The sequence below is a fragment of the Castanea sativa genome, chromosome 9 (assembly GCF_040712315.1).
Source record: "Castanea sativa cultivar Marrone di Chiusa Pesio chromosome 9, ASM4071231v1".
Classification (NCBI taxonomy): Eukaryota; Viridiplantae; Streptophyta; class Magnoliopsida; order Fagales; family Fagaceae; genus Castanea; species Castanea sativa.
The window spans coordinates 8,944,132-9,010,581 of NC_134021.1; the positions used below are offsets into that span (position 1 = coordinate 8,944,132).

Consider the following 66,450-nt stretch of genomic DNA (forward strand, 5'->3'; position numbering starts at 1 on the left):
GACCAAGTAGCATGACAGCTCACTAGGCTGGGCAATCCGGCCCGTTGTTATTGAAGCCCATGGATAGCTCTTTAGCTTAGTGACCTAGTCTATTAGCTTAGCCTGTTACCCATACCAATAACTCAAAATTTATAACAAAAATATATAAGATGAGTACGAAGGATTAGTCTTATGACATTGTAGAGGAATTTCTTAAGAAATCCTCCAACAACTAAGATACTTGAAGTAATTATGTTAAGTTTAGTTTACTAAATATATATTTTTTAGTAGTCTAGCAACTTTGAATTAATCATTTGAGTTTTTTTATTAAAAGATTAAAATAAAAAACCTTTTAAAGCCTTAATAAAAATAAATAAATAGGTTTCCATCATAAAAAAAAATTAAATAGATTTGACCATAAAAAAAATTTAATTAAGCATTAAATTCTTTGATTCATTCCATTAATTTTTTTTTATTATTCTCTTATTAAAAATTTTGACCACCGCACACCCTTAGTGCGGTGGTCATTCTATAAGTATAAGTGCTTGTGAGGTGTAAGGGGTAAGGGCCGGGGTTTAAGTCTCCAAGAAAGAACTTCACATACATATACACTTATATTAGGCTAGAGTAGAAATTCTATATTGTATAAAAAAAAATTGATTCTTTCCTTATAAAAAATAATCAAGATAAACGAATAGGTAGCCAATTAGGCCCAACCCAGTAGCCTAGCTCACTAAAAACAAAATGGGCAATGCCCATGGGCAAGGTCACAGGTTGGAGTTTTCTTTTTCGGCCCAACTTGATCCGGCCTATTAAATAATTAATAACAGATGCTTTGAGAGCATTGATTTAAAAAATATTTTCAGAAACTTTTTATGAAAAAAGAAAAGAAAAATAATTTTTTGACAACTTTTCATATTCTCATGTAAGTGGTGTCAAAATTTGCTTAAAATTGTTTATTAACAATTGCTCACAAGTACTCATTTTCCTTACTTTTTTTCAACTACTGACATGATTTTTCTATAACTGTTGCTTAGTAAAAATAGTGTAAGTGTTTTTGCTTTAATCACAAATTACCAACTTAACAAGTCAAGGGAGGAAAATTTCCCTTGCATTGCTTATAAGTTCTACCAAAAGGGTGTGCCCCTATGAATGGTGTTTACCATTATTCGAATTGGAAAATCTTATCATGCATTTGCTATATATTACTCTCTTTTGAAATCATGTTTTTAAAACATAATTTTAGTCCATATGACAGTGTCTAATAAGAGGTATGTAACTATTTTTACTCTTTTAGAATCAAGAAACAAAATCCTCCTTATTTTATCTGAAATTGAAAGAGTCCATTTCATTGCTATGTCATTCCATTAAATACACTTTTAAATTTATAACATCTAATATAATAGTATCAAGTGGGTTCATATTGTAAACATTAAATGGTGGAAAACTTTTTTTTTTCTCTTTCAATAATCATATGGTAAAAACCATGTTGGTGGAAAAAGATGGAAGATGTGGAATATATATATGTGTGTGTGTGATTGAACAAAAATTAATATTAAGTACTCCTGATATATGATAATATGAATCCCTCATTTCATTTAATAAAACTTTGCTACGACTATAATTTTTTAATTTTTTATAAACAATTTTTTAATTTATTAAAATAAAAGTAAAAGGGCAAATTACAACTTACACATCTGTGGTTTGGCTGAAATTTAAGTTGCCTACCTGTGGTTTGAAATTCCATGATGAAAGTGTTCTAATGGATAGTTTTTTATCTTATTTAATCTTGTATTTTTATGTTTATTGTGTTTTTGGAGAAGAGAGACATAAAAGTGGAGCAAAATTACATATTTAGCTTTATTTTTAACAGAGGTAGGTTATAGAAATCTAACTAAGCTAACCTCAGGTGGATAAAGTGTTAAATTTCAAACTACAGGTAGGCAACTTAAATTTCGACCAAACCACATATGGGTAAATTCTGATTTGCCCAAAGTAAAACTACTACTTTTTATATACATAGATAAAAAAATTTGAATTTTGGATATATTTGTTGGAAACTAGGAGAACCAACCAGATTGAGCTACAACTCTTACAGTGTGTTTGGAAACGGTGGAAAGGAATAGAAAAGAGGGGGAAAGGATGGAAGACATGTCCTTTCTGCTATTTGCTTGTACAAGAGAGAAGAAAAATGAATAAAGTGGAATGATTCTTTTTCTGTGGAGCCCATTGATTTGGTATTAGCTCAATTTAGGTGGAAATAGGAGGAAATGAGGTCACAAATTTTATACAGTTCACTTTATACTATAAAATAACAAATATGTCCTTAATTCTTTTAAGAAATTTTCCTATCATTAATAAGGGCACAAAGATAAATGTATATATTTTTCTTTTCTCTTCCTTTTACAAACCAAACAAAAAAAAGATAGAATGATCACATTTTTTTCTTTTCTTTCCTTCCTATATCCAAACGCATCAAGAGAAATATTTTCTTTTCCTTTCTCTTCCCTTTCCCAATCTACAACCAAACATAAGAGCATTACCATCAGGTGTGTCAAATGCCAAATATTTGGCATTTGACACACTAAACACCAATATTCATGCTTCATGAGATGTTCCAAATCTCAATTTTTTTTGCAACATGCTATAGTGTGGTTTCATAAATGAAACCGCACTGTAGCACGTTGCATAAATTTTTTATCATTTCTTTCGTACACTCCAGAGTATCTCTCATTTCTTCTCTCTCTCTCTCTCTCTCTCTCTCTCTCTCTCTCTCTCTCTCTCTCTTCCCTCTTCCCACTACTCAAGATCTTTGCTCATTGATCTTTCTCGCCGATCTGAAGCTCGCCGATTTGAAGCTGCGTCGTCCTCCACAGCTCTCGCTGCCTCATTCTCCACAACTCGCCGCCGATCTCACCGCCGATGGTTGGTTGAGTTTGGTCATTGATTGGTCTGTTGGGTTGTGGTTTAGTTGAAGATTTTGAGTTTTTTTTTTCCCCCTTTTTTGTTGAGGTTTTTGGATTTGGAATTTGTTGGAGGATCCAGTGATTGTGGTTGTAGTTTGTGGTAGTGGTTGTTGGTTCTTGGTTCTTGGTTGGTTGCCATTGCCATTGCCATTGCCACTGCCACTGGGCTGTGTGTTTGTATATTGGCTGAGTTTTGAGTAAATATATTATTTAATGTATTGTATATATTATTTTAATGTTTAAAATCAAATAATAGAACATATAATAAATGATGTATTATAAAATGATGTAGTAAAATAATAAAGTAAGTTTTTTAATGGGTTAAAATGACATAATTTTGCAATGGCATGATGAGAATGGTCTAATAGTGTTAGAATGGTAAAACTACCACCTACTAGAAAACCAATAGTAGAATACACGTTGCACATACCACAACGTGGCAGAACCTTCCAGCACCACCTCTCCCATATCTTTCCAGCACCTTCTAGCATAAAGTTCAACCAATAGTACTTTTAAACCTTATAAAACCATCAACTCCGACCATTGTCCCTGTCAACTTCAAACAACACAAACACCCACAACAATATCTTTCAAAATTTCAGATCAGAATCCAGAGGTGTCACAGCAAAAGATGAAGAAAATGTCGAAGCCAATTGTCGACGACAAGAAGGAGGAAGCAGTGACAATCCGAGCGGTGAGAGGCGACGAGGAAGGAAGAAAGAGAGTAGAGAAAATCGAAGTGACCACTAACAAAATAGACACTGTCAAGAACATAGAGAAGAAGCTGATGGACAAGGGTGTGCTACGCATGGATCGCCACCCTGCTGATGGGATAGGCATTGGGAAGCCACCACCGAAGTCTGGGCATGGCGGCAAGTACACGTGGGAAGGCCCTGATGATATAGCTGAGAGCGAGTTGTCAGAAGTACCTCCTGCGATAGATGAGAAGGACCCCAACTTTGTTGATGAGGAAGAGGAGGAGAAGATTTTGAAGGGTGAGAAGAGTGAGGTGGCGGGTTTGGTTGTTGGGGTTGTGGAGGTACCTAAGGTTGTTGAGGAAAAAGAAGGGGTTGCTAGAATTGAGGTTGATCCTCGCTTGAATGGTTAAGAAATTTTGGAATATGTGAGTTTGTGAAGGTTCATGTTTGCATATGTTTTGTTTTGTTTGTCTAACATGGGATATGGATTGTAAGGGAATGAAATAGTTAATGGTATTTTAACTTTGTGTTAAGCATTAGTAACTTATTTATGTTTTTGTCTGAGATTTTATCTTCTTTTTTTTTTTTTAACTTTTTTTCAAGGGAGAGTGTAATTTGTTGGTGCATGTCTCATGGATACTCTCATTTCATCTCATGAGCTCATTTTTTTGTAGGATCAAGTCTTCAAGATCATCTATGACTTGAAAGTCTCAAAAAAGGTGTTTCTTTTTTTTAATCAAAATTGAAATTTGGTTAGTAAATGTGGGTGTGGCACATCATTGGACTAGGATTTGAGGTACCAGATCAATCACACATGCAGGTGAATTGTTGTGTGCAGACTCAATTCGATAAACACCTTTTGCCTTGGGAAATCGTTTTTACTTTGCTATTGGAAACTTAATTACGGATAGTTTTTCAGAACATGTTAATGAATGCTGATTTGTTGCGTGTTAACAATGCTTTGAAGTTTTTTCACATGTAAATTGGTTAATATATATATATATATATATATATATATGTGTGTGTGTGTGTGTGTGTGTGTATGTGTCATACATATTGGGGGATGTATCCTACAATTTGTGTGATTGTGTCCTTCATAATTGAGATTCTAAGTTCTTACTAGAAGAAAGGAGAGTTCTATTAGATTGTCGGGGGAGGGGTAAAAAAGGCAGGGTCTATGGGTTTTAATTTCTACGAAGATAAATTATCTTTTTTTCTTTTTTTTTTTGGTTAAGAAAAATAGGAATTTACTAGGTTAGCTCCCGGCATGGGGCTAAAGTTGGACAGATTCAGTCAACTCGTGTGATGCTTACAAATGGGCTCTTGTTGGCAACGAAATTTGAACTTAAGTAGGTTAAACGAAGTGTCTGAGCTTTATCAACTAAGCCAAGCCCTATTGGCCTAAGATAAATTATTTTATACATACTCTCTTTCAACTTAGGAGTCCCCATTATTTTAGTGGTAGGTACTCACTCAAGACTTGGCTGTCAATTTTAATGGATTTAATCCTGGCCGTGTATTTATACTTAGTGAAATACTTATTACCGGTAAAGCAAGTTACCGTATAAAAGCCAAAGATTAAGCTAAAAGCCTAAAACAAAGAAGCCGATCTTCACTCACTCGGTTTAATAACAATGAAGAGTTTTGGACTTGGGTTATTAGGTGTAAGGTCAATGAGTTCTAGTATACCATGAAATGAAATTGTGTTATTATTATGAGTTCGTTCTTAAGATCTTAATCTTGACCTACTCAATTGTATGATAATGACCTGGTGCATGTGTATTCAATTGTCTTTGAGAACTTGTTGATTGAAGAAATTGATGATAGGTTATGGTTGTGGCATGTTTTGTTGATATCAATATTCACTGGAATGATATAATTGTTGAATTTTATTGTGTCTATCTGGATAAGTTTGCTTAATTCATTTTGTATTTGTCACGTGCTTTATGGTTTTATGTATTCTGGTGTAACTTCTTTTTATAATTGTTATTGTGAATACTTCCTGCGATAGTTGGAATCTAGTTGTATTTTTTTTTTTTCATATTTGCACAAGTTTTAATCACTAGTAAATTGATTCCAACGTCTTTTTAAGTAAATATTTGATAGACTATGCAAATATCGTATTTCTCTATATATTGTTATTTTGTAGTATGTTTAGAAATTTGATTGGGCCATAATTGTTCTATGGTTTCGTAATGGATTGTAGTTTTTTTCTCAACTACCTTCACAATATTTATTTAGTTTGTCTAAACTTTCTATATATTTTGTTTGTGTTCTTTGAAATTTGAATATAATGGAGTCATTTTGTATCTTAAAATATGAAAGGAATTGAGGGCAGAAAGAGCAAAATACAGAGAGAGACACTCTGTGTGTGTGTTTTGTTTATTACATAATGTCATTAATGTTCCTTGTCATATATGTTCAATTGGTTGGAGTCTGAATAGCTTTTCTTTGGACACTGTGTTTTAACTTCTTTTATGATAGATAATTTCATGTATCATAATGTCTCATGTTATATTGTTATATAACTATTGGAGTTGGGTGAGACGTATATCAAGTTCCTGCCATGGTATTTATATCTGAAAAAGAAACAAGAAATCACCTAAAAGAGGGGGCGCATCTGGTTTAGTGATGAGAGCCTTTAGTGGTTGATGTATTGGTTTTAAAGAACTTCTTTTGCATCAAATACTTGAAATGGATGAGATTTTAAAAATTTTGTCAAATGTTTATATTATGTTATGAACAAATTGTGGATATGCAATGATATTTATGAAAATGATTTGAGAAGTAAGTGTTCCTCCCTTTTTCTTTTTTTTGGTTTCTGAAAAGCGCGTTCATTTTAGTTAGATTTTATCTTTTACTTTGGCTGTTCCTAAGTTTTTTTTTTTTTTTGGTTTCTGGTCTTTGGGTTATAAAAGCTTATAGCAACATTTTGGCTGTTACTGAGTTGTTCCATTGTTTTCCTTGAAACAATGAAACCCAATCAGGCACCTCATGCGTTTTTAGAGCAATTTGGGTGGAAATGGCAGCAACTGGAGCTTCATTTGTCAAAGTAAAGAGGCATATACTCGGGTTTACAACTGTCTTGAAGTCTGTAGCTTGTGAATTTTAATTTTCTGCTACTCGTTGATGCTATATTATCAAATCTGCTGACAAAATTTGCTAGTTATTGTAAATTGCAACGCCTTGTATTTTGTGTTCCAGGCTTGAACATCTCTTGGGCCATGAGAAATTTGGTTAGTAACTTTAGTTTCAATTGGACCAGGTTTATTTTGCTCTCTCTCTCTCTCTCTCTCTCATTTGTTGTGAAAGTGTAGGGGTGAGGCTTAGTGCACTGGATCCGTTAAGACGGTGATATGTGTGTAGACACGTTATAATCTTAAAACTACTCATAATTTAATAATATTAGCATTTACTAGTGATTAATGTGTTGATTAGTTCTAAATTCTGTAATGCCCTTATTTTTGTGAGCCAAAATGACTAATTCAAAAGAGTAGAAGCAGCAAATAGCAATACAGAGAGAGAGTAAAGGCTATTATGTCAATTATAGCTGAGCAATTGCAGCAGTGGAGCTAAATAGCTATTTTAGCTCCACTCAAACAAAAAAAATCCTCCTGCAGCAATGGAGAGAAAGCAAAAAAATTTAGCTAAAGTGCTACAGTGCTCATGTATCAATACAAGAGCTATAAAAAAATAAAAAAAAATTTATTCACCTTTCCAATTAAATTGTGGTTGAATATTTTTTAGGTAGTGGGATATATTATTTTATTGTAGTAGATATATTATTTTATTATGATGTTTATATTATTTTATTGTGTTGAAAACGAAAATAGATCCACTGCTGCAGTATGTTTTGTAAAATGAGTAAGTAAAATAGATAAAGTAACTTTTTGTGGAGCTAAATTGCTAAAATTTTAGCTCCACGGCTGTAGATGCTCTAAAAAGCTAGCTTGTTGCAATGTTTGCTACGATTTTAAATTAAAATGGTATATAAAAAAAAGAAGTTATTTCAATGGCATTTCAATGCCTACGGTATTATGTCAAAACCACATCTCAGATTGGTTTTTCACTTTTTCTAACAAATTAAAAAAAGGAAAATTAAGGAACAGACCAATCATCAAAAAGAGTGTAAAATAAGAAAATTTAAATGGGTCATACTAACGAGTGTCCTTAGAGTGTTGATTAACAATCCATTTTAGGAAAGTTTTGACAAGAAATGAAAAAAAAACTGTCAAAATATTAATTGCTTTTTTTTTTCCCCATAAAAATTATTTTTAAATGGATTATTAACCAATGCCCTAAGGACATTCGTTAGCATTTTTTTAATTTAAATCACCTTAAGATAGCTAGGTTGTGTTTACTTTACTAGCGTTTTTTGTACGTCTTTGTTTTTGAAAAAATTGTTCTTTGTAAATGTTTTTTGTTTTTGTTTTTACACCATGTTTAATTTTGGCCACCACATGTTACACAATGTATTTTGTAGAGCAAAGTAGAGAAAAATATTGAATGAGATTGAGGAAGAAGACTAGTTTCCCTTATTTAGGTTCTAAGGCTATATTAGTCATTTTTTAGGTTTTAAGAGAATGTTGGTATTGCACAATATGAGAATGGTACTATCAAATATAAGAAAAAATAAAAGAAATTATTGAATGTGGTACAATCACATGTGATATTGGTACCATCAAATTTGAGAAATTTCAACAAGATCCACATATTCTCAAACCCAAACCCATCATCAACGAGACCCACCAACAAAAAACCACCACCGCCAATTCAAAAAAAAAAAAAAAACTACCCACACAAAAATACCGTATCAAACCAGCAACCAAACCCAACACATACCCCAAGCCTAACCTTAATTACGGTAGTGGAGAAATATAATACCTGTCTACACGGATATGAATTCGTTCCATTCGGGTGTGTATGTTTAGATGTGAAATTCACAAATTGTTGGACCCCATCTAAATATTCTTGAGATCTTCTATTGCTAATTTTCATCCAACTCTTATCCATTGCTATAAAATGGTTTACAATAAACACCTATAATGTGATTTCATGAAAGCACAAACCAAGAGTTAGTCCATGTTTCAATTAGTTCATTTCACATTTAATTTAAGAAACAAATCATCTTTTGTCTAACAAAACAAACCTATGTTCCTAAGAAAACAATGATCTTAAACACATGAAGAAGTTATCAATACATTTGGTAACTATAATACCATTACAAGAAATAATCTTTAGTAATGGATATCTCTTTAAATATCCCATTTCATTTCAGTGTTCCACGTGTAAAAAATATAGAGAGAAGTCCCTAAAATGAATTAATCAAATAAAAACAACGCAACAAGAATCATCTAAAATTACACAAAACAATTAACACTTTCAATATCAACTAAAATCACATTATAGCTTTAACCAAGCCACCCGCTTGCTCCAATTCAATAACCCACCACAAAACCAAGTATCATCAATTTCACCATAAAATTTTACAAGCTTGTATACACAAATCACTTAATATACTCTACCTGAGCCTCTTAGAAAGAAATCCAAAGTCTGTACAAGCTGAGAACACTACGCCTACAAAAAAGAGTGAGCGAGAGTCAAAGATAAATTGGGGTTTTAATCATATTTTGGTTTTTAAGAAAGAAAGGATTATAAAAAATAATAAAGGGAGTTACTTCTTTCATCCTCTTGCTAGCCAGATTAAGAAAATTTTACGCACAAGTTTAACAAACACTATGTTCTCCTTAAAAAAAAAAAAAAAAAACTACCCTTTGGACTAACAGGAGCCCAACCCAATTTGATGGTTGAGAAATTGAGTTATAGGGTTGGGCTTTTTGTGTTCAGGGCCTTTCTTGTTTACGAAGAGAGAGGGAAAGAAATACACAAGCTGTAGCTGACATTGTAGATGTAAGTCAGGGAAGGGCTTAAGCTCGATCAAGAAATCATGGGCTGGGTTTCGTACTTAATGTGTTTCACAGTGGTGCATATTAGACAGTCCATCGCAAGTTAGCCCAGTACTGGGTCCATACAGAATCAATCATGGCTCTGAATAAAAATAAATTGTTCAGTACCAATGAGTTTTACTCTCATTCCGTGGAGCCTAGAAAATTGACCATATAGTTGAGAAAGTTTTGTTCCTTGTTCGTTGTTACAAAGCTCTAATTCCAAGATTTTGTCGGTATGAATGGCACATTTATCAAAAAAGAGAGTTTTACTCTCATTCCTTACCCTCTGTCAGTTTGACTTTGACCAATTATATGATGTGATATTACATAGTTCTCTTCTATTTTTTATTTATTTATGAAATTTTGACACTAACTATTTTATGAATTTTTTAATGGAAAAATAAAAAAAAGTTACTGATTTTTTATTTGTTTTTTCATTTCTTTACATAATATTTTTAAAAATAAATAACTAATATATGTCCTAAAATCATATATTAATTGAAAATATTTTTAAATAAGTCAATCTAAAAACTTAAAAATAAGTAATAAATTTAGAATCAACTATATTTCAGAGTATAAAATTTAAATACTTCTAAAATTTAAGAGTTGAAACTTAAATTCTGAAATTTTAATAGGTAAAATTCAAACACTCTCACCTTAGGGGTGTAATTTATAATTTACTCAAAAAACAACTTAATGTTATTCAAAAAAAAAAATTGTTATTATCATTATTATTATTGTTATTATAAAATTTTAAAAAATTCATCACTCAATCACAACGTTTTTAGAAAAAAATATGGAAAGACTAAGAATAATATGCACATCAAGTTGTTGATCTTTAGGTTTTCACAATAGGAAAGAAAAACCTTAAAAGCATGACAAAATATTAGAACTAGGGAATAGTTTCTTGACCGTGGAAAGTCACCGACAATTTTCTTTTGGCTTTTTTCGTTCTTGGCCAAAAGGGTTGGTGATATATGTTTATTTAAACTTATTTTGTAGACTAGAAAATGAATGGAGCATAAAAACTAATTGGCCAACCTAGCACGTGTTCGAGATGTCCTGGATCTTTCATTACAGTTGTATCATTATTTGAACTTATAATTCAAGATCAAGAAAGGTTTTGTTTTTCAGCGAGAAAAGAGAAAAGAAAAGAAAAAGAAAAAGAAAGCATGATTACTGATTAGGTTGCTGGTGCCTACATCATGAGACCTTGTCTGGTTAGGATGAAAATTCCATTTGTACTTTGTTTTACCAGCGAAAACTGAAAAGGAGGTTCAACATTTTTCCAGTTTCCAATCACTCTAGATGTTCTTAATTCTCTTTTTTTTTTTTACCAGAAATGTGCAGTGCTAGGAAATTATGAATTTCCTCTTTAAGTAGTCAATCACTGACCAGTTTATTACGCAACTGGTTACTGTGAGTGTTATATATGGTCTTTCTTTCATGACACGTGAACTACATTATGGGTAAAGTGCATTATTTCTCATGCATCATGAGGCCTATGTACAGTTCGCTGTATCACAGCTAATTTGAAGCACTTTCTCGAGGGATAATCAGACGACACCATTGCGTGCACAGCCCGGCATTATAATCGATATTTATATCTCGCATAGAAGATTCATAATGAGTTAAACCGGATTGGATCATAATCTAAATCAAACATAAATTACGCTCCACATATTCTAACATTATTAACATTTAATATTGGCCTATTCACATTTGAATATGTTCAAGTGGAAGAGCAAAATCCTACTTAGACGTGGTTATTAGGATCATTTTGATGAAGTACGTTGAGCTCATTTGTATAAGATTTTAAGTTTTTGTCGTTAAGTTAATAATTAGAATCATTTATTGGAATTTAGTTGAAGAAAATGATGGTTTATCTAGCTAGCTACCAAGAAGCAAGGCATCAGCGTTGCAAAACAAGTTTTATTAACTTGCAGTAGTGGTTACATCTTGAAACATGACATGTATTAGACAATTGAATTAGACTAGGCCAGTGTAATCCAACTAGTTATTGATAAGGAAACTTAGAGGACTGACCCACAAACTGATAAATGCTTGTATTAATAAAGCCATTAAAGCAAGTATCCATGTCCTTGTATAGTTGTATGAGATGTGATTTGATCAAAGTGGACCTGCCCATCTTTCTCTCATTTATTATAATAGAAATGATTAGTATATGCAATATGCATCCTTTTTTGGTGTCTTACACTCTTACCTGGTTTACTATGATAATAGGAATGATTAGGCATACAGAACACTGAAATATATTGTAAAAAGGTGTTAAAAAGAATCCAAAGCGAAGACCTCTAAGTAAACATGCCTCCAATAATCTTTAGGGCAGAACCATTTTTTTACAATTTTGTTTCCAACAGTTCCCGTGGCATGTTATGATTGGAGTTAAATAAAATTATGTTAACGGTATGCTTACGTGAAAGTAATGTTATTTCAATTAAATTTGTTACATCAATAGTTGTAAAAAAAATTATGAAAATTATTATATTCCTAGCTTGCACTAGGTGTGCTTATAAGCAACATAAGCCATTCGGGTATGATGTACGGACACAAGTATAAATACGGTTACAATACGGTGACATGAGTAATTTTTTTAAAATTATAACATGATATGACAAATAGAACACTATTACAATACGAGTATGATACCTTAAATAAAGTGTCCATGCATCATCCTAGCTCGGTCACCCTGTCTGGACCAATATGAATCAACTGTCTTAAAGTAAATTGTCATGCATAAGCAAGTGGTTAGCTTGTGGAAAATGACTATTAATTCTACAATTAAGTGCATAGGTTCATGATCAATAATCTGTGTATTACTGTAAAATGTTACCTGAGTGGTGTTTTTTCTTCTCTGCCATTCGGCTCTTTTCGAGTTTGGTGGGAATCAGAAGAAATAATGTAAAGAGGAAAGTTGGGACCACAATAACTACTACGAACTTTCATTAATACTTCCTTGGATCTTATAATGGAGATGGGGACACATCTCAAATATCAAAATCTAATCACATTTGTCCTCTGAAAGATAAGTTAATCATACAATTTCTTAATTATATATTGCACAAATGATGGTGATTTAAATGTGACAAATTCTTTTCGTTGTTCTTTACTACTACTTTTGTATCAGTATGAACTATGAAATCTATACATCTACTAAAGACTTTATCTCATTATTGTTTTGTACCAATAAAACATTTCATGAGCCAAAAAGAAAGAATCTGAGAATCTTATATATGTGGGTAATAGGGACCATGTAAAGAGGGATACCTTGTAAATTAGCTGGAACGAGAAGTAAATTATGAGAGATTGGTATTGTCAATTTCTTGATGCACATGTGCTTCAAGTGGTGGAGAAACTAAGAACCCCACAATGCATGGTTAATTTGAGCAAGAGTTGAAGGAAGTGGACAAGAAAATAATTCCTTTGGATATAGAGAGCAACAATGACGGGCCCAGATATAAACATTAAAATTTTGGACAAAATTTGAATACAACCTACGATAAGAAAATGAGATAGGTCTATTGTACGGACCTCACCCCCCGTCAAGCACAATCGCCCTAAGGCCCATGAAGACTAATTCTGATAAGAGCCCCACGCTAATCACACATGGTAACGCACGTGCCGTCCAAGAACTTTGAGCTTGGAGTGCTCAAAGAAGCCTGTGACGTGCCCCTGCCGAGCACAGAACTTACATGCGGGGTTAGTCCCAACGCCACTATCATTATCTCCTTCCCATCACCAAACATCTACCTAGATGAAACGGTATTGGACCTCCCTTCCATTGCCTAGGGAGCGCCCCTGCCGAGCATCAAACCCAGCGGTGGTTCCAGTTCCAATGTCACTCTCATTTCCTCCCACTCCCAACTAAACCCCCACTTATGGGTAATAGTATTAGACCCTTCCTTCCACCCACCAGGGGAATAATCATGACCGTTCCACTAAGTTTAACTATAAATAGGCAGGGAAGATTTAGTTGATGGGGGTTGGCAATTCCAGAGTGAAGAGACTAGAGAAAGTAACACTAATCATCCACAGGGAAGAGAGGGGAGTGTTAATGGGAAAAGAGGGGAGACTCAGGAAACGGGCCTGCCGAGCATAGTGTTACCCGTGGTAGGAAATCCAAAAGCCCACTATACAAATAGATTGTGAGCCCAAACTCTTTCGAGGCCCAGCAGCCTTATTTTGGGACGCACAAGGTCTATGTCATATGCAATGCACATGACTCATTTGAATAATTATATATAATCAATTAGGTTTAATTTAGTAAGTGAACACATGTCATCTTTTTATTGTTGATTAAAACCAAATTTTATTTTAAATTTAGCATATAACGTGAGCATATGCACAGTATAATTAAAAACAATTACAATTACACATATAAATGAGTTTAAATTGTACCTGGTGTAAAAGTTACACATTTTTTAAGTCAAAAGATAAGTTTTACTCTCTCTCTCTCTATCTCTCTCTCTCTCTCTCTCTTTATTTTTTTTATTTTTGTTTTTTTATATACACAAGTTTACTTTTTTTTTTTTTTGGGTTTTTTGTGATTTATTTATGTTAGACTCCTCATTTTTAAAAAAGACAATATTAACTCACCTACAACAAAATTTTTAAAAACTTAGATAAAACACATGGCACAAAACTAGACACCAATTAGAATCCAATTTAAAATCTTATTAGATTTTCTCTTAATTTTGGTTTTAATTATATAAATAGATTTTTGTTCTAGAGAAAGGAAAAATTGCATTGTTATTTGACTTTCATAAATAATATTACACTTATTACATTAGGCCAACGTATCATATTACCAACTTTGAAGGACTGTATCTCTCACATTTGAGTGAGACAGAAGTAGAATGTGCAGACAACCTTAGGGATCAAGTTTTAATGTAGGCATGAGATAGATATAGTAAGGTATGGTGTCTAGTTCAACTTGAACACAAACACAAACATTCCACAAGACAAGTGATTGAGAGATAAAAATTTATTGACTACATCATTATGAGACCCAAATTAACATGTCTAGTGAGATTTTAGACGACTTAGTAGACGGTACATCATTTCCACGTGTACCATGGACCTTCAATTCCACCTATCAACTTTGCCCTGTAATAAATATACTTTCATGGAAAATAATTGAATTATAATAGTGAATAAAGTATATGAGATAAAAAGGAAAATCAATGCTTTGAAATGCACTCCTTACAATCTAATCCTTATATGTATACTAAAAGTATTGGAGAATCTAATTTCTGTAAAGATAAAGATTACTGCACTATCAATAACCAGATTCTCCCTTATTTAGTGTACACCAACAACTAGTCAACTATATTTATGCGATTCCTGTTCAGCTTTATACCAATAAAAGCCATTGTTTATAACTTTTCTCTTTAACAAAAGAAAGAAAACTGAAAAATTATATTTTTAATTTTTTACACAGTAAAATGGAGCCTTGAAGAAATAATAATGTGGTGGCCAATGTTATTCATAGTGAAGTGTGAGATGAGATCATTTGCAATTTGAAATTTAATTTAACTATAATTAACATTAACATTGTCATTGATTATAAGATCCATATCTTATTGACTAACACAGGGATATTAGGTGAAGATTAAGAAAGATCAATGACTGTTGACAATGTTTGTTTGTTCTTTTTTTTTTTTTTTTTTTGGGGTAATAATATAGATGATTTCAATAGTCTTTCTCAATTTTGTTCATCCACCCGTATGTATGGTACAACTTTAAATATAGCATTATATATTAATATCTCTTTATGATTATAAGTAAAGGACTCCCACACACACACATATATATATATATTGGTAACATTATATTGTGAGGGTGGTGAGCACTATATATGAAGCTCAATTTACAAAGTTTGTGAGAAAAATGTACATTGCGCTAGCCTCCAGGTTACATGTGTAACGCTTCTATGCTTTGTTTACTTTCTATGAGCCTGAATGTCGTGACACTAAAATCAAGATATTTGCTAGGATTGCATTGAATATGATTGGAATGACAATTTCAATTTTCATGATCACTATATCAAATATCTCTAATGTGCTGGGATCTTAGAATGACAATTTCAATTTTCATGATCACCAATTCAAATATATCTAATGTGCTATCTTAGAATGACAATTTCAATTTTCATGATCACTATATCAAATATCTCTATTCTCTAATGTTCTAGGATCTTAGAATATCGATCTCTAATGTGCACTGCCGACTGCCGACTGCCGATTAACCTTTTGCTTCACAAGATGAAATTGCCGTAGTAACTTTCTTATAGGAATAATTAGTTTGGAAAGTGATGGGATATTGTTACTTGCATCATTCTGTTCATAATTTGATTAGCTAAACACCCATTAAAAACTAAGAAAAATATTAACGAGTACTTTAAGGACATTTGTTAATGAATCATATTTTTTTTTAAATTTTTTATAAGAAAATAAAAAAACAATAGACTTTTTTGATAGTTTTTTATATTTTTCATGAAAGTGGTATTAAAACTTTTCCAAAATTTTGATAAAATTTTTTTCTCCCAAAACAATTCATTAACAAATGCTCTAATGGAATCTATTAACAAGATCCAAGAACTAAAAACACCCTCTTTGTTGGTAATGCAATCTTAATATATTAAGAAGATGGCTAAACCTTGTATCATTTTGAGATATTACGAAGATGACATTATTTCTAATGGATAACATTACTTTAAATTTCTCCATTTTCACTTATTATTTTCTTTGAAAAAAAAGTAATTAGCATTATTTACAAAAAAAAAAAGAAAAAAAAGAAAGAAAAAGAAAAGTAGATGAACTTGATCAATAACTGTTTTGATTAGTTTTCAGTTTCTTTAATATATCATAAATGTATATGTCAAACTTCATTACTTCTTAGTTCTTATCCTTAATAAGTTGATGGAACTTTTATATTAAAAAAAGAGGAATAATTACCAGTAAAACATAAAAATCAGTACAGTAATTATATCAATTATAGCAAGTGATGTTGCTCTTTCAACAAATCTACGTTTTTCATATATTTATTTTAATTAATTCTATTATTATTGGTTCACCCTTTTTTTTCTCTTTTTTAATCCCAGGTAAAATTTCAAATAAAGTGCATAGGGTGTTTATGTATTTTCCTGGAATTAATGGTTGTTACACGTGAAAAAAAAAAAAACCCTTGCCGACTAAAACTTGAGTTTACACGTACAGTACTGTGCAGTGAATCAGTACATGTAAAAGAGCGACAACTCCCAATTTCAAACTGACATATCGTCAATGTTACACATGCAAACAAAGTTGATGATTTTTTCGGAGTAAGTTTAGTGCGACACATTTTGACACAATAAATGTCACAACTCGTCACATAGTGAGTTATTGCCGGTAGAGGGGTGATGGTAGGTTTATGTGGAACACCTCTCCACCAATTACAACTCACAATGTGGTAAGTTGTGGCATTTATTGTGTCAAAATATGTGATATCAGACTTATTTATTTTCTCCATTAAAAAAGTGGGGTATGTATCAGTGCATATTCTTATATTCTTTATGTTCATATATTATTATTATTATTATTATTATTATTTAAATCCTAACAATGTTCTTGTTCGAAAAAAAAATCCTAACAATGTTCATAAAGCCTAATATGGTCTAAATTAGTGTAAAATATACTAAAGAAAACCCAAATGACAGCATAAAATATGTATAGAATTTCTTTTTCTTTTTTTATTAAAAAAAAATCGTGGCAGAAATTATTCTTACTCTTTATGTTCATATATTATTATTTTTTTATATAAAAAAAAACTAATAATGTTTATAGAGCTAGGCCCTTTTGAATATACACCACTGAAAGTTTTTTTAAAAACCTTTACCCTCTATTCCGTGTGTGTGATAAAAATATTTAGTATTCTAAAAAAAAAAAAAAATGTTCATAGAGCTTAATTTGGTCTAAATTAGTGTAAAGGCAGCCTAAATAAACTATGTATTGAATTTCCTTTTTTGAAAAAAAAAAATAGTAATAATAAAGGCAGCTAACCGACGAGCTGTCGATAAATCTCGCCAGCTGTACCTCACTCTCTATCTCAATCTATCATGAGTTTACATTTTGTTTTTTTAATTCCTCATGCTTGGATTCTTACAACCTAGAATATATTCATGTGCTACAAAATGAGGGCCATATATATGTGCCACATGAGTGGTAGCAATACTTGGTTGTGTGGTCCGTGCTGGGACATATATATATATATATATATATATATATATATATATATATATATATATATACACACGCGCATATATAGACATACATACATGAAAAAGTTAATGGGGTTTTTTTTTTCATTTTTAGAGAATTTCAACCTATGACATCCGTTCTTGATAATAGTTCTTTATTATCAGACCAAGACACTAATCGGTATTTGATGTAGGCGGTGATTAAACCACAAATCTCTTATTCAACTATCAAAGACTTTCTCAAAAAAAAAAAAACTATCGAAGACTTTACTAATTTAATTAATTGGAACCCACGAGAGAGTTAACGAATGTCTTAAAAACATTGTTTTAAGAACTATTTTTAGAAACGTTTTATAAAAAAAAATGATAAAGCAATGAACTTTTTTTTTTTTGACATTTTTTATATTTTTCATAAAAGTTGTATCAATTTTTTTTATTTTAAAAATACTAGTTTATTAAGAATTGCCTTAAAAGCACTTATTAATATACCTCGAATTATATATATGTCCACGTGAGATGAGAATAGAGAAAATCCCTACTAATTAATGTATTTTTTTTTTAGAGGAAATGATAGTAGATTTTATTCTTAATTAAGGTATACAATTGGTAGGAGAAAAGAGGTCATTGTTTAACCCACACAAATAGTCTTCTCTTTCTCTTGTGCAACTAGCTCTATTAAAAAGTCACAAAAAGAAACTAAATTAAATAAAAGCTTGAAGCTGTAGTGCAGTACGGTAGTACCGCTCCATCCAAACGATTCCGTAGATAAGTAACGTAGTTAATCATACAACCTTTGAGTTGTCATATTAATCATATTTTATTTTGAAACACTGAGATTTGATTAGTATTGTTCTTATCTATACACCACAAAAAAACAACTAATGTTTTATGTTCTAGAATCTAGTTTGACCAAAAAAAACTATATAAAATATATTGCTGTATGGCACACTATGTAATTTTTATTACGCAGCGTTTTCCACGCCGTATGAATATCTACACAAGTCAATCCAAGCTTCCTCGTGTGGCAGGCAGCCCAATAAACATTGCATTTCAATTTGAATAATTATTAATTATTAGGTGTACCCACGACTTGTTTAAGTTTTATGATACATAGGATTCAAGAAAAGTGAAACCCTCGTTTTATTTAATGTAAAATAAAACGATTTCTGTTTTTTAAAATTTCAAAAACATAAAGGCACAAGCAATTTATTTTCGAAATATTTCTGTTTTTGAAAATTTCTCTTTCTATTATTAACCTGGAACTTGAATTAATAAATAAATTACAATTCATAATTTACAAAATACTAATGATTTAGATAATGGTATTTATTAAAATTGTATTTACAATAAAATTAGAGAACAAGTTGAGATATTACCTCGTTCCAAAATTGAATAAAACTAGTCGCTAACCCATGCGATCTATGAAAAAGTCATTTATATAATAAAATCTAAGAAATTTAGAAATAGAAAATTGAGTCAATAATATGCATATTATAGACATTTTGTTAGTTAGCTTTTAAAAAAAACTATCATAATTAAATAAAATACTATGGGATGAAATATTTAACTTCTATGCATAGTTTAGAAGTGTTGTCTAATATAGAATGTTATTGGGTTGTAAGAGAGATTATTATAAAATGTTAATACCATATATATATATATATATATATATATATATATATATATATATATATGCTTATGTTGTCAACATCTCACTGCAAGTGCATAGTTACTGAAATTTACAAAGTAATTTACAATTCTTAAATTAATAAAGCAAAATTCCCAAAAGTTATATATATACACACACTCAAAACTAATATAAATTACAAAGATATAAACAAAGACAATGATATGAGGAAGACACATCAAGTTTCAAATTTGAGCAGCAATATGACTTTCTCAATCTTACTTAGTCATAGTAATAACAATATAAACAATTTAAAACATGGAATAATATCAAAATTATAACACCTAATTCCATTATCATTTATGTTGAATCCAAACAAATAATTAATTGAAATTAATCCAAACAAATAATTAATCAACCAAAAATCACAGCTTTAATTAAGAAAACAAAAAATCACAATAACTCAAATAAAAATTCTCAATAAAGCAAAAACATATAAGGTAAAGAATTAAGATCAACATACTGAGACGCAAATACCAAAAACCTCAAAACTTAAAGCTTCCAAATTTTATAGAATCCCCAAATTCTACTTCAAAACCAAACAAAATTCAAAAAATTCATATATAATATACCAGATAAAAATCTACCATTCCCTAGGCTGGAAGAAAATCAAAAGAAAATCAACCCAAATACTCAAAAGAAAATCAATTCTAAACATAACAAAATAATAAGATAAAAAGAAAATCTCAAGCACATATGAAAACAAATATAAAAGAAAGAACCTACATTTTTTTTTTTTTTTTTTACGTGAGTTTCTTGTTTTTTTTTTTTTTTTTTATAAATCCTAAAGTGAAGTTAAGTTTAAGGTTTTGAGATGGTAAATGCTAGGGTCTGAAGGAGAGAAGAGAGAGTCCTACCAGGAGTCTTCTTTTTTTTTTTCTTAATCCTTTTTTTTTTTTTGACATGAGTCTTTCTTTTTTTTTTTTTTTTTTTTTGAAACCTAAAGTGAGTCCTTTTTTTTTATAATTCTAACATGAGGTCTAATTAAAAAATTTATAATTATTTTTTTAATCTTTAGTTTTATATTATATAAAGATAATAATAGTGATGTGGGAAGTAGAGTCCTAACTGGAGTCTTTCTCTTTTTAGTTTTTTTTTTTTACGCGAGTCTTTTTTTTTTTTGAAACCTAAAGTGAGTCCTTTTTTTAAATTCTAACGTGAGGTATATTAGACAATACTAATTAATTTTTAATCTTTAATTTTATATTATATATAGATAATAATAATGATGTGGTAAGCTCTGGAGATGTCAACAAAATATATCTAATAGAGTTTTGCTTAAACTAAACTATTATAACACTACTAAGATAATTACACATTGATGAGAAATAATAAATATATAAGATATAAAACCTAGAATAAAAAGAAAAAGAAAATAGTGGTGACGTGAAAAATTGTGAGAGCTTTAGAGGTTTCGGTTATATATATATATATATATATATATAGTTGATACATGAATCAAGTCACTTTCTTGAGGCAATACACACCGTCTACTGGGTTTCGGTGTGTTAATTGAGAAATTGAATAAAATACTTATGAATATTATTTCTTTGAGATATCATCTACAGAGTTTCGGTGTTTCAAACTGAGAAATTGAATAAAATACTTATGAATATGATTTATTTGAGAAAAAAAACAACCCTTAGTTTTGGTTAACTAAACTTTATAACCAATGCAAACCTTATTTGACTTGTCAAAAAAAGATACAAAAGGCCAACAAATATAATATCTACTTCAATATGTTTCATTTTATTAATCATCACACTTAAAAACAATAAAAGAGTCTCTCTCATATTTAATGTGAGATTAAACATTAATTTCGCTAACTCTTTATTTTTCATATTAACTTTTATACTTTTATATTTATATTATAATATTAATTCATTTTAATTATTTAATATTCAAATACTATAACATTCTAAATATAATTTAACACAAATGTTTGAAGAGGGAGCAATACGGTTGTTGGAAATTGGAATGTAAAATCTACTAATAAAATAATAGTTCACATCTCAAAATGCTTACACCGTATGTAGATATGTCTATGGTGTAGCCTTGTCATTTAATCTCATGTTTAAATCAAATTAAACTTTGGGTAAAATGTGAAACTGACTCTCTAAGTTTCTTTACATTTCATTTCATTGTAGTTCTTTAACTTTCAAGTTTATTCAATTAAGACTTTTCCATTAATCTTTTGTTATATGTTGTGGTTAATTTTTCAATTTTATAAATTTTTCTTCAAATTTTTTAAATTAAAAAAATTCAATTAATGATTGAAAAATATTTTCCAGATTTTTTTTTCAAAAAATATTAATAAAAGTTAACGGAAATGCCTTAATTGAATAAATCTGAAACTTAAAGGGCTAAAATGAACAAAAGTAAAGTTAGAGGACTGAAATGAAATCTTAAAAAATTAGAGGATAAATTTTATATTTTAGCCTTAAACTTTCTACCGTGTATGTATTCAAAACCTTTGACAATAAGGACAATAACGCTTGGCTATTGAAAAGCATTTCAATACTCATGGGAGCGAGCAACTACTGGGTGAACAGTCAACGTGGTAGAAATTATGTTAATGAGAAGTTAAAAGATATCCGTATCAAAATTATGGAGTTCATATGCTATCAATTACTTAAATGACTTTTTAATCAAAATTAATAAAAATATTCCAAAAAAAAAAAAAATTCTCATGACATGCGTGGTTTTATCCTACTTTCAAAAAAAAAGAAAAGAGGTAATACATTTTACAATATCTTTGTTTTGAATAGTAGTGAATTAAATATAATATTTTATTATTTTATTTCATTTTATTTGACATAGAATAATACTAGGTCTACAACGATTTCATGAGTAGTAAGTGTGCGTTTGGGTTAGGATTAAAAATTAAAATTATTTCACTGTGTAGCTTATTTTTGCTACTATTTATGGGTCTTACAACACTTTTTGACATTATTCACGGTCGTATTGTACTATTTCAACTAACTTTTACTTTTATCTACAATACTTTCAGCAATAATTTTTCAGTTTTAGCAAAATAAGTGGTATCCAAACACATCCTAAGTGTGGTTTTATCCAACTTTCAACAAAAAATATGAGGTAATACATTTTTACAATATCCTTGCTTTGAATTGTAGTGAATCAAATATAATATTTTATTATTTTATTTGACCTAGTGTAATGCTAAGTTTACAACGATTTCACAAGTGGTAAGCTGTTAAAGGTTCTTATTTGGGTTCACTGACATCACATTTTTATTCACCAATAACAATTTTTAATCACTTAGGGAAAAATGATTTATTATAAAATTGTTGAGGATTTAGCATATCTCATTTGACCTATGGTGGAGTGACATCTTTGCTTGTTGTGAAAATATCATGAAATTTTGTTGCGCCTATAGAAAAACCCTTCACAATTATTCACACTTATTTCTGAAGTTTAGTTTTGAGTTCCAAATGAAGGCATAAATAAACAAGTATGGTCCAATTAAGCACAAGTTAAACAACAATAAATGCCCAATTATGATAATTCTAGAGCTACAAATTTTTTTATAATATGCTAATATGGTGAGTGGTTATAAAAAATTTTTGTAAAAAAGTTTGTAGTTCTAGTTTTTTTCTAATATGTATTATTGTTCATAATTGAAAATTTATTATTCTTTAATTTGTGCTTAATTGGACCTTTATTTTTTATGCCTCTATTAGGAACTAAAACGAGACTAGTGTGAAAAGTTCTTTTATAGACACAACCAAATCTCATAATATTTTTCACAACAATCTGAGGTGTCACCCTACCAAAGTTCAAATGAGATATGCTACATTTACAACTTTTTCTTAACAAAAATATCCCAAGTGTCGATATGTTACTACTAAATAAATAAGAACTAGTAAGATTTTGACACACCAACAATTTGTAAAAATATTGTAAAATAGTTTATGGTTGTAGAATTACTTTACATATTATTTGAAAAATATAATATAATTTTTTTTTTGAGAAAGTTTCAACCTATGGCGTCCGCTCCTGATAATAGCTCTTTATCATCAGACCAAGACACCAATCAGTTTTTGGTGTAGGCGGGGATTGAACCTCAGGTCTTTTATACAACCATCAGAGACTTTACCAGTTGAGCTAACTGGAACCCACAAAATACAATTATTAATAATTCACTGTGTGTAATTATCTATTGCTCTTGGAATATAATAAATTTGTGCTCCCTCTCTCACATAAATAATGATTCCCACCATAACCACCATGTACCCTTGGTGCGGTGGTCATTCTACAAGTATAAATACTTGTGGGTGTAGAGGGGTAAGGGTCGAGGTTCAAATCTTCAGGAAGGAGTTTCACACACGTATACACTTAGATTAGGCTAGAGTAAAAAATTTACCATGTATAAAAAAAAATTAGTGATTCCCACCATAAATTGAATTAGTAAGACTCCGTCACCGAATATTATGTGGGAAGGGGGACATATATTTATTGTTCTTTTGTAGTATAGAATAATTATTCCTTTAATGTAGTTCGTTTTTTTTAATATATAGTAATATTTTTGAACAATTTGACTTTTATTAAAAAATGAATGAATAAAAATATTATTATTTAACAGAGTATTAAATATATCTTAACCTATGCCCTTATCATACTCATTAACAAAAGTAAATTATAAATTCATTGCCATAAATTAATGGAAAAATGCATTTATTTTTATGCATTAATTAGTGTTATATTAAATATTTATTAAAATGATTTATATGGATATTTTTCTAAAAATTTTAGCTGAAACAATTGACTTAATATCTGACATTCTCGCTCAAGTTTAGGAATGACAAGAAGTTGGGATTAAGATGACATTCCCCCAAATCTCAAACCCTCTAACTATTTCACATACCAAAGCCTATCAATTCAGATTCTATCCCAAATCCATCATATTTATACTTGAAAAACTCAAACCCATACTAAACCCGCCCGATCGTCTTATAAAGATTTTGGTCAAATGAATCAATCAAGGGAAGCAACCCAGAATTGAACATTTAAAATACTAGTTAACACAATTTAAGCACTGCTAAGCACATTTACACTTCAATTTTTTTTTTTTTTTGTTGCTCCTAAAGTTTTAAAATTGGATTGTCCTTAACGTTATATAATGCTTCAATTTGAGTTACTTCCATCTATTAATAGGTGTCGTCACTTAATTCATCAAGTGCCACTAAACCTACAATATTTATAACTAGTCTAATTGATCAATTGCCATTGGTCTCAGTTTGTTGAAACTTGACCTTGATTTCTTCATTTGGGTTTGGGATCTTCTCGTTCGGGATTTCAAATTCATGTAATGGTTCCCTTTCTCTCTCACTTCCCTTTTTTCAAAGCTCTGATGGCCTTCTTTTTAAATCCTAAAAATTTTATATATCCTCGATTTTATTAACCTCAACAGTCATCTCTAAGCACTACTTATTTCAACCCGGCAACTGTCTTCAATTACTAATGTCACGTTTGGTATACCCACTCAAACACATGTTTTTAGTTTTTAAATAACATTACACGTATTTTCACACAATTTTTCATCCACACGTATTTTCACATATGTTTTCAAACACATGTTTTTAATTTTTAAGTGCATGTGCCAAACACCCCCTAATTTTCTAAGGCTCGGGAACTTGTTTGGTGTTTGGTATGCTTTTCATTGAATTTTTCAAGGTCTATTTTGGTTGCCTGGAAATATATTGAAAAAAAAAAAAAGAAATTTCATGTCATACCAAGAGACTTTATTGGGGTGGTATTTTTATGTTAGGTTGACTAGTTATGGTTGCTTTAGTAAAAGAAATGTTAGATTAGTCTTTGATGATGCTTAGAACTTTTTTTTTTTTTTTTTGCTTGTTTGTGAGTGTCTGTTTTGCATTTGATATAAGGTTGTTTTTGGTGTGTTTGGATGGGGAGAAAATTTTGAAGAGCTGTGAAAAATAAAAGGGAAAAAATAAAATAAAAACATTTTTAAAGTTATATATATATAATATATATATATATATATATATATATATATATATATATATATACACACTCTTTTTTCAAACATGTACAATACGATCGACATAGTTTCCAAATATCATTTGAGTTGAGATGAAACTTAATGACCACTTCATCAATGAACATAAATGGAAAGTCTTGAAACTATTAGGATTGAGTTTGGTTAGAAACATATTAAACCTAACCCATTTTCATCTCTAATTATCAAAATTAGTTGATTCAATAACAACTGAAACAAAACAGAAATAATATAAAAGCAAATTTAATAATACACAATCAATAATATAAACAATAATAATTTCTCATTTCAAAATGACTATGAATTAACTCAAACAATATATTCATGTTCTTAATTATACTAATCTTAACAATTTACATTTATTTTCTTTTTAATGGGATGTAATATAATTGAAATTCATTTATCAAAATACTATATGTGGACTACAAAGATGATTTTTTTCAAAATAAAAAAGTATATAAATAAAAATTTACAAAATATTTCAATTTAAACAATAAACAATGTCAAGGCATTTGTAGCTCAAGTGACACCTTTTAGTATTTTCAATAAAAACATCGAAGATTTAAATTTCTCTCTCTCTCTCTCTCTCTCTCTCTCTCTCTCTCTCTCTCTCTCTCTCTCTCTCTCTCTCTCTCTCTCTCTCTCTCTCTCTCTCTCTCTCTCTCTCTCTCAAGTGCCAATTTAAAGACCGTATTGCAAATTCTTGAATAAAAAAAAAACACATATTACAAGATCTATGTTGTCATAGTAGTCACACATACAGCAACTAGCTAGTTAATCTCTAATGATTGAATCAAATCATATTTGAATTCAATAATAAAAGTCAAGTAAGGAACCACCCACGAAAACAAACGAAGGTCATACCTTTATTTGAATTCATGAATAAAAGTCAAGTAAGGAACCACCAATTAAAACAAGTGAAGGTCATATCTTTTCCTAAATGCTTCTAAAATCTAAATAAGATTGACATCAATGAACATGAATAATTAATTAAGCATCCAAGACATCTTAAAGAAGCAAGAGTGCACTTGAATTAGAAACATTGAGTTTAACTTAATTGGGAGGTCATCTAAAACTTTTTTTTTGTTGAGGAAGAGGTCATCAAAAACTTAATGAAGATATCCATTCAATAAATGGTTAATTCCTTTGCATAAGACTTAATAACTAATTCAAATTAAAGTTCAAACTATTTGATTGACACTTGCACGATTGTGTGTATGCATGTTTGAATGTTGCTCACATGCTCGAATGCTTACAAGATTAATTGTTACATGCTCGGTTGCTCCTCACACGATCAAATAAATCTTTACACGCTAAATGATCTAATTTATGAATTATAAAAAGCATCACATAAGTACGTAGAGAATGAAAAAAAAAATGATCTTATCTTTATACGAAATGTATTGTAATTAATTCTAAACTGTAGTGGGTTCTAGTTAGCTCAACTGATAAAGTCTCTGATGGTTGAATAAGAGATCTGAAGTTCAATCCTCGCCTACACCAAAAAGTTATTAGTGTTTTGGCCTGATGACAAAAAGCTATCATCAGAAGTGGACGTCATAAATTGAAATTCTCTCAAAAAAAATTCTAAACTATAGAATCAATCTTGGCCACGCTTATAAAAAAAAAAAGTTTTTTTTTTTTAAATATAAAAAATATAAGCCAAACTCATTAAAATGTGTTATTCTATAATTTACCAATACGTTCCATGCCATATTCCGTACCTTATTTGATTCTTCTTACTAACCCCTTTCCTTTTTTGACATCAGAAAGATTCAGAACCTTCAAGTGTGCTTGACATTGTATTCTCAAAAAAAAAAAAAAAAAAAAAAGTGTGCTTGACATTTACATTATCATATTATGTTGACTTTCTCCTGCAACATGTAAAATAAACTAATTGATAGTAATCCTTAATTAATAAAATTTACAAAGTCACTATCTTTTGCATCCCCTCCTGATTACAATAAAATAAATGATCTGCTTTTTTTCTTTGTAGGAAAAAAAAACAATATTTAGTGATTTATCTCGGTAACATCTTTATTTGTTGGAATGCATGGAATAATGGGATTTGATTTCAAAGATCATTTGAAATTTTTTGTCCTTAATTTAAATGTACAGATCTCCTAAATTCATTGAGATATATTTGTGCTATGAATCTCATCTTTGAGGGGCCAAAGTATGAAGAAAGGAATTTTACCATTTTTTCTAGAAAAAAAAATGATACTCATAAAAAGATTTAATTATAAATTAATAAATGTAAAATAAAACTGGCATATGTTTAGTGTTAACTACAAAATACAAATAAAATAAAAGACGTAATAATTATTTGTTAATATATTTCAATTTAATCATATATGACAACATAACTCAACATTCTTTTTAATCATAAAATTCATATGTGATTGATTTTGCACCAAATTTTGCTACAATTTCTTTGGACTTTGAAGTATAAAGTCATGGACTACCCTAAATTCTTTTATATATACAAAATTATGTTATAACTAGCATTATGCGCCCGTGCAATGCATGGCTTAATCAAAATTCATATGTAAATAATTTTTTTATTAATTTACTTAAAATAAATAATAAAAATAAATAAATATTTTACTTTTAAGTTACATAATGAATGCATGTTGTTTGAGAGTAAGGTATCATAAAATACATGTATATATATATATATATATATATATATATATATATATATATATATATATATATATATATATATATATATATATATATATAAAGATTTGCAATAATACATTGAACTTTAAGGCTCAATTAATCACATATATTTATAAATGGAAAACCCTTGAATTTAATAGTTAAAAACTATCCAAAACAATAATTGAAATCATGTTTAAGTGAAACCTCAATTCAATAATTAAGAATAGTCTAAATTATTAAATATTTAAAAATTTGAAGTAGAGCGAGGCTCACATAAGAATTTGATTTTTGTCCTTGAAAGCATGGAAGAAGGCATTGAAACTTGAGTGAGTTTCACCCTACCAAGTTTAAGTCAAGTGCGTTGCACATTACATGTGTGTGTATATGTATGAAAACTAATCTGAATTTGACATTTATTATAGAAAAAATGTGGTGTAGTTTTACCCTTGTTTAGCTAATTTTTGTTATAATCCCTTTTGTGTAGCGTGCATATATGCATGAAAAATTATTTGAATTTAACATTTATTGTAAAAAAGAGGTGGTGTAGTCTTACCCTGTCTAGCTAATTCTTGTTATAATTTCTTTTTCTTTTTTTTTTTGCGAGGGGAGAGAGAGAAATACTTCTTTTGGAAAAAAAAAAAAAAAGCCAACGTATAATATATCATAGCTAAAATATTAATCTTTGGAAGTGATATTTCATACAGATTATTATTTCAATTGTTGGGTTTGGTAGTTAGAAGTTAGTACATAGTAGTTAATAATTAGAAAATTACTATGAAATTTTTTTAAACCAATCCCTTAAAAAAGTTTTAGTAGAATTTAAATCATGTTAATAAATTATCTCTCTATTCAATTTTTTTAATTATATTAATAAAAATTTACTGATAAAACTATTATTAGTAAACATTTCTTATATAACTCTTTTTTTTTTTTTTCTAAAGAGTATAACACAACCAAAAACCTATAAACAACAATGTACATTCAATATAAAGAATATAATCAAACTTATTCATAATTTAAAATTAAGAAATTAACATAAATTATAAAATAAGATATAAATTTAGAAAAAAGAAGAAGAATAAACCTGTTTGTTTTCTCGATCACTTTGAGAGATGAAAGTGTGAAGTATGTAACTAAAACCTGAATCAATTATTGTAGAAAAGAATAAATAAGTACAAAAGTTCAATATTATAAATTGGGTTAAAATGTATGTGAGAAGTTTTTATTAATTTTTTTGAAGTTAAAGAAAAATAGATTAAACAAAATGAAAAAATAATAATAAAGAAAGAATGCATACCTGCCATGGGATTTAGGCATTCACATATTGGAATAAATTTCACCTCAAAAATGATATATATATATATATATATATTACTGGAGTAATATATAGGTAGAGTTTCATTTGATTTAAAATTTACATCCTATTGAAATTAAGACTTCTAATCAATTTTTTTGTTTCTATCTCATAAATCACATAAAAAGTGGAATTCATATGACTAGAAAGAAAAAAAGAAAACATTTTTTTTAGAAGAATAAACGTTTATTATATATAGATACTTTTTTTTGGACAAAAAAGATAAGGTGTTTACTTTAAACTAAAAAACTTATTACCTTATTTACAATTTTTTTTAACTTTATCCAAAAACATTTTTGGTAAATTGGTATGAACACTAATTGTCTAAAAAAAAAGAGTCACGTGTGAAGAGGAAGATTTTGCCGTTTAATAAGTAGCTGTTTTTTTTTTTTTTTTTTACGGGTATTATGTTATTTTTTCTTTACAGGTCATATAATTTAAATTTTAAAAAAGGAATAGATGAAGATTGTTATTGTTTTTTGTTTTTTTACATGTACTATGTTGTTGTTGTTATTTATTTATTTTTTTTACACATAGTAATATAATTTTTTTAAAAAGGATTAGATGAAGAGTTTGAATTATAATCAAATTAAAAAAATTATCAACTTATAAATTAAAATAATAAAAGGATTAGATGGAGAGTTTGGATTGTAATCAAATTAATATTCTTATCAATTTAGAAATTATAGGAGAAGAAGATAAGTACAAAAAAAATTTATATTTATTTTTTAAAAATTTTTTTAAAAAAATTTGCAATTTTTGGATTGTGTGTGTACATATGAAAATTTGGTTACTCCAAAACTAATGTTTAGGATAATTTCTGACTCAAAAACAGTTACAAACATTGCAATAGGGATTGCACCAAACCCTTTCCAATTATATTGATTCTTTGGTCTCCTTGCAAGAACCTAAAAAAAAAATTGAACCAAAGCTTAAGTATGAAAAATTTTAATAGCTAAAAACAAATAAAGATGAATTTTTTTTGAATTAGAGGGTGAAAAAAATAAATCAAAGTTCAAATTTTGGAAACTTGTACCCCTTTCTTAATTTTTCAGAAACCAAGCAATATGAAGAAAGAAAAATAAAATAGAAACTTAATTATATCAACAATTAAACACGTTTACACACATATACAGATTACAGAGAGACATAACATTAAAAAAAAAATGTAAAAATATAAGCTAACCCTTTTAAGAGCAAGTCTCTGCAACGGCACCACCTTTCAAATAGTTGGATGTCCACTTCTAATTTGGGTGTGTATTTTTTGATAGTATGGGTGTGATTTAATTTGGGTTTTATTTTGTGTTGTAGAACAAATTAAACACTACGTTGCTGTATTTTTATCCACTTAGAAGTGCAGCAAGTGTAATTCAACTTTAATCTAATTAAGATTTTTATCCACTTAGAAATTATAGTTGAAAAAAAAATTATATCCACTTAGAAATTATAGTTGAAGAAAACTTATATATATATTTTCTTTAAAATCTAAAAATTTAAGAAAATTTCTGCAATTTGATGCTGCCATTTGGCATAACCACGATGTCTAACCCCAACTTTTATTATATATATATAATATAATATGATATCTCATCTAGCACCTAATTCCAGCACCACCACCATTAAAAAAACAGACGTACAGCTATGAGAAGTATAAAAGAAACTATGAATTAATAACCAAAGCCAAAAAAATTGACACAAAAGTAGCACCTCCAGTTCGGCTCTATCAAATCTATTTGATACCATGTTTTACTCACCAAAATTACAAAGAAAAAAGGGGTGGCACTGGCTTTTAGAGTATAATTTGTTTCTTGTTTTTGTTGCTATATAGTCACTAAACATAAAAACATACTTAGCCTTCATTTAAAAAAAAAATATTTTTTAAATCTTGTAATTGAAATTAGTAATATAACTAATAAAAATAAGAAAAAAGAAATGAGCTTATATATTTTCCAATTTCAAATTTTAAGCATTTTGTAGTCAAGAAAACATAATTATTAATAAAATTATTTTATATTTTCGAAATTAATTCCAAAGACAGAGCATGGAGGGAGGGGGATCCCTGATGTGCCGTTGACACCTGAAGGAGTTAAAAACACTTCTTTAGTTGGTTGATGTCTTCAATACGATAATATTAGTTGAGTTTATGCACTTATATTAACTAAAAGCTTCTTCTTCTTTTTTTTAGAGGTTACTTAAGATAAAGTTTGTACGTATCTATGAGAATTATATTCTATGTCAACTTTTTCAAAACTCAAATTTTAAAAAGATAATAATCTTAAATGGGCTAAAAAAACTTTGTACTATCTATGAAATGATTATCCTTCTTAGACTAGACTTTTATATAGTTTAAAAATACTCCTAAATCTTATATTTAATAGGAAAAAAACTTGAGGATTACCTGCTAAAAATATATCTCCAACTTCACTTAAAATGCTTACAAAATAAGATACTCTCATACAGGGGCGGCCAGGGACGGAGGGAGACTTGCCTAGGGGGGGCTAATTTTTTTGTTCTATAAAATCACACTTTGCCCCACTTAATATTATCATTGAATCTTTTAGGATTACTACTCTAGCCACAAAATTTTCTATAACATTTTTACAAACTGTTATGGTAGTATACTTTTATTGGTTTGCATTTGAGCTTATCACTTACATTGCATTTTTGCTTACTAATAACCACTCACCACATTAATAATTTGTAAAAAAAAGTTTGTAATTCTAGCAGTTTCTTGCTTTTAAAGGCTAGATCTAAAATCTAAAGCAAAATAAACAAGCTCAAAAAAATTATTCAACAACAAAAATTACCAATAGTAAAACTAAAAAAAATTAAACTCAATCATCCAATTTTACCTAAAACAAACAACCTGACCCTCTAAAAAATTTTAAACAAAATAATTTTGTCCATACTTGGATGCACACATAAAAAACACACAAAAAAAAAACTCATTAGCTGTTAAGCAACTGAGTCGAAAGCTAGCAACTAATAGCAAAAATGCCTCCTAACTTTATGTTCTGGCTCTGTCCCTGGGGGCGGCCCAACAAACTTTGAGGCCTAAGACGATATATTTAAATAGAGCATTTTTGTTATTAATTAAATAATATTTAACTAGTTCTCAATATCATAATCTTTATATAACAAAAATGCCCCCCAAACGCAACTAATAGCAAAACTGCCCTCCTAACTTTAAGTTCTGGCTTAGTCCTTGGGAGCGGCCCAACAAATTTTGAGGCCTAAGGAGATATATTTAAATAGAGCATTTTTGTTATTAATTAAATAATATTTAACTAGTTCTCAATATCATAATCTTTATATAACAAAAATGCATCCTTTTTATCTTGTAGTATGTTTTTTTTTTTAAGAAATGCTAAAACTATAAAAAAAATATTACTATAAAAAAAAAGTGCAAATGTTGTAGCAATGAATGTGATTAATTACACATCAAGAAAATAATAAACAAGTATTTGAATGAATGATGTTAAGGATATTATAAATTTTACAACATGATGCTTATAAAGATGTATCACTAAGTAATTTAAAGATGCATTTAATAGGTTGTTAACGTCTACAAATCATATTAATTGTCACATCAATTTGTATAAAGGTTTTAAAGTAAAATTTATAGTATTTTCCTATCTAAACGATTTCTTGTAATTAGTGACACATATTTATAAACCCTATGTATTTAAAATTGTAATATCTTTTTTTTTTTAGCAAAAAAATTGTAATATCTTTAACATTACTCAATTATTTGGTACTTCTTAAAAGTATACGAAAAATGTAAAACTAATTTTTTCCCTATATCTCAAAAAAAAAAAATATTACAAAAATATATCTCAATTTTTGCTCCAAAATTTAGTAGGGGGCCCTAGGCAATTGCTTAAGTGGCCTAAGCCTAGGGCCGGCCCTACTCTGATACTAATCCATGTTTTTAAAATAAACTTATCCAAATTAAATAAATAAAAAAGTCTCATTTCACGCACAAAGCGTGTTTGATGAGGCTAGTAAAGACTACAGTTAATTAGGTTTTAAATTCGAATTTAAATCTAACCAATTTAAGTTTGGAAAGACTTTATGATCTAATTGAAGATTAAAAGAGTAATGCTAAAGATACAAACCATTTTACAAAAAAATTTACAAACTGCTGATGAGGTAATTGATTATTGGTAAATGAAAAAGCGATCTTAATGGTGGGCGTAGATGAAAACTAATAAAAAATTGGTCATATTACCAATTTATAAAAATATTTTAAAATGGTTTATAGTGTAGTATTAATCCCATTCAAATATTTCAAAGATGATGATTCTTGCCTTAGTAACTAACATGAGAAAACTTATTTAAAATTTGAAATGGAAAGTCAACTAAGGAAAAGACAGATAATTAATGGGTTACTCAAGTATGAATCTGAATTGACATCAGATTATTAAATTTGATTTTTGATTTTTTTTTACATCAAATTTTTGCCAAAAGGATTTAAGATGATTAAATTTGAAGTTTGGATTAGAATGTCCATTAGTAAATGACAAGACAATTTATAGTTTAATTTTTTTTTTTGACCTAATATGATAGTAGACTTTATTTATACAAGGAAAATGCTACTGAATACCCTTAAGCTATTGGTTAATAATCCATTTAAAGAAAGTTTTTATAGAAAAAAAACAATTAATTATTTTGACAGTTTTTTTCATTTCCCATAAAAGTAGCGTCAAAACTTTCTAAAATTGATTGTTAACCAATGCCCTAAAGGTACTCGTTAACATGACATCATGCTGTATAATAGGAAAGAGAAAAGAAGGGCATTTAAAAAAAAAAAAACTAAACAATGACCTCACTTTCTCTTTTGTAGCACTAATCAAAGTTAGAACCACACGATCACATCGTAATGGTATACTAGTAAAAGAAATAAACTTAAAACTATCTTTAATTATTTTTTTTTATGAATAAAGCTATCTTTAATTAAAGTAATGTCTTGGATCCAAGCATCCTCAAGAGGAGAAATTATTATTTACACCAGGAGGATTGCTAATATAGTCCTCCCTAGCTAATAATGGGTTACTCAAGTATGAATTTGAATTGACATCTGATTATTAAATTTGACTTTTGATTTTTTTTTTTAACATCAAAATTTTGCCAAAAGGATTTAAGATGATTAAATTTGAAGTTTCGATTAGAACATCAATTAGGAAATGACAAGAAAATTAATAGTTTAATTTTTTTTTTGACCTAAATGAAAGTAGACTTTATTTATACAAGGAAAATGCTACCGAATACTCTTAAGGTATTGGTTAATAATTCATTTAAAGAAAGTTTTTATAGAAAAAAAAACAATTAATATTTTGACAGCTTTTTTTATTTCCCATAAAAGTGGTGTCAAAACTTTTCAAAATGGATTGTTAACCAATACCCTAAAAGCACTTGTTAGCATGACATCATGCTATATAATAGGAAAGAGAAAAGAATGGCATTTTTTTAAAAACTAAACAATGACCTCACTTTCTCTTTTGCGGCACTAATCAAAGTTAGACCCACACGATCACATCGTAATGGTATACTAGTAAAAGAAATAAACTTAAAACTATCTTTAATTATTTTTTTATGAATAAAACTATCTTTAATTAAAGTAATGTCTTGGATCCAAGCATCCTCAAGAGGAGAAATTATTATTTACACCAGGAGAGTTGCTAATGTGGTCATCTCTAGCTAATAAGATGATGTCATCTATATAAATGTATGTGTGGACTTTCTAATCAGCATGAGGAATAAAAAATAAAAATTACCGAATAATGTCACATTTGTATAAGTAATAGCATTTTATTGGTTGAGAGTTCAAGGAGGACTACATCAACAATTCTCTTGGTGGACCTAATAATTCCTCCATAACCTCCCAATCAATAAAATATTGTTACTTATGCAAATGTGATATCATCCGGTAATTTTTATTTTTTATTCCTTGTATTGATTAGGAATCTCACACATACATTTGCATAAATGACATCATCTTATTAGTAAAAAAAAATCACATCAACAGCCCTCCCGGTGTAAATAATAATTTCTTGAAGTAAACAAAGTTTGAAAGTAATTTTGCCGAATTAGTAGCTTAATTAACATTAATTAATCCGTACTAAGAGACTTTTCTTTTTTAATTTAAAATAGATTGATATCAAAGGACGTTAAATGGCTAATTGATTGATAAGATATTTCCTAATGTTACGGATGTTGGAGAACGATGAGATGAACATAGAAAGAAATAAGGAGATTAAAAAACAAACAAAATTTTTTTTTTGATACAAGATAGAATTCTACTCTAACTTAATCTAAGTGTATATGTGTGTGAAGCTCCCTCCTAGAGACTTAAACCCCGGCACTTGCCTCCCACACTCCATAGACACTTATACTTGTGGAGTGACCATCGTACCAAGGGTGTGTTGTGGTAAAAACAAACAAAATTTTGATGGCTTTGAGGTACGATGAAATCGTTTTCCTTAAATGTTGTAGCTGTTATAAAAAAAAAAAAGTTGAAAATAATTTTGCCAACGTACATATATCTAATGGTACAATTTTTGGCCGAAAAACTACAAAATTACAATTTTTTGCATAATTTTGCCCCTTTGCTCCTCCAAAGTGTCAAGAGAACTATGAAAATTTCAAGTAAAAGAGCTACTTTTTCATTTGTTTCTTTACTCTATCTCACCTAAAGAAGTAGTTACACTTTTCAACATACATAAATGGATTAAATAACATTCTTTCACTACTAAAGTGGGATCAAACTTGCATTACAATCTATTTGGATATACAAAATATCCAACAAAAGCTAATTTATGAGGATATAAAGCTAATTTATGAGGATAATAAGATTTAATGAAGACATTTGTGCAATTAAGAATCTCCTATATAAAACTTAATAATTATTTCAAATTAAATATCATATTTTTAATGGATAATTATATGTCTTACAGTAATTACATGCCTTAAAATGCTCACATGCTTATTTATAATTATTTCAAATTAAGAATCTCCTACATAAAACTTTTTTTTAATGAAAGAATATATATATATATGTTATGTTATAGTAGTAAACTATAACATATTATACTCGCATAAGTATCAACAAACAATAAACGACCATATTGAAATTTCATGAAAAGGCATATTACAAAAGAAGCATCTATGGTGTCATAGTAGTCATACAGAAAGGGACAATAATAAGGGCCTTAAAGTACATGCCCAAATTAATTTTGGATCGATCAAACTATATGGCCCTTTCTTTCCCTTTCATTTACAAGTTACAACCCTCTTTTTTTGCTTTATAATTAAATACGTATCCATATAAAGCACAAATTATTTGTTTTAAAAAAAAAGCACAAATTATTTGAAAATTGAATACCAATTTTGTATATTTGGTAAGTAATTAAAACATTTTCCATAAAAAGATAAGGCAAAGACATCTAAGAATAAGAATATTCTTTAAAAAAAAAAGAAAGACATCTAAGAATAAAAGGAAAGCTAATGAATGAAATAACCGTTGAGTTAATTAATAATTGGTTGAAATTACAGCCAATTATGGGGGTCACAGACTCACATATTTCAAATGAGCTTGATGATTTTTTTTTTTTTTTTTGATAAAAGCTTGATGATTAATCAGGTACCATATTTGAAAAGGAAATTAATGGCCCACAAATTTCCTCCAATAAAAAAAAAAAAGAAGAAGTTGGACCCACATCGCCGGGAAAATCTGACTCAGATGGTCTCACCGCCGGCAGTTATTTATTTAATTTCGACTCGTTGTTGGTTGATGCTATTTTTATATAAGCCGCACACTTGTAGGTGGAACAGTTAAGGGTGTTGAGGCTTTTGAAGAGCTAACACATTCATTCATTCATTATATAAGAAGAAACAAGAGGGAGAGATTATGACACACAAATAGAGCTTACATAAACAACAAAAAAAAGAGCTTTTCCTCTCTTTCTCTCTCTCTCTCTCTCTCTCTCTCTCTCTCTCTCTCTAAATTCTTTCTATTGCCATCATTATTTTCCTATTCTCTACTTCTAAAAGGTTCTCATTTTCATTTTCAATTTCAGAGTCTTTTTTTTCCTTTGAAGGAAAAAAAAAGGACATTAATTTTGTGTACCAACACTTTAGGCCACTATTAATGTGTGCGTGTTGTAAGTGCTTGATAGATTGAGATCTCAACTGGGTTTGTTATAGATTTTTCCTTTTCTAGATTTGTCTGCAAAGCAAAGTGGGGGGGTTTTAGCTAGTGACTGACATTCCAGCTCTGCCTCCATTGTTTTTCTTGACAAGGAAGCAAACAATCACAAACACAGCTAAAAGGCAAAAAAATATTCGTGCTCTTTTCGCAAAGTGAACCATCTTGATCTTATACTCTTTCACTTCCTTGTTAGCTTTCCCATCACCTTCTCATAGCTTTTTGGTTTTGTTTTTCTTATTAACAACAAAAGCAACAAAGGAAAAAAGCCTCGAAATGGATCGGCTATCATCGTCGACAGTTCTTCCAGACGCGTTCCAAGGAGCCAGAGATGACATTTCCATGCAACTTGGAATTATCTGGGCTCAGATCAAAGCGCCATTGATTGTCCCTCTGTTAAGAATCTCAGTGGTTTTGTGCTTGATCATGTCGTTGATGCTGTTCTTCGAGAGGGTTTATATGGGCATTGTCATTGTTCTGATTAAGCTGTTTGGTCGAAAACCCGAAAAGCGTTACAAATGGGAGGCAATTAAAGACGACGTTGAGCTTGGAAACTCAGCTTATCCTATGGTCCTTGTCCAAATCCCAATGTACAACGAGAGAGAGGTGCTTTTTGTTTCTCTCTTCTCTGCTTATTACATATTAGTCAAGATCAAAATATGTGTTTTCTTTTTACAATTCTAGCTTTAAATTAACCTTAAAAGTTGTGTGCTTTTTTATTAAATGTAGGTGTACCAACTATCAATTGGAGCTGCATGTGGGCTTTCATGGCCTTCTGATCGAATCATAATACAAGTACTTGATGATTCCACAGACCCAACAATAAAGGTACTTACATGTTTGATATTTCTCCATGAAAATCTCCAATTTTTTTGGTCCAATTAACAAACCCAAATTGCCAAAACCATTGATTAGTCAGTTTTCTTAATTGGGTCATGTTCCAAAATTGTAAATTGATTAGGACTTGGTGGAGCTAGAATGTCAAAGGTGGGCAAGCAAAGGCATAAACATAAAGTACGAAATTAGAGACAACAGAAATGGGTATAAGGCAGGTGCTTTAAAAGAAGGCATGAAGCGTAGCTACGTGAAACAGTGCGATTATGTAGCCATTTTTGACGCGGATTTTCAACCCGAACCAGATTTCCTATGGCGAACCATACCTTTCCTTACCCATAATCCTCAACTAGCTCTCGTTCAGGCCCGTTGGAAATTCGGTAATTCCGCTAAATCACCCATAAACTTTTATATTTGGTTAGCTATAGTCAGTTCTAATCTCACTGGTTTACTATTATTATTATTAGTATTTTAATTTTTCTGATGAGAATTTTTAGTAGGTTCTAAAAAAAAAAAAAAAAACAGTGGCTGCTTAAAAAACTGTCGGTGGGTCTGTTGTTTCTGTTTGGGAATTGAGAGTTTGACAGGAAGTGGTGTTTGGTCCAATGGTCCCATATATCTTGTCTCGGTTCTGATTCTTCACTGGGTTGCCATGGTTGGGACACGTGTATCTTTATTTTTATTGTTAATTCCAATAATTACAACGGATTAGATTTGAACCCTTAAAATCCAGTTAGTAACGACAGAAATAAACAACAGAAATATTAATTGAAGTACAAATTTTTTGATTTTATTACTTGTCGTAAAGAAAATTAAAAGAAAATTATCTTATAAAACTGTTTTATAAAGTGCTTTCTCACAATATCGGTGCCTACGACAGTAAGATTTATTCGATATAAGAGATGTGTCTTATGAGATGGTTTGATTAGTTTCCCCAACTCAAACCCATGCTGTCTCTCAACTCACCCAGATGAAACGTTATTATTTTTTCCTAAACAACCAGGCTAATGAAATTAAATAGAATGTAAAATTAAGGCTAGAAACACAAGAAATAGATACAATTATTTTTTTATAAAATTATAATTTATTGAGGTAATAAACATGATCGTATAAGATCATCATTGATACTATATTTAGTATAAAATAAAATTTTGTGGAATTTGTTATGCAACCTGCTGACTGCTGTTCCCATGTATGATTGTTTTTTTCTTCTTCTTCTATTTGATTAGGTACCATAATTAGAATGTTCCTCGAAAATAGTAATATTAGGCTTAGGGGTTTTTTTTTTTCTTTGATTCTAAATATTATTTTCCTAATTAGGAGGTCACAATTATGAGAGGGTACCCATCATCTTCCCACTCACGAACTGGTCCCAAACTCTCTCTTTGCCATCCAAAAAAAGAGAAAAAAAGAAAAAGAAAGAAAGAGTGAAAGTAACATCTCTTAAAAGTTTCACTTTATTACGTTTTTTTTATGAACGAAAAAAAAAAGTTTATTAATAAAACTCTTAAAAGTTTTATTAATAAACTAACCAATTATATATATATATATATATATTGGAGAAGGTTTACAAATATATTTGGATACGGTAATGAAGGAGGTTATAAACTTATCATGATAATTTAATCATGCTTTTTTCGCCGAAAAACTTGATGAAACATGAATTAAAGAACAACTTTTCCATACTTTTAAATTTTGACTAGAATCATCGCGCACTCTTGGTGCAGTGGTCACTCCACAAGTATAAGTGCCTGTGGGGTGCCGAGGGCAAGGGCCGGAGTTCAAATCTCCAAAAGAGAGTTTCACACATATGTATATTTAAATTAGATTAAAGTAGAAATTTTATCTTATATATATATATATATATATAAAAATCCTCAGCAGGGATACCCAAATTCCTCCCCAGGTACTTGTCTGGGCTCGAATTAGGAACCACAAATCTGATTCACAAATCCCAACCACCAAGCCACCCCTCTAAGGGCACATTATTAGCATTTATAATGATGTTGACTAACACTGTTTCATATGTATTTAAATTATTGATAATATAGCAAAATTTAATTCGCTTATTTTATAATACGGGTTTATTTGGGACTTGCTTATTTTGTTGAAACTGAAAATTATTTGTTGAAAATATTGTAAATAAAGGTAAAAGTTAACTGAAATAGTACAATGAGACTCATGAATAGTACCAAAAAATGCAGTGAAACTCATGAATAGTAGCAAAAATAAGCTGAATAGTAAAATAAGTTGGCAAAAATAATTTTTACCAAATGAACACTACGTGCATAGAATTTTCTAAGTGGTTTGTTATCGAATTCAAATCATGTTTAAAATATACAAATTTTCCATTTGATTGTTTGTAGGACACATCATTGTGATTTTGATTTTCTAAATAAAATCCCTACATGAAATTTTCAAAGCCAAAAATACTGATTCTTCTCCTACCACCACCAGCAGCTGCATGTGCAACCTTAATGGTGGACCTCATATCGTAGTCACTATCTATCCTATACTAACCGACAATGGAATTTATGTGATCTGATTTTATCATTTATAATGATTGTAAAACTTATGCCAGCTATTTAGTGACGTGGCAGTGCTTTTTCTGTGCTGTTTTTTACAGTGAACTCCGATGAGTGCTTGATGACAAGAATTCAAGAAATGTCATTGGATTACCATTTCACAGTGGAGCAAGAAGTGGGGTCCTCCACCTATGCCTTCTTTGGTTTCAATGGTATATCACTAGCTAAATTTATTTTTTTATCAGAAATCACAGTTATCCTTTAATGTTGAGTGTTTGAAAAAAAATTTAATGTTTTACTATTGGTTTTGTGTAAAAGTAAATAAATTATAATCTAACTTTTAATATTGAAATGATACAGGGACAGCAGGTGTGTGGAGAATTGCTGCACTTAATGAGGCTGGAGGATGGAAAGATAGGACCACTGTGGAAGATATGGACCTGGCTGTTAGAGCTAGTCTCAAAGGATGGAAATTTTTGTACCTAGGAGGTGTTAAGGTATTCAATTATTAGAAAAAGTTTAGTCATAAATTGATTTGGAGGAAATTTCTCCAATCCATTATGTGGGAATTGATAACGTGCCGCCACGTAATGGGTTGGAGGACTAAATATTGTCCTCAGTAAGTGTAGTAGAGACAAAAATTACACAACTGTTGAGGAACCTATTACTATTAGAGCATAATAAAAGTAATATGCAAAACCATGTAAAAGTGGCGTTATTTCGATTATAAGTTATCACTTTAGAGAATTGTGAAAATGGTTTTGAAAATAATTGTGTCGTAGTATTACTCTTTATCGATAGTCTTATGCACAGATGTTTATTGCTCTCTTTGCTTTTTGCTCAGTAGTAGAGCTGTGCTTTGCAATTAGGAGAGTCAATCACAGTTAGCTTCTGTGATTCAAGAAATCCATTAAGAATGGAGGAGAATTTGAATTCTTATATAGTCACTTTGAATCCCACTGAACTAGGCCACTAATAGCAAAAGAAAACGTCCATGATTAAATAACAAACAACACATACTGGCTTTTGTTGATTAAGGTTTCTATGTACAGACTGTAATGTTTATACATGTTCTTAATATCACTTTAGGTGAAAAATGAATTGCCTAGTACATTGAAAGCCTACCGGTACCAACAACATCGGTGGTCATGTGGTCCGGCTAATCTTTTCAGGAAAATGGTAATGGAGATTATAAGAAACAAGGTCAGTTTGCTTCTTTGTTCTGTCAAATATAACAACTTTGAGGAAGTAGAATGAAAGTTTTTTTTGTCAGCTCACCCTTCATTTTTATATGTGTCTAATGCAGAAAGTATCTTTGTGGAAGAAGGTACATGTGATATACAGCTTCTTCTTTATTCGGAAGATCATAGCCCACATAAACACATTTGTGTTTTACTGCATTGTACTACCAGCAACTGTTGTAGTACCCGAAGTTGCAGTTCCAAAGTGGGGAGCAGTTTATATTCCATCCTTCATCACCCTTCTGAATGCTGTTGGGACTCCAAGGTCAGCTATTCTTTTCTGATAGGTTCACAGAATTTTGGCATTGAGTTTTTGAAATTTGAGGGAAGCACTATTTGGTGGAAACTAGGTTCTTTATCTTTCCTTTGGGTGACAAGTCTACTTCACCTATTTTTCTGTAAAAATAGTTCCTAAGGATTCAACTTCCTCTGCCTCTTGATGAACTTAAAGCAAGGACTAGAATAATTCTTGAAGGAAACATTTTCCAGGAAAAAAAACACAAACGACTAAACCTTTTTTTTTTTAAAAACCCAAGTGTTGGTCTTGTGGTTTCCAAGTCTTGTGTGATCCATAAGGTTCTAGATTCAAGTCCCTTACCATTGCCTTCAAACCAGCCTCAAGGGATTTCTCCTTATAACACAAGGGATTAGTTAGGTGCCTTAAGAGCTGGACACCATGTTAGCCAAAAAAGGGGAAATTTTTTCAAATTATTAACTTACCTGCTACCTAGGCCAGTGAATGTTGCTTCAGCAATTATATTAAGTGTCATTTCCTGACATTGTTGCCATAGTGATCTAGGCCTTAACTGATTTTTCTTGGGTTTTTGTTCATGTTCTTTCATAATCTTTCAGGTCACTCCATTTATTGGTTTTCTGGATCCTTTTTGAGAATGTCATGTCACTACATCGAATGAAGGCTACCATCATTGGTCTACTAGAGACAAATCGAGCAAATGAATGGATTGTAACAGAGAAACTAGGAGATGCTCTCAAGGCTAAACCAGGCTTGAAAGCACCAAGAAAAGCTCGGTTCAGGATTGGAGAAAGGTATGCATTCTTCCTAGACTTGCTGTGCAGTTTAGTCATGCCCTCCTTTTTAAAGTAATATCATCTATACTAGAGAATATCTGATCAATATTTGTCATTTTGTTCTTAAACTGTGACAGACTCCATTTACTAGAGCTTGCAGTTGGAGCTTTCCTATTATTTGTTGGCTGGTATGATGTTTTCTTTGGAAAAAACCACTTCTTCCTATTCCTTTTTATGCAAGCAGCTGCCTTCTTCATCGTGGGGTTTGGGTACGTTGGCACCTTTGTCCCAAACTCTTAAGGAACTCCCAACAATGATACTGAAGTTCTTTTTGCCATTTTGTTAATGTGTCTGTATAATTCCTGCTTCAGCAACATATACATGACCATTCATACCGACAATATCTTGAAATTATAGCTTTGTAAAAAAGAACAAAACTATATATGGTCAATTTTCTAGGCTCGCATAATATTTTGAGTTAGTGATTCGAAAAAGTTAGTTCTCTTTGTGTATACCTCAAAGGAAAGTGAGGAAATTACAGAACAAAAGGATTGTTACCAGAAGGTGCATTATACAGAAAGGAGGAACTGAAGGCAGTTTGTGGGATGGACCCAGACCCCAAAGTAAACATCTTTGAGTGGGTTTTTTGTCTAGCTTTTTATCATATTTTTCTCTGTTCTTATGCCCTTATTTTGTTGGATTTCTTTGAAGAAGAATAAACAGTAAACAGTTGGGAAAGGAAAAGATCAATGTTACATCTCTCTCTCTCTCTGTGTTTTGCAAGCATTAGGTATGTATGGTAAATATGTTACTGACCAAATAGGTAGTACAGTGAAGGAGAGTAAATAACTGAACATTATGCAGGAAAATAATGAACAATGAAATGGCTACACAGAGTTGAATGATTCATACACCAAGATTACTTTTCCCTTGACACTACAGGAAATTAGTCTTTCATTAACCCATAAAAACAATTACTTATTTAATGATTGTTGCATCACACTCACCACTTGTCCCATGAAATGGTAGCAATTGTTTGTGTGTGGTTGGATTAGTCAGGCTCAGCATTAATAATTTCATGAAGTAGTAGAGGCGTGTCATAAATTTAAGTTACCCAAAGAATTTATTAGTTCACATATCTGCTTCCTTTAAAAAAAAAAAAGTCAATGTACATGGCATACATAGATGGAACTTATTAATAACTTACCAAGAACAGAGTGCCTAACCTAACTATAGTCTCATCCTCTTAAAGCCTAATAATTGTGCTATGAATACCTTCAAGGAAACCAATCAATGAATTTATCCCTTTTACTCTTATTTTATTATATTATCATTGTTAATGACTATAAAGTATTATGTTCCTATGGTCTTTTTGCCTTTTGGTTGAAATTGGTGATGCCAAAAATTTTAGCTTTTAGCATTACAAAAAGCTACTTAATCTATTTTACTACCTCACTTTACAAAATACCTAACATCAATGATTTTATTTTAGCATTTAACATATTATAATAATATAAACAACATAATAAAATAATATATCCACTACAATAAACAACCCCAACCAAAAGAAAATAATCATTATAACAATAAGAAAACAAATAATGTATATTTTTAAGTATACCACATGAACTACAGTGCGCCCTGTAGCTCAAAAGCCAAAAATTATACTTTTAGCTTAATGCAGCCCTATTTTTCTTATATTGGTTGTTAAATTTGGCAATATGGCAATTTGACACCACCAATACTAATGCTCATGTGAAACCTACTAATGACTGGTTTGGGCCTCAAAAAATTTCATGGGCGGTCCTTTAAGCCCAGAAAAAGGCATGGGCACAAAGGCTCATATATTCTGCAGAGGGAGCTCCATTAGTTTGTCATTTTTGGATCTTAAGCTACTAACCCATGAAGGCCCATGGATTTGTACTTGATGGGTTTATTTATAGCGTACTTTTCTTTGGGCGTTCGAGGTGTGGTGATGGTGAGAGGCTTCGTTGGTTTTGTTTAAAGAAGCAAATGAGAAAGCGGTAAAGGTTTAAATACTATGCTTGTAGGACTTGGTTGAAGAGGTTTTGAAAAACTAATAGATTGGGCACAATGGTGAAAGGACATTGAGGTAATGTGGACAATTTGAACAAGAGCAACGACACAACATTGTTCATAATTTATTAAAGTGTAAGTTAGGCATGGAGCAATATTATTTACATTAGCCCACCAACACCATTTTTATAAATCACCAATTACGACATGCCAAATTAACAATTGTTAAAAAAGTTGTCCCTGTACTTATTGTGTGACCTCTGAGCAAACTGGAAGCCGTGGATTCCAGCCAAACTGCATCACTTGAATCCTTCAATTGACAGTTTTGGTGACATGGGGGAGATGAATGAGGCAGAAGAAGGGATAAAGGGGATGGCATAGAAGGGAGTTTTCCCAAATATTGAGACATATAGTACCCTAATTGATGACCTTCTGACATGAGGGAGGTTGAAAGAGGCCCAGTTAGTCTGCTAAAAAATGAGCGTTAAAGCTAGGAGAGGTTTTCAGATGTTGTCAAGTGAGGCACAGCAACTTATAAGTATCAATAAAGAGAGACAAATGATATTTAAGCTTATGATCTGGTGCATGACTTTTTTTTTTTTTTTTTTGATAAGCAATCTGGTGCATGACTTTTATGCTAGGGACATTTGCTTGTGGCTGGAAAAAAAAAATTCTAGCATTAACACTTACGGCCAGGGGATATCTAAGCCATGGAATATGTTTTTTTCCTTTTGCCATTTGGAGCCTTTGGCTTCATAGAAATAAAAATGTGTTCAAAAGCTCTCCTCCAAACCATGAGCTGGGTAGGGAAGTCTGTGCTATTGCCAATGAGTACCTGTTCTGTGCCTCTTGGTCTAAGAGGGTTAAAAGGAAGCAGGTTGTCAAAGTCGGGTGGAATAAACCTGAAGTTGGCTGGGTCAAGCTTAACACGGATGGCTCTTCATTAGGCAATTGGGGTTTCACTAGTGGAGGGGGCCTTATTCGAGACCATAATGGGGTTTGGATTAAAGGCTTCACCTATTCTATTGAGGTATTCACTAGTGTTGATGCTAAACTATGGGCTCTAAGGGAAAGATTACTTTTGCGTACTAGCTTGAACTTTGTGGTTATAGAAATTGAATTAGATGCTAAAGTAGTGTTTGGATGGATATCTAATGAGTATTATAGTAGTTTGCATCATGCTTCTCTTATCATGGATTGCAGGTTCTGTTGGAGTATCCACCAGTGTTGATGCTAAACTATGGGCTCTAAGGGAAGGATTACTTTTGCGTACTAGCTTGAACTTTGTGGCTGTAGAAATTGAATTAGATGCTAAAGTAGTGCTTGGATCGATATCTAATGAGTATTACAGTAGTTTGTATCATGCTTCTCTTATCATAGATTGCAGGACCCTCATTAGCCAAATTCCTTAAGTGAAGATGAGTCACTACTTTTATGAAGCAAACAAGTGTGAGGATACTCTGGCCAGAAAAGATTCAACTATGAACCAAGACATTGTTTATTTTGATAATCTTCTTGTGGACTTATGTACGCTACTATTTTATGATAAGTTGGGTTTGTACTATGAGATATCTTATCCTTTGGAAATACTGTTGGTGGTGGTTCTGTTAGCTAATGCAATCCGTTTTTACCACCCAAAAACAAAAGACTTGTACATGTCTTCTGGCTTACTACTTCTTTGTTGATATTGAAACATGGAGAAGAGACAGTGCATCTTATAAAGGAGAGTAGGACAGATGCTGAATAGGCAAATGTTTGGTAAACCTGCTTTTGTGAGGAGTTGGTGGGAGGAATTCAATGTGAGTAAGCTTCTAGCTTGGAAATGGATTCCCGAATCTAGGCCACAAGCATTCTATTTATCAAGATTATGAAAGCAGTTGATATAACTTAAATGATGAGTAGAGAGCATTTAAAGTGTGTGTTTGTTTCGGCTCTTTAAGCCTCAAAATGCGCTTTTGTAAAAAACAAACACTGTTTATGTGTTTGGTGAGTTGAAAAGGTTGACTTTAATGAAAAGTTGCATTTCTCTGCTCTTCACATAACGCGCATAAATATTATGGATGTCTTCAGACCAATTTGAAAAAGTGGACTGCGCATTATCAATGTATCCGTTGGACCACATGTGATGTTACGAAATTGCCCTTACTTTACTCTTTCTTACTTTACCCTATGAATACCTACGTTTAGGTGGAAATTTCCAAAAATCAACACTGATTTTACACTGTCACAGATTAACTTTCCATCTAGGTCAAACTGGGATCATGGTTGAGTCATTTACACGTTCAAATACAAATTTCGGTTTAGATTTGAAAGACAATTTTTGTATGTAATGTGGTGCACTTGAAGGGAAAGAATGGGCGGGGAATGTGTTTTGTTGAGGTGTATGATATTAGTAGTACTGTGCAAAACTTTTGTTAGTTGATAAACTAATTCTACTGCTCATCTGACTTACATATATTTGTTTGCATGGTAGATGTTAGAGATGGGTAAGGGCCAGACTTTCAGTTCTCTCTTAATCTTGCTTTCCTTTCATTTTAATATAATCTTCAATTAAAATAGACGTGCGAGGAATGACCTATAAGACTCACTACATAAGCATGTGCCATTTACAATGAAACGATAGATTTGAGGCTTCAGGATGTCATTGATGCTATTGCTACAACCAAAAGCTCCCCAAATATGTCATGGGAAGTGAAAATTAAACAACGAAGCTGTGTTCAGTGTATCTGTGCACCAGATGCAATATGATTCGAACACGGGTCTGCATCATATCGTGTCTAGTGCACAAATGTACAAGTGTCGCATCATATCATGTCCGGTGCACAAATGGACTTAAGTCTCACCGGACACAACCTTATCCAAATTAAAGAACCCATGTCCGGCTCCTTCTAGTAGATAACTAGGGAGATTAAAATATAGCCCACCACTTGTGTGGGGCTATAGCTATTGTTTGTAAAGTCGCTTTATAAGTAGAAGGTGCCCACTAGTTCATTCTCCTTTTCAAACTTGTTGAAGTTAATATATGTTAGCTTCTCTACTATTTTGAATTCTGGATCTCTTGCTTTTACTTTAAGGTGTCTAAGGGAAAGAAGTTAGTTTAGTTAAAAACGCACGATTGACCTTTTGAACTATCATCCACTTTTTCTTGGCCGATTGTTTCAATAGAAAGTGAAGGGCTGGAGGTTTCCCAGTATCAATTCCTTCGACCTTTATTCATTCAAAATCTTCACTGTAATACATTGATTGATATGATTTACTCTGCCAGGCATGGTGACTAAAGTCAGGGAAGAAAACTACAACTAATTAAAAGCAACATTCAGAGGTTAGCAATTTGTTCAAGATCATGATTCTTGCTTTTGATAATTCGTAGTTCCAATGAGGATGGGGGATACTACTAGTTGAGTTATAAGACTATTGGCAACAAAAGAGCTTATGATGGGTTCAAGTATGACAACACTTCAATTGTCCAATCAATCAATTACGTATATAAGTACATAATCTAAATTTAGTTTGACATGAAAAACCGTCTCAAGAATTCAACATCCTCCTTGGCCAACTATTTGGTGTTCGCCACAGTGAGTCACGATTTCAAACTTGAAGTCACGATTTTAGTTGTTTGCAACGACTAAAGTGCATGCAACAACTGAAGTCGACTCAGTTGTTGCACGCAGTGTGTGCAATGTGTGCAACAATCACTACTCTGTGAAATTATCATCCAGTAAATCAGAACATGTAAAATGAGAACCACTTTAAAAAGGACTTTTTAAAAAAAAGGCTTGTTCTTTAAATTGTTAAAAAGGATTTTAACAAACACTCACTCCAATTTCTATCATATCACAAATCCTACAAACTCATCACAAAATGCATCAAAATTACCTAAAAGACTAACATTTTCAATTTCTACCCATTATTAAAAACCATATGGCACTCAAGCTCCACACATTTTTATTAACAAAAAAACCAGTCATCCACTGAAGAACATGAAAATCAAAAAAACAAAAAGAAGAAGCCGTAAAAGTACAACCTCAGGAAATTCAAAGCACTTTGAGAATATCCTCAGCTCCACTGAAAGTAAAAGCACCACCTTCCTCCAAATTCAAGACCTTGACAACTCCATCTTCAGCCAAGAGCGCGTACCTTCTCGACCTGACACCCAAACCCACAGGCTGATCACTCAGATTGAGCTCAGCCCCAATGGCTCGAGTGAAATCCCCATTGCCATCAGACAACAAAAGCACCTCGTCGTTGACTTTAAGGTTCTCCTTCCACGCCCTCATGACAAAAGCATCGTTGACCGAAATGCAAGCGATGGTGTCGACGCCTTTGGCTTTGAGGTCCTTGGATTTTTCGACGAAACCAGGGAGGTGTTTTTGGGAACAGGTTGGAGTGAAGGCACCTGGTACGGCGAAGAGGATGGCTTTTTTGTTTTTGGTGAGGTCGGAGATGGTGGTGGTTTGGAGTTCGCCAGATGGGTCGAAGTAAGAGAGTGTTGCGTCGGGGAGCTTGTCTCCGACGGAGATAGTGGCGGAGATTGTGGATTTGGCGGTGGAGAATTTGAGGGGTTTTGGGTGGTGTTTGATGGGGAGGGAAGTGAAGGAGAGTTTTGAAGAGAGGGATTTGGCGGCGGGGAAGAAGGAGGAGGTGGTGGCGGTGGCGGTGGCGGTGGCGGTGGAGAGAGAGAGGGAGGTGGGGGAAGAGAGGAGGAGTCTCGAGATGGAGAGAGTGGCGGCCATTGTTTGTGTTTGCGAAAATGTGTGAGAGAAACTCTCTGTGATGATGTTCTGTTTTGGGTGGTTTTGGACCTTTGGTTTGGGTGAGAGATTTGGGCGGAGGGAGCAATGAGGGGCTAGGATGTGTCGCGACAGAGATTTGTGTGTGATTTTTTCTAGGAGGCCTTTTTGTTTGGGCCTTTTGGGGCACTAGGGTAGAGAAGTGCCTTTTTGGCATTTTGTGTGTGTGTTTTTTTTTTAATAGTAAAATACTATTTTAATTTATAAATTTTATCAAAAGTTTATTTTTCATTCCTAAATGTTAAAGAATTCGTTTTCTTTTTTTATCCTTAAACTTTATAAAAAAATTTTAAAAATAGCTTTGGGACTAAAATAGAAATGAAAAAAAAATTCAATAGTTTAAAGACGAAAAATAAATTTTTTATAAAGTTTATGGATAAACAACAAAACGTTGTCGATTTTCAATAGTTTTAAGACAAAAAATAAACTTTTTAAAATTTAGAGATGATAAACAAATTTTTAAAATTATATATTACATTTTTGTATATATACAAAATATTTTGATGATTGGTTTTTATCATCAGCTTAAAACACCAATTAATTTTGTTATATAAGCAGATTTCAAACTCCCAAGACACCAAATCTCTTATTCCAAACAATAAACTTTATCCTTTGAACAAATTAGAATCCACTGGTTTGAAATATTTTGTTCTAAGTCAGTGTTAAGTCAAAAAAATGAGAAGGCTTTGTCATTGATTGTTATAGGTTAATAACCACTTGTCGTAAGTCCATGGACCACAAGTCCCCATGGGCCATGGCCCTGCGAATGGGTTAATCGGTCATATAACGCCCTGGCCCAGAGGGTACGAATTTAGTTTCAGCCTTGCGTAGATCAGTTCCATACAAGAATACTTCTGTTCTTATTTGTTCTTGTGTTGTATGGATGAAAACAAATAGCTCTTTTTCAGCGTACGACAAGTAAATTTTGCATTTTTTTTTTTTTTTTTTTTGTAACCAGAGGAATGCTCATAAAACTAAAAGGAAAGCAAAGGTTCAAGACAGAGCCGACTGCACATTTGTTGGCTTCATGGAAGATGTGTTTAATGCAATAGCGGAGAATCTGGGTAACCAACTGCCTGCAATTATCGATGAGAGGAGAGATAACAAAGTTAACATAGTTAGGATTATTAAGGGCATCAACTATGGCTTTAGCATCCATTTCTATAATAATAGCAGGAAGCTAGATGCATTCAAGAAAATAAATTTCTAAATCATAGTCTCCCTTCCCCCTTTTTTTCCTCCCTAAACTTCGTTGAACTGCAAAACTTTGGGCTTCCTATGATGCTTATCGAACAAAACTTGTCTCCAAACTAGTTTGGAGACAAACTTTTCAAACTTCTCATATATCTATTTTTTGGGTATGAATTTTGAAATTTTAACTGTTGAATTTTATGTTCCTTAATTATATTTTTAACATGGATATAAAATTTCATTCAAATTGAATGTTATTTACTATTCGATCAATAAACTTATCTTTTATACACAATTTTAGATCATAAAAACTTGAATTTTAACATTTGTTTGATAACAAAGCAATTGATTTTTTATTTTCTTAAAATTTTGCAAGCATAAAGGATATAATAAGAACATGCAATCCAACGGTTAAAATTCACACTTAATATAAATATATATGAGAAGTTTGTAGAATTTCTCTCTAAACTAGTTTGGAAAAAAACTTCATTTATGTTTATCGGCCACCATTTCACTAAAATGTTAATAACGTGTATTAATTATGGCACATTCAGATTTTCACTAAAGAAAAATAAAAAAATAAAAAGAGTTTTAATTCTTCAGGTACTTCAATCAAATGATATAAGCAAGTTAAAATAGCATATTAGCAGATCCTTTAAAATCAATAATCAGAATAAAAATTTTCCTTACAGCCCAAATAAACCTGAATAATAATAAAAATCATGAGAAAATGGTACAAGTCAAATATTGATAAAATCAAAGTAGGAATATAATTGTATCAAAAAAAAAAAAAAAAAAAGAGTAGGAATATAAGAATATTACATGCAAAGGGGTGGAATGTACTACTAAGATGCCCATTCAATGTTTCCATGTGAGTAGATGGAACGGTGAGAAAAGTGGATATAATTTATATGCCAAGATTCCAAGGAATATGTTTCATACAGCTCGATTTTAGTTATTAAATAATTTGTTAGTTGTAACTACTTTTTTTCTTTTTTGATCAATTAATGAGTTTGCAACTATTTTAATAACGTTGTTTATCTAACTAGATTTCATGATTAGGTTAGCTAACTTTCGAATGATTAAAGAAGCAGCAAAAGCTTATTCAGGTTAAAGATTAGTGCGTGATTATAGGACAATTCGGCCTATAGCCGCGTTTGTTTTAGCCGCAGTTTCAGTCGTGGCCTAAAACCCACAACTATAGGCTGAGGGATCTATAGCCGCGTTTTTACAAATGTGGCTATAGGCGCTATAGCCATGTTTTAAAAACGCGGCTATATATATATATATATTTTTTTTCCTGGCCAGATGGCAAATGCCTGGAAGTAAATGAAAAAATTGACTGGAAATAGAACCCTAGATAAATATGTGTGTGTCTAGTGAGTTTGGTTTTACAAACCTCAAGATTATGACCTCTATGGCTAAAATGCTTTATACTTATTACCGCATTTGTGCAGCACATCACATCATAGAAGCTGCCTATGAGGAGGCTACATGCAGGTCAAACTAAAGCTTTTCAGAAGACTATATTCACTATAAATTCTTCGAGGATGCATAGCAAGCTTCAACCAGCAATTTAAAAAAAAATAAAAAAAAAATAAAGCATATCAAAGAATATGATCCATGAAAAATAACAACTAAAGCCCATTTACAGAGAATTGAAATCCATGAAGCTAGGATCCAATTTAAGAATTTAACCATATACTTAAAAGGACTAAATGTTAAAAATTATTTGCTTACTTCAGATAAATTTATTAAGAAGGAATTGACAATGATTTTTTTGTGAACCACTACACATTTCAACTCGGATTCAAACTCTAAACAAAAGTTCCTTTTTATTATTCCATTTTTTTAAGTTGCAGCTTGTAGAATTTGTATAAAATCTAGACCATGATTGATTCAACCAAGTTGCTACCCTTTTTTTTCACCAAAAAAAAAAAGTTGATACCTTTTCAAAGGTCATACCCAGTGGTCTCAACAGCCCTAACATAAAAAAGTCATAAAATTCCTGCAAAAGATGTACTGTAACTGCTACAGTTCATCATAAATAACCATATAACATTAATGAAAAATGACATAGTAATGATAGCTAAAGAATTTCATGCCATAAAAAAAAATAAAAAAAGAGCTTTTCCTTTCATGCCATCCACTTGTTTGACTTATGTATTTACTTTGTTTATGTACCAATGCTAAGATTAGTAAACCAATAAAACTTACAGCCGACTGTTGTAAAGTTGACAATTTTCAACCTATCACTCATCATATGCACTTTACACGTGTGATGTGAACAATTCTACGTTTTTCCATAAACTCCATTTTCTATCTTCTTTTAGCTCTTATGTTTAAAGCTAACACAATTTTATTCACAATTTCTATCACATCATCATTTGTATATATATTGAGTAATGCTATAAACACAACTAACAACTTGACACCACTAACACTATTTTATTATCCACTATTAACAACAATTTGTTTTCAATTTTAGTGTGCTTTATTGTTTTTTAAACTAGAAAACCCCATGTTCCTGCAGTTATATATAACTGGATGCTTTTGGATAACTGTGCAAACGATTATGGCTAGAGTTTAGGGTTTGGTTTAGTACCCATGAACTAAACTTGGAGTTAGACCAACCCAATTCTCTTTGGGTCACAGCGCTCAAAAACTGTTATTTCCCGCATGCTTCTTTAAGCGAGGGGGCCATGTCCCTCTCCCCCAATGCTCATAACTTTCTTTATTTTGTTCCAAATCTTAATTTTTCAACCAATTAAATAAAATTAAATTAAATTAAAATGGGTTGGTTCTCTCGTGACTTAACCAAAAATTTAAATAAATCTACATTTTTCTTTTATGCTATGCTTAGGAAATTAAGGCAAGATAGTACATGTTTTACTAAAGAACTTAACATTTGGTTCAATTTTCAAAAGAGTCATGTCGTCCATCTTTGTTAGTATTCACATTGTTAAGTATCAAATGGGCCTCGACACATCACCCATTCACATTGTTAAGTAACATGACTTATTGTGTAACTGGAGTTAAATGAGTGACATGTCAAGGTTCGTCTAACAATTAATGGTGAAAGTTGAAGCTACTAATAAAGATGAACAACAATGCCCTTTTGAAAATGAAAACGGAACCAAACGTTAATAGCCAAAATGAAACTTTTGAAACCTTAAGGGCCAAAGTTAAAGTAACCCCACAAATTTAAAGGCCAAATATATATTTTAGTGAAAATGAAAAATGTGGATTTATTCAAATTTTGGTCAAGTCATGATAGAACTAGGTCATTTTAGTCTTATTTTATTTATCATGGAAGCACCAACATTCGTCCCTTGTGGCTCTACCAAATTGGACGCTATCATATGCAAAAATAGATGAGATAAGTGCAGACCACCTCTACTAGAAGACACCCCTAAGAGAACCCTTTACTTCTACCTTTATGATCAATGAAGTAAAGACCTTCGGCACATAAAAGAAACGTGTATGGGAACTAGGAAGAATGGATCCTTTTCTCTCATGCCTATTGCTAGAATCATATATCCCGCTAGTAAACCATTGATCATAGCAAAATAAGAGATTGAAATCAAGCAAACCATTAACCATATGTTGATACAACGCTAGCCCCTGGACCTAGGACACTTAGACGATGGCCTTGACCCCTTACTAGAGAAAGACCTTCAAATGTGGGGGGGGGTTAATAAGTGATATTTTTAATTTAAAAGAAATTGTGAGTAGTTTTTTTTTTTTTTCTCAACTCTTAAAAACGTCCAAAAAACTGAGTGACAGATTTTATTGCATAGCTTTTACAAATCAATGTGTTACCAATCAAAATAAATTATTCAAATACTCATTTATTATATGGTTGAGGTGTCATTAATTACATTTATTATCAAGTAAATTTGTAGAAATTTCGGAGTAAAAATTGTAGATTTGTAGTAGTTTTAGCATTTTTCAAAAACATAATGAATTAATACAAATTTAACCGATCACTATTAAGTAAATTAGTCGCATTGAAAGTAAGAAGAACTAATTTTAAATAATAAAAAAAGTTATAATTATGATGACACTCAAAATTGTCAGTAGGTCTATCGCCCAAACCCGCAATCTTCAATGAAAGGTGAAGAGTGGTGAACCTGCAAAAAATAGAAACACCTTCAAAGGGCACCACACCTTCAAAGGGCACCAATGTGGTGCCAGTCTAAGACCCTCCGAAAATTAAGTCAGAGATTGATGGTAAACTTTTTGGAGAGGAGTTTCAGTGAGTATTTTTTGCATACCTTGGGATAGGAGTGTCTTAGTGTTTATATAGGAGTTTTCAGATGATCACTTAGCTAAATTGTAGGGATATGGGGTCATCCTCTAGCTAACGTGTAGGAGTTGGGAACTATCCCATAGATGATCCGCAAAGAGTGAGGAGTTATCCTTAACTAGTTTATAGGAGATAGAATCTATCTCATTATTTGCAACAGTGTGCATGTAGGAGAGTCTTAGGTAATGTGGGCATTGCAACATGTGTTGTGTGCTTGGTCGTACTCGTCAGCTTTTGGTCATGTCATATGTCCATGTTGGTCGCGTTTGGTCTTCCACTTCCGGTGAGTAGGAGCTCTTTGGAAGACCAACTTATTTGGGAAGAGTAGCACCCTCCGAAAGAGTAGCTATGGGGTTAGTCAAAATATTCCTTATCAAATTATATTTGAGTGATGTTTAAATAATAGTAAATAAATAAAACTTATTAAAACTTCTTCTTTTTTTTCTAAGAATGAACTCATTAAAACTTAAACTACTATATTAAGCCGAATCCAAATCTTTTGTCTCATTTTTTTTTGCTCCACTCTATACTCCACTAATAAAAACTTGTCACGTGTTCACCTAAGTAATTAAATACTACTATTAATTAATAACGGTAGTATTAATAAGTCAATAATGGTAGTATTTAATTACTTAGGTGAACACGTGACAAGTTTTTATTGGTCAAGTATAGAAGTAGAGCAAGAAAAGTAAGACAGAAGATTTGGACTCTATTAAGCCGGCCCAATATTGATACTTCTGTCTGTGCTAGATCGCACGAGTATGCACTCAAGAGTCAAATGGTCTGTTTTTTTCTTTTTAATAATTCAAAATTTCAAAAGGTCTTATATAATTATTGCGATAAACTTTTGTTATAGGTAATTTAACACCAACCTGGCTAATTAATTATTAATTTCTTAGCGTGGATACGTGGATTGGAGCCAAGGTCCATGGACTTTCGGTAAAAGTAGTATTTTTATGTTTATTTTCAAAATGCAGCTTGCGTAATGCAAGCCCATGCGCAGAAACCGAGGTCACGCCTTCGCCTACCATAATTTGTTTGTTTATCATGACTTAGTTTTGTTGAGAAAAAGAAAAATACAGCTAATGTAGAAATGTTATTAAATTTTTTTAAAATGATTCGTTAACAAATGCGGTAAGATTATCAAATGCCACTAGAAAACCAGCACGGTCAATTAAATATGTCTTCTAATGCTGGTTTTCTCATGGAGGTGACGTATCTTCAAATCTTTAGATAATCCAAAAACATCTAAATATAGTGAAGACAATAACTTAGATATTTTGTGCCCCTAAGAAAGAGAGGGTCCAGACACACCAAATTGGAACCAGGTGAAACGCAGGCTCGTTCAACATGTATGCTTTCATAGGTTAATCAAATATTTTAGAAGTAGAAAGGGCCAATATTTTTGGAATTGACTCCATTGGATAGCAAGAAACCATTTCACAACTCACACACACACACATACTTCTATCATCAATTTCAGTGACTATAAAAATTAGTCACATAATTTCACAATTATTTAAGATGAGAGAAACTCTGTGGTCCAGAATGAATCTTGCCTTGATGCTGATATACAAATTTGGAAGCAGCAAATTGCTGCAGTCATGAGATGTATGTGATGTAGAAAATATTTTTAAAAAAAAAATACAATTGAGAACTGCAAAACGTTGCAGTCACGAGAGTCAAGAGTCAACCATTGACATTTAAGAGGCCCTTAAGCGGCTGAACATCCCTACAAAAGCCAACAAATTAAAAAACAATCTGACATCATTTTAGCATTGGTTAAAAAAAAGAAAAAGAGATTGAATAAAAATTTTAATTTAGATTTTTACTTTAATTTTCATAGGATAAAAAGAAATATATGTATGATTGGGTGACCAGTTTGGAGATAGTAAAGGTCCCCATGGAGTATACAGATTTCCTATCTTATTATAAACTTTGATTATTTAAAAAAAAGTGTTAAAAAAATCTATAAAAATTTATGATTGATGAAACATAAAAAAAAGAAAAAAGAAAAGGGAATTGATGATTTATATTCCCATTTGAAGTGACAAATTAAAATGGCACTTTTTAATACAACTTTTTTAAAAGCTTTTTTTTTTCTTAGTTGTAAAATTTTCAAACAACCAATTTTCAAATGAGTGAAAATAAAGTACACCAAACAAGCATTAAGCCTCAACATTGTAAAGCATCTTAAGGATGAAACACCCTGCTTTTGTGTGTGTTTATAAAAAAATTTATGCACATCGTATTGACATCTCCAAAATACTAGTTATCAACTTTCAATACTTTTATTTTTGCCCCTCCTCCTTATCTCACATCTCACTCACTTTCACTAGCATTGACATCACCTCATTACACAAGGTAAAATGGCTTTGCCTTGCCCTAGTCTTACTTTCATTAGCATCAACACCACCTCACTACGCATGGTAAAATGTATTTGCCTTGCCCCACTCTCATCTGTTGGAAAATATGGCTAAATAAACAAGTTTTGATTTAACAATACAAACCCTAAAAATTTAGCAATAACAAAAATAAATAGATAGAGTTAGAAAAATCTCACAAACTATAGACTCAGGCAAAATGCGTTGTCTTTAAAGGTTGATTCGTGCCACCAGGAGTAGAACTCGGTGTGAATGACTCTCTTGGCCAAACAACCCCCAAGATTATATTATAGTAATTTCTTCAAGTTGATCACACACTCAATCAAGAAAAACTAGGAACAACCTTACTTGCCTTTCCTTTTCTTAAAAAAATAATGAAGCTGAAATTTCTGTGCTGAAATTTTTGTGCAGCAAAGAAAAAAAAAGAGCAAAACAGAGGGATACGGCTGGAGAAGAAGATAGAAATTATCAGTGTTGAATAGTATGATTTTTTAGGATTTTAAGCTAATGATGTGAGTGATGTTGGACTGTGCACCAACGGCTACTGTGCATGCCAACGGCTGCACATTTAATGCCCCAACGGGCAGAATCAGATTGAGGCCCAAGAGAGATAGAAACAAGTCTAAGTTCAACCCAAGCCCAACTCTAACCCTTAGCCCATTTATTTCAATCTACCACTCAAGGTGCAATGGTTTATGTAGAGAGGGAAAATTCCCGACCTATCACAAGCTGACACATCATACTACCAAGTCCACAAAATACAACCAATTACAAGGCGCCACGTATTGCTACTAGGTTTTTCCATCACTATTCGGATTCCAATAGAAATTTGCCAAGTGTCATTGAAATAAAGGCATGAAACTGCATCAGCACATGTAAGCGATGACACAAGCAGCCCTGCACGTGTAAGCGATGACACAAGCAATCCAGCACGTGTAAGCGATGACATAAGCGGACCAATCAAGCTATGACAAGTGTCACCAATCAGACTCCGCCACGTGTCGCTCACCTACCCCTAAACTCCTATAAATAGAAGCCTTCCTAAGACATTTAGGAGGACACACAAACAGAGAGAAGGAAGAGGAGATCTTGAGTTCAGAAATCCAGAAGCTCTGCCGGAATCAAACCCCGAAGCCTCTAGGAATTTCAAGAACTTCAACCTTGAATACGGACAACATTCGAAGCAAAATCATCCAAACTACTCGTCCAAGTCTCAAAGGTCACTGAAATCAAGCTCAAAAGCCTCCAGAAACCTCAACAAACCACAAATTGGTGAAGCTCTACGGATTCAAGCCTCCAAAGCCCCGAAGAACTTCCACCACAAACCTTCAAATACGAAGAACAATCGAAGAGGAATCATCCAAATCATATTCCTAAATCTCAAAGTTCACTGGAATCAAGCTCAAAAGCCTCCAGAAACCTCAACAAACCACAAATTGGTGAAGCTCTACGGATTCAAGCCTCTAAAGCACTGAAGAATTTCCACCACAAACCTTCAAACACAAAGAACACACGAAGAACACGAGGAACACGAAGAACAAAGAATTTCTAACAAGCTCATAGCTAGAGATTCATTGTAATTCCGTTTCAAAGATCTTCGATCCATTCCTCAGCTAAATTGAAGAATATCTTATATTCAAATCAAAATCACATTACCACAATTACAATCAATAAATCTTTCAAGGAGATCGAATCAGAGGATCACTCTTTTGTAATTACAGAGAATTGTACCACACATTTATCAATACAAATTCGTATTTGTGAAACTATTTTACTTGTTTGATTTATTTCGAACTAAGAAATTTAGTCGTCTACAAATTCTGGCACGCCCGGTGGGACCTCTCTGCCTCTCATCTCATTCTCCTTCAAAGAAAAAAATCTTAATCATCTTGCTACCAACTTCAATGGCCTCTAGCAAGAACATTCAAGCTTCAACAATAGCTACTTCAATTAAACTTGGTGCGGCTATCACCAACAGTTGCATTGAAGCAATCAATTATAGCCAACCTAAAGCTCACAATCAACTTCAATCTCAATCAACCAAGGAAGCCAAGGTCCAAACAATCATCTCCTTAGACCCTCTTAAAAGAAACAAGGTCATCAACAAGGACATCTCCACCTTGGAACACCACAAGTATGGGGGCAAATCCCCTTCTTCCTTCACAAGAAGTTGGTCGCACGATTTCTCTCTCATCAAAGGGAACCCAAAAGATGAGATTTCACGTGCTCACTTCAATTCACTTCCTTTTCCATCATTTGTGGAAGTTGTGTCAGTCATGATGACTAACACCTCTACCATGGAAGAAAAGATGGCTGAAATGGAACAAAGGGTCGTCCTTCTCACAAAAGCACTTGAAGATAAGGACCTTCAAATTGCAACTTTAATGAACAAGCTCAAAGTACAAGATCTTGGTGAATCAAGCCATGGTCATAAATTCACATCTGCGAAGGATGATGAAGGGAAAGAAATTGAAAACACTCCCCGACAAGAACAATCCACCTCAATGGCCTCAATATATGTCCAACAACTGCAGGACATGATAACGAACACCATACGAGCACAATATGGAGGTTCTTCCACACATTCTCTCATGTATTCAAAACCTTATACAAAACGCATTGACAATATGAGAATGCCAAATGGGTACCAACCCCCTAAGTTCTTGCAATTTGATGGAAAGGGAAACCCTAAGCAACACATTGCTCACTTTGTAGAAACTTGCGAGAACGTAGGGACTCAAGGGGGCCTCTTTGTAAAGCAGTTCGTTCGTTCACTAAAAGGGAATGCCTTTGATTGGTATACAGACTTAGAACCCGAGTCAATCGATAGTTGGGAACAACTTGAAAGGGAGTTCCTCAACCGGTTCTACAGCACACGTCGTACGGTAAGCATGATGGAGCTTACCAATACTAAGCAGTGGAAAGACGAGCCCGTTGTTGACTATATCAATCGATGGCGTTCTTTGAGTCTAGACTGTAAAGATAGACTTTCTGAAATATCTGCTGTAGAAATGTGCATCCAAGGCATGCACTGGGGACTTCTGTACATCCTGTAAGGGATAAAGCCCCGGACATTCGAAGAATTGGCAACTCGTGCGCATGACATGGAATTGAGTATCTTTTGCCACGAAAATATGAAACCTCCCGTACCTGAGGAAAGCAGAAAGGAAGTAAAGATGAATGACAGGAATGCAAAAGGCAATCTCAAAGACCCAATAACTGTTAACACTGCCATAATTAAAGTTTCAAGGAGAGAAGCAAAGGAAAATGAAAAACAACTTGAAGGATGGCAAAAGAACGAAGTGCGTCGTCTGACCTTTAAGGAACGTGAGCAAAAATCATATCCATTCCCCGATGAAGATGTGCCAAACATCTTAGAACAACTATTGCAATTACAGCTGATTGAATTGCCAGAATGCAAGCGACCAGAAGACATAGGGAAAGTTGATGACCCTAACTACTGCAAATATCATCGCATCATTGGCCACCCAATTCAAAAATGCTTCGTCTTCAAAGAACAAATCATGAAGCTTGCCAAAGAAAAAAAGATTGATCTAGACCTTGATGAAGTTGTCAGGTCAAACTATGTGACCATTGCTTGTGATGTACTTCCAACTCTCTGGCAGGGGGCAAACACCAATAAGGCTTACAAATTGATTGACAATGAGGGTGTAAGGATCGGCCCCATCAATGGGAAGTTCCTCAAACGCTTCTATGCTTGAAAATCAAGAATTACTCCTCGGTAAGAGCTTAAACTACCCACTACAGCACTACAAGGGTACATGATGTTTTCCCACTACCTTTGAAAGTGCACAAATAAAGAGAAATTAATCCCACTCTATGTCACCATTTGTGAGTGTGGCGTAGTGGTTGGATGCCCATGTCACCCTTGAGGCCAAGGTCTCGGGTTCGATTAGAGGTGATACCCACTATTGCACAATTGGTACCCATGAAATGCCGTGGGGTGTAGGGCGAGGATTACACACGTGAGCCCTCCCTTTTTTGTAAACAAAAAAAAAACAAAAAACAAAACAAAAGAAAAACAAAAAAAAATCATCAAAACCATGAAAAAAAAATCATCAAAACCAAGGAAAAAAATCATCAAAACCATGAAAAACAAAATCATCAAAACCAAAGAAAAAAAAATCATCAAAACCATGAAAAAAAAATCATCAAAACCAAAGAAAAAAATCATCAAAACCATGAAGAACAAAATCATCAAAACCAAAGAAAAAAAAAATCATCAAAACCATGAAAAAAAAAAATCAAAAATCAAAAATCAAAACCATGAAAAAAAAAAATCATCAAAACCAAAGAAAAAAAAAATCATCAAAAGCATGAAAAAAAAAAAAAAATTTGGTTGAACTACGTAAATGACTTGATCCCTCTCCGGGGTACGTAGGCAGCTTAGTACTTTTCACTAAGTTCAGTCACATAAAAAGAAGAAGGACTGCCAGTCTAGCTTGAAGAGTTTGTCCAAAGGTCGTCAACATACTTTCAAGAACCCTTTGATTGGCAAGGCGTCGCTTAAGATCAATCAATTGCTCACTATATGATGTTCAAAGATCATTGTGGTAGAAAGTGATAGCTGCAAAGAATTGGTGTTACTTAGCTTTCCTTGAAATAATGATAAGTTGATTCTCGGTTGTGGAGTAAAATAAAATCTTCAACCTCTGTTGCAAGGAATGGAGTCTGCATGGCATTGCTCATCTTTTGTGGACATATTCCCACGTCTCTGAAGTATACTTTGCATCACTTATCTCCTGGGGGCATCTTTTTTGTACCTTTCAAGTCTAGGCTATATTGTCTCTCTTCTAGGTTGTGCCACTTCACAACTCTGAAATTTAAACCACATCATCTCCCTTCTGAGTGGTGTTGTTTCACATCATGTCTCTAAAATCTGGACAACGTCACCTTCCTCCAACATCTAAAGTTGATGCTGCATCATCTCTCCTCTAAGGGCATGTTCGTGCAATGTCAAAATCATGGCGGCATTCTTCTCACATCTTCAAGGTTTTATTGGCATCTCTTTGCATCCTCAAAGTCTTGATGGGAGCTTCTTAAAACTTCAAGCTTCATTATAAAAGCCAATATTAGTGCAACTTCGATGCGAATGAAGTGTTGACATAGCTTCAGGGCAAAAATGAATGTCGGCATAGCTTCTGTGCAAATGAAGTGTTGACGTAGCTTCATGGCAAAGATGAATGTTAGCATGACTTTTGTGCAAATGAAGTGTTGACGTAGCTTCATGGCAAAAATAAATGTTGACCTAGCTTCTGTGCAAATGAAGTGTTGACGTAACTTCATGGCAAAGATGAATGTTGGCATAGCTTCTGTGCAAATGAAGTGTTGACGTAGCTTCATGGCAAAGATAAATGTTGACCTAGCTTCTGTGCAAATGAAGTGTTGACGTAACTTCATGGCAAAGATGAATGTTGGCATGGCTTCTGTGCAAATGGAGTGTTGACACGACTGCGTGACAAAAATGGATGTCGGCACGACTTCAATATAGATGAACTGTTGGCCCAGCTTCGATGTGAATGAAATGTTGACGTAGCTTCATGGCAAAGATGAACGTTGGCATGGCTTCTGTGCAAATGGAGTGTTGACACGACTGCATGACAAAGATGGATGACGGCACGAATTCAATATAGATGAACTGTTGGCCCAACTTCGATGTGAATGAAATGTTGACGTAGCTTCATGGGCGATAGCATTATTGCCTAGCTGAATATCCTTATGGAAACGTTGTTGTAAAGACAAATATCACTAAAAGATTGTTGATGCAAGAAAAGAAGCTAACAACATGAAGGCATACGTTCTTGCAACGTTGCTATCAATGAAATACAAAGTCACTAAATGAAGGCAAACACTTCTATGAGAACATCAGCGTGAAGTTTGATGTCAAAACCCAAAAGATCAAGGAAACTGAGCTGCAAAACAAAAACAAGCAACAAAAAAAATGTCAGAAAAAAATCTCATTGCATGTCTAAACAAAGGACAAAAGAAAAAGAAAAAGAAAAAATCTTAAAAGCTGGAGAAGAAGACTGAAGGCTAAGAATGCCCAAATGAACGAAGCCAATCTCACCTCTTATATAGAGAATTTCTGCTAAACTAGCAGACAAAAAAAAAAAATGAAGAAAGTCAGCAAAAATGGTTCTACCAACCGACCAATGAAAAAAACTTATATTCACATTTCAGAAATGTGAAAACAATTGGAATTCAAAGTCAGATTTTGCAAACTCAAATGCACCTAAAATCAGAGAAGTCTGCGCTGAATTTTGAAATGAAAGAGCATCTTCAGCCATAGAGACAAAAGATAATGCAAGTCTGAATTCATGGCAAGTCACGTGGTAAGTCTGAATTTTTACATCCTGTCAGGGCCACCACAAAATTAGACCAAAAGGCCATAAGTCCAACAAAGACCCACGACTTTCTCATCTGAATTTGTGAAAATCCAAACATTATTTCACAAAACCGACCTTACAGGAGTCTTCTACAACCTTCGATCCACCAAACCTGAAAATTTCAGGCCCAGATACCCGGCCACGCGGCGCCACACATGGCCAAGAATTTTCAGCGACCAGCGAGTTTCTCATTCAAATCTGCGCAAATCTGAGAACAATTTTACAAAACTGATACCACCATTAGAGCTATCGGCCTTCGATCTACAAAACCTGGAATTTTTAAGTCCAAACGATCAGCCACACGCCACTACGCGCCGCCACAAGCTCGCGATGACCACCGGTTTAGTCCATCAAAACTGTGCAAATCTGTGCACAATTTCACAAAACCGACCACATAGTAGTCTTCTACGGCCTAATAGCTACAATATCTAAAAATTTCAAGCCCAAACGATGGGCCACGCGCCACCACCCGCCGCCAGAAGGTCCGGCAATCCTAGCTGCAGTTGCACGCGCTCCCACGCGCCGCTGGATGAATCCACGCGCTCCCACGTGCAGGCAACTTCTCACGCGCGTGCACGCGCCACGCGTGACACGCGCCCCAGGTCGCTGACGTCACGGATGACGTCATCATCCACGACCCGGTTTGACCCGGACCGGACCGCCTGAAAAAAAAAAAAAAAAAAAAAAAAGCATTGGCTAGTTGGAACTTTGACTTTGACCACAAAAAAAAAAACAAAAAACAAAACAAGGCTATCCCACTCGGTTTTTCGCGTACTTTCCAATTTTGGAGTCTGTTTCTTCAACCGAGACTTGAAAATTGCACAACAGTCCAATTTCTAAAAAATTGACTTTTGCACAAATTTTGACCAAAAGTCAAAATTTTTGAGATGGACCTGTCCCACTCAATTTTTCGCGTACTTTCCAATTTTGGGGTCTGTTTCTTCAACCGAGGCTCGAAAATTGCACAACAGTCCAATTTCTAAAAAAATTGACTTTTGCACAAATTTTGACTAAAAGTCAAAATTTTTAAGATTGACCTGTCTTGCTCAATTTTTCGCGTACTTTTCAATTTTGGGGTCTATTTATTCATTTGAGAATCCAAAATTTCTCAAATAGTGTGATTCTACAACTATTGGCTTTGATGTAAACTTTGACCGAAGATCAAGATATTTAAGCAAAACTTGTCCTATCAGGTTTTCGCAAAGATTTTGATTTTGAAATCTAGGTATTTGTTTTGGACTAAGAAACTACACCAGCTTCTCCAAAGTACTAGCGGTGTCCAAAATTTAAGCTCCCAAGATCATAATTTGAGATCCATCCATTTGGTCTGGATTCCCTCAAAATTATCCTCCAGACTTGATCAAGGCTCCCCTTTCAAAAACAAACGAACTCTCACAAGTATGTCTCAAAATTGAAATTACATTAGGTCACTACTTCAGCCAATTATTTCCGTCGGTGCCTACCAGTCTCCAACCTAACATTCCCATTCGGCGCCTACCGTTCCCATCCACCGTTCTCACCAAAAAGTCTCGTCCGCCATTCTTAACCACTCAGCTACCATTCTTCATCTCTTCACTATAAATAGAAGGGCCGGATCCGCTAAATCCATCAAGAAAAAAAAACGCATACACTGAGTCATGAAATGAAGATTTGCTTCTTTCAAATTTTCAAATCCTCCTTCTCACAGCCAGTTCTCACTATGGCCTCATCATTCTCAACACCTAGCAACCAAAATCGCTTCATAATCAGTTTGAAATCAACCCTTTCATGGTTCAGTAGAAACCCTTCTCACAACTTCATCGCTGTTTTAGGATTCGAACAAATTTTGTTTCCCTACTTAACGACCACATTTGTTCATAAAGTTACTCATAACAAGGTCGGCATCGTTGTTCCATGCTTTC

The 66,450-nt window shown here is 32.2% G+C and overlaps 3 protein-coding genes across 3 annotated transcripts; 2 read left to right on the forward strand and 1 right to left on the reverse strand.

The window, feature by feature from the left end:
• Positions 1 to 3,483: 3,483 nt before the first annotated feature.
• Positions 3,484 to 4,207, forward strand: LOC142610938 (uncharacterized). The gene has a single exon (XM_075782928.1). The coding sequence runs from the start codon at positions 3,577 to 3,579 to the stop codon at positions 4,051 to 4,053; it is 477 nt and encodes a 158-aa protein (XP_075639043.1). The 5' UTR covers positions 3,484 to 3,576; the 3' UTR covers positions 4,054 to 4,207.
• Positions 4,208 to 37,434: 33,227 nt separating this feature from the next.
• LOC142610695 (glucomannan 4-beta-mannosyltransferase 9-like) lies at positions 37,435 to 44,175 on the forward strand. Its single transcript, XM_075782596.1, has 9 exons — positions 37,435 to 38,408; positions 38,532 to 38,630; positions 38,764 to 39,016; positions 41,263 to 41,373; positions 41,522 to 41,658; positions 42,251 to 42,364; positions 42,468 to 42,667; positions 43,255 to 43,449; positions 43,569 to 44,175. Exons 1-9 carry the CDS (start codon positions 38,079 to 38,081, stop codon positions 43,729 to 43,731), a joined length of 1,602 nt encoding a protein of 533 aa, XP_075638711.1. The 5' UTR covers positions 37,435 to 38,078; the 3' UTR covers positions 43,732 to 44,175.
• Positions 44,176 to 49,390: 5,215 nt separating this feature from the next.
• On the reverse strand, positions 49,391 to 50,346 carry LOC142610813 (peroxiredoxin-2E-1, chloroplastic). Its single transcript, XM_075782757.1, has one exon. It carries the CDS (start codon positions 50,199 to 50,201, stop codon positions 49,503 to 49,505), a length of 699 nt encoding a protein of 232 aa, XP_075638872.1. The 5' UTR covers positions 50,202 to 50,346; the 3' UTR covers positions 49,391 to 49,502.
• Positions 50,347 to 66,450: the final 16,104 nt, after the last annotated feature.

What these genes read in the sequence shown, in the direction of transcription:
- LOC142610813 (XM_075782757.1), bottom strand. Translation starts at nt 50,201, where the DNA reads ATGGCCGCCACTCTCTCCATCTCGAGACTCCTCCTCTCTTCCCCCACC.
- LOC142610938 (XM_075782928.1), top strand. Translation starts at nt 3,577, where the DNA reads ATGAAGAAAATGTCGAAGCCAATTGTCGACGACAAGAAGGAGGAAGCA.
- LOC142610695 (XM_075782596.1), top strand. Translation starts at nt 38,079, where the DNA reads ATGGATCGGCTATCATCGTCGACAGTTCTTCCAGACGCGTTCCAAGGA. An exon ending in CCACAGACCCAACAATAAAG is followed by an intron (nt 38,631 to 38,763) that starts GTACTTACATGT and finishes TAAATTGATTAG; the next exon opens with GACTTGGTGGAGCTAGAATG. An exon ending in TCAGGCCCGTTGGAAATTCG is followed by an intron (nt 39,017 to 41,262) that starts GTAATTCCGCTA and finishes TGTTTTTTACAG; the next exon opens with TGAACTCCGATGAGTGCTTG.